General features: G+C 35.4%; 2 protein-coding genes, 2 long non-coding RNA genes and 1 pseudogene across 4 annotated transcripts; 1 reads left to right on the top strand and 4 right to left on the bottom strand.

The window, feature by feature from the left end:
• Positions 1-65: 65 nt before the first annotated feature.
• LOC131612266 (uncharacterized) lies at positions 66-1,041 on the bottom strand. The gene is made up of 2 exons (XR_009287331.1): positions 1,012-1,041; positions 66-556 (listed from the first exon to the last, which is right to left on the bottom strand). It is a non-coding gene; the product is annotated as an uncharacterized LOC131612266 (long non-coding RNA).
• A 12,351-nt stretch (positions 1,042-13,392) lies between these two features.
• On the bottom strand, positions 13,393-14,934 carry LOC131612265 (uncharacterized). The gene is made up of 4 exons (XR_009287330.1): positions 14,657-14,934; positions 14,396-14,445; positions 14,262-14,313; positions 13,393-13,913 (listed from the first exon to the last, which is right to left on the bottom strand). It is a non-coding gene; the product is annotated as an uncharacterized LOC131612265 (long non-coding RNA).
• Positions 14,935-17,852: 2,918 nt separating this feature from the next.
• On the top strand, positions 17,853-21,060 carry LOC131609820 (protein AUXIN SIGNALING F-BOX 2-like). Its single transcript, XM_058881630.1, has 3 exons — positions 17,853-19,006; positions 19,492-19,987; positions 20,123-21,060. The coding sequence occupies exons 1-3, from the start codon at positions 18,555-18,557 to the stop codon at positions 20,888-20,890; spliced, it is 1,716 nt and encodes a 571-aa protein (XP_058737613.1). The 5' UTR covers positions 17,853-18,554; the 3' UTR covers positions 20,891-21,060.
• Positions 21,061-22,558: 1,498 nt separating this feature from the next.
• LOC131609821 (protein CYSTEINE-RICH TRANSMEMBRANE MODULE 13-like) lies at positions 22,559-25,811 on the bottom strand. The gene is made up of 2 exons (XM_058881631.1): positions 25,286-25,811; positions 22,559-22,912 (listed from the first exon to the last, which is right to left on the bottom strand). The coding sequence occupies exons 1-2, from the start codon at positions 25,651-25,653 to the stop codon at positions 22,864-22,866; spliced, it is 417 nt and encodes a 138-aa protein (XP_058737614.1). The 5' UTR covers positions 25,654-25,811; the 3' UTR covers positions 22,559-22,863.
• A 3,902-nt stretch (positions 25,812-29,713) lies between these two features.
• Positions 29,714-59,837, bottom strand: LOC131614582 (serine carboxypeptidase 1-like; annotated as a pseudogene).
• Between the last annotated feature and the right edge of the window lie 12,252 nt (positions 59,838-72,089).

Raw genomic sequence — 72,089 nt, 5'->3', positions numbered from 1 at the left:
TCAGATAGAAATGCTAGACCTGTCAAATGTTTCTAACCATGACAATTGTTTAACCAAAACCAACATTTCATTAACAAACAATGTAGTTCATTATCTACTTCAACAATTACATTTCATAACAAAATAAATATTAAGCATAAAGGAGATTAAAAACATAACATTTTCAAATTTCTCAAAAGTTTCTTTGATTTAAGTTTGTTCTTCAAATTCTTGTTCTTCTTCTTTGAATCTTCATGGATAACCTTCAAATAGCTCATTGCTTCCATAGCTCCCAACTCTGAGTTTATAATAGTCTCATATTTATTCCACCTTTTGTTCTCATGTCTTCATCTCATATGAACAAATCACATGTCTCACCACTCCTCCAAAAGGGACATCTCCAAATAAGCCTTTCTTTATTTGGTCACTTCTTGCATCGGTACGAAACCATACGACCATCACACCCACATAAATTTTCAGCTCGAGATTTTATAGAAGAAGAAGACATAGAAATGCATTTGGTTGAGTTTATCTTCAAAGACGATATTAAAATGAGAAGATTATCGTTTATGCATTTCTGCGTGCAAGATGAAGGAGAGAAGACAAAGTTAGGTTAGGAACTTAGGATAAAATGAATTGAAAAGATGACTTTTGCCTTTACGTATTCCGAGAAGTAAAAAAAGTATTTTAGTCAATATATTCCATAATGTCCATCAAGATTAAATGAAAATTTTAAAACTTAATCCATATGTATTACCACGTCATACTCTATTAACTCTACTTGACGTTAGAGATTAAATGTAAAAATCACTCTTAAAAAAAATATTTTAAAATTAAAAACGAAATTCACAATATTTTAATATTTTAACATGAGTATGTATAATTTGTTCGCATTTGCAAACAATAACAACGTCAGCTACTATTTGCAAGATCATATAAGATATACCAACAAATTGTCACTCAATTTAGAATCTATTCTATAGTTAATTTTTAGTTTTTGTAATAAAAATGTGATAAAATGTGAGCATCTACCATTATTGTCTGAATTAGATACCATCGTCCAAAAATGTTAGAAAAAACAAATTTGTGTTAATATTATCATAGAATTATTTAAATAACACCATCATTTGCCCTTTGACTCTTACCTAAAAACCTGTCTTTTTAATTTCCGAAAGATAAACGTATTATTTTCTTGCGTAATTGCCTTACTTCGATTTTTTTCTTAGATTTAATTTTGTTTTGATCACTTCAATAATTCTAGTTTCATATTAAATTCAAAAAGGTGTAGCAAAAAAATATGTAATGGATACATTTACCCAAGAAACAAACACCACAAAATAAATAAATAAATAAATAAATAAATGTAAACAACTCATGGACACAACCTAATTGCTCTAAAACTTGAAAATATTTGAGTTGTCACAGTCCCTTCAAATTGAGTTAACAACACTTCATCAATTCAAGCATTCTCAGTTTTTGGCATCACCCTCTTTATTTTCCAACTATCATCATTGATGTATTATTCCAAAACAATTCTTTTTTTTATATATTAGCCAATCATAAACAAACAAATACACACACACTCTCTCATCATGCATCATCTGGTCTCTATCATATATCATGGTATTTGACTGAGTAATCAAACAATGATGTAACCAATTACGTGAACCTGTTACAATGGGTACGATGCACCATAACACACCAAATAATCAAAGAAACCTTTAGGCAAAAATATTGTATTTTTCGACTCAATAGGCAAAAACATAGAAGCAAGAAATCATGTGTGCGTTAGATGTGCAGTGTTTAACATGTTTATGGACCTGTAACTCGCAATTAATATTGTCATTTACTACTTGGGATTCATGCAAAAATCAACCAAAAAGAAAGTGTATACTCCATATTTTGTCATTGTCAACGTCAACTACATCATCATGCATGTACTTTTTTTATTACATGTTTTTGGTAAATATAATTTTCTATCAATTTTGTAATCATTTGAAGAAGAATTTAACGAATTGTTAGGATATTTAAAAAGTTTTCAAAGAAATTTTCATAAAAGAGTTATGAATATTTTATCCAAATTAAAATTTATACTACCTGTAACGATTTATAAGCAAATAATCAATATTTCATATTTATTAAAAAAATATTTTTTGTGTTTTTTTAATATATTTTACAGGGAGATGTAAAAACACTTTCAATTAATTATTATTTATAGAAAAAATGAGAGAGAAAATAAATTAAATATAATTTATATTTTATTTTATTTTGGAAAATGTGCAATTTTTATGATAAAATACTTAAAATAAAATTAAAAAAATTTTGCTTACAATTTATAACAAGAAAAATATATATTTTTTGCTTTAAAACTTATAGGGAGTGAGTTTAATATTCTTATTTATATAATATAATTATTTTAAGAATATTTCAATAATAATTATATATTTAACGTTTAAAAGGGAGCTTTAATATAATTAACTATTTAATTATTTCACAGTAATGTCATTAAGATAATTCTTTTCACTAAGCTTTTTCATAGGAACTCAGTTATAAAAGAGAAAATAAACAATTTGAGTAAATTAAAATTTTATTTAAATAAAAAAATGATGTCTACAAGTATCAAGAGTTTTTATTTTGAATTTAATTGGAATATATTGACGGTGTAAAGAAGTTTTACACTGTCAGTGAATCACAACTATTAATTTGTTGGAAGTGTTTGGCTTTTATTTTAATTTCTTAAGAAGTATTATAATTGAGTAGTTGTGATTCATTGATAGTGTAAAAAAATTTACATTGACAGTACATAGCAATTAAACTCGTTTATTTAAAAAAAAATTGTCTTTCCCAACACAAAACATTTTTTTATTCGGTTTTCATTATTTTTTTATCTATGCAAATTTTATTTATAATAAAATTGATTTATAAAACATTATAAAATATTTGAATTCAAAGTTTTAAAATAAAAATTAAAAATAAATAAATATTTGACAAAAATATTTTTAAAAATGTACATGCATGAAGTAATTGACGTGGACAATGATAAAATAAAGCAATTAAATAACTACAAACATGAGTCATTTTGCTAAATATTTTGAAAATATAATTAAATCATTAAAAAAACAATGAAATAAAGAATAATATAGATACTAAAATAATATCGGACCAAAGTGTATTATCTATAACATATATAAAGAGAATACTTTATTTTGGTGTAGTCTATTTTTTTACCATATTTACCCTTACTTTAGTGTGTAATTTACATAATTATTTCCATTGAAACTACTGCATAATAATTTCCATTGAAACTACTATTAGTAATTTTCACATAACTACCTACTATTAACTTCCACATAGATTTTTAAAAATCAAATTTAAATAAAAATACTATTTATATTTTCTCGGACACGCATTGAAAAAGCGGACAGACGGGCACGTGGATGCTAGTAAATATATAATAGGAAAGAAGATGCAACGACAACATAGCTAAATGAGAAAGGCAAAGTACCTTTTACATTATTGGACACGGTTCGGTTCTTTTTGTTCCGTATTGAAATAAGGGTTGATTGAAAAGAGTGGACTCTGAATCAGTTACGGTGGTTTGCGACTTTCGATATAGTAAAGAGGGAGATAATGTTAAGAATAATAATTCAAGTGTGAGTTAAAGTCTCACATTGATTATAAATGTGGAGACTTGAACATTTATAAATGGGAGAACCCATATACATCTATCATCTTAAGGTTTTAGGTGAATATGTGGTGTCTCTCTAACTTATGTGTTGCTCTTGACCCGTTGTTAAATGCTCCTCCTCATGAACTAACAGATGGTATCATGAGCCCTTGGTTCGTGTAAAGGGACCGACTTACTTGTATCGAAATGCCCATGAAGAGGTGTCAACGACGATACAAGTGTATGGACAAAAAGAGTTTCCACATGGGGGAGCCTTGTGGACTTGAGAGGGAGTGTGTATATAGACAAAAATAGTTTCCACTTTAGAGTCCCACATTGGTTATAAATATGGAGACTTGAGCATTTATATGTGGAAGAACTCATACACCTATCACCTTAGGGCCTGTTTGGTGCGCATGGTAAGAGACAGGATAGGATATCTGTATCATATCCTATCTCAATCCAGTGTTTGCTGACACAACGGGATAGAAACTTATCATATCTTGCCTCACTAGTTCAAATTGTTATCCTAAATATGAGTTGGGTTAGAATCCAGCAGGATAGGATAAAAAAATGATTTACTAATTTACCCTTATAAAATATAACTTAAAATAAAAAATTAATTATGACAAAATATAAATAAAAATTAACTTGATAGTAAATTAAAAATATTAATAAATAATTAAAAAAAATATGTATGATTGTCGTAAGGATAATTTTTTAACTTAATAAAATATAAAATTAGAATTTTTTAAAATAAATTAATTATTAAAATTTTAAAAATATGAATACTAATTTTATTTTTTAGCAAATTAAATATATGTTTTTGCAAAAGTAATTTTCTCATTTACATATTTTATATATATATATATATATATATATATATATATATATATATATATATATATATATATATATATATATATATATATATATATATATATATATATATATATATATATATATATATATATATATATATATATATATATATATATATATATATATATATATATATATATATATATATATATATATATATATATATATATATATACACACTTTCATTTTGTTTATCTAACATATATATTTGAATTCATAATCTTTTCAAGAAAAATTGAAATTATTTACTCAATAGTATTAATGAGTTTTTATTAATTATTGAAAATTATTATTTTTTTTACCAATTTATGAATTTTAAAAAATATATAATTGTTTTACAAGTATATATTTATTGTTTTGACAGAGAAAAAAAATATTAGTTACTACAAGTTCTTTTTCTTTTTTTTGTTATTGACGCAAGATGTGTATTATTTATAAAAAAATTCAAAATATATGTGTTTTTTAAAGGAAAAAAAAACTTGTGTCATAGTTTTGATGGAAAAGTATAAAAATTTATTAAGATTCAATGTTTGGGGATCTTCATGGGTACTGTGTATATTAGTGGAGATGGGGAAAATATTCCTCCATGGAGAGAGGATTGGAGACACTAACAAAATTATAGGGTCGGGCGGGGAGCGGGGAAGCATCCTCCGCACATTTCATGCCTCGTTGACATCCCTAATTACATATTCATAAAAGTCAATTCTTATTTACTTTATATCTATTTTTCTTAGACTTGGGATATTCATTAATAAAGTGTCCATGTTCTTTGCATTCACATTAAATGGCCTTTTTGTTATCTTCTTTATTGCATATTAGATCTTGGAGCATCTGAACTCCTTGATGGGAAATTACTTATCCCTTGTGGCCCATAGATGTTGTACTTGTTTGAAAGCAAATGGAAGCTCATCATCTTTTGATACTTCTGCATGATATTCATCTTCTAATTCTTCACCTTGCATAGCCTTATTCTTCTTCCTTTTTTAATTTAAAGAAATAAAATTTGGTTTCCTCTAGGGTTCATCTTCGTCAATATATATTTCATGACTCTAAAGAGAACTAATGAGGCCCTCAAGAGCTAAGTTATCTGGATCATTTTCTTCTTTAATAGTTGCAACTTTTGATCCTCATTCTTTTGGCTAACACCTAAGGATTTTCTTAACATGATCAACAATAATATAACTTTTACCCAATACTCTGAGTCTTGAGAATAAAGTTTGAAATATAGAAAAATGGCTCTCCATGTTTTCATCTTCTTTAAAATTGAGTGACCTGTACTTCTTTATTAAATCATTTGCTTTAGATTATTTCACTTATTTGTTCTCTTCATGGTTCAAATATAGTGAATCAAAAATAATTTGTGATGATTAAGTGTTCACATTGTTATCATATTTTGTAGTGTTATTATTTCTAAGGGCCTTGCCTAGGGAGATGCCTTTATATCTCCCAAAAAGAGGGAGTGAGTGAATGTCTCCCAAAGGAAGGTATCGACTCTCCCCATGGAGTTTTCTATCGCCCCATCATGGGAAGCGTGGGATAAGGCGTTTCATGGATAGAGAGAAAGTCAAGGTCATTACTGACCCACATCTCCCTTGGAAATAGGCGTTCAACGGTCAACCATTGACTAAGGGGCAACTAACCTTTCTAAGAAAACCCTAGGCCCAGAGGGTCTCCGTAAATATCTCTCCCCTCAAGGGGGAAAGACAGACTCTAAGTTATACACGCTCTCTACAACCTAAGGAGCAACACATTCATCATAATATTAACATACAATGCTTCTCGTAGAGATTCAACATGGAGGCTAGTGTGATATGTTTAAAATGTGCAGCAAATGTGATCGATGAAGTAAGAGATGTTGCCTATGTTTGAGAATTCGCTGCCAAACACAGGGATGTGAGAAGGTATAACTCCAAAGTAAAGCCAAGAGATATGCAGGAGGGTAACTTGGTATTGAAGGAATTGGTCACACTCATACAACAGGAGAAGATATAACTTAACTAGGATGGACCCAACTACATATATTAGAAATTCCCCCATGGAGCATTAAAGTTGCAGGAACTAGAAGGGCCGATTCTGCCTAGGACCTGGAACACTTTTCATCTTCAATATTATTATAGTTAGAATTATTTATATTCATTGACAAATACTATGTGTATGTACTTTTGAACAATTATTTAATTATTTAAGAGGAGTTACACTCCACAATCTCAACAAAGACAAACAAAAAGTCACCATTATAATCACTGAATAAGCCTCCATATGAAACAAAGGAAGGAGAGAATGAACCATTTGTGTTACACTTCAACCAACCATCATAGGGATGATGTTAGAATACTTTAAGAATCATGGGAGCTTTTGGAGGATGGATGTTGATTTTGAAAGTTTTGATGATCAAAAAATCTGTAATTGAAGAGTTAGATGTCTTCTTGGTCATGCTCCCTATGAACGAGACTTCTAGTGCAAGAAATTATTGTAGAATCTTGCTTGGTTCCTAACATGCCAAATCATATTAATGATGGAAGTTATAGAAACTTGAATAACTACATTACATTAGTTTTTCCAGCTCTTAGCACAAAGCATTAGAATTTCTAGTGTTATTAGTGACATGCATGCCCATGAAGGATGAAAACCAATGCCAAATTTTGGAAGCATATGGACAAAGGAAGAGTAAATGCTCAGTTGTTTCCTGGTGCGTCAAATACATTTAGCACATAGAAGGAACATTACAATCTCTTAGAGAGATGTTGTCATTTATGGGCTTTTTATTATGATAAAGCCACTAAACATTGAAAGCTTTGGAAAAAAACTCTATATGTTATTAGTCCAGGATTGAGCTTATTTACTAGTAGATTCAAAGGAATAAGCCTCTTTCATGGAAAATTTTCTTGATGTGGAGTGAGTCTAACCCTTACAATCCTCATTTAGGTCTAAAGTTAAGGTAAATTGACTAGCAAGTAGGGGCAGATTGGGAATCAAGCCGAGTATATTCTTAGCAAAGGACCATTTGCCATTAGTTGAGAATTCTGATACAAATGTGTCGAGGTTGATCAAGATGTGATTCCAGATGACATCAGTGAAGGGAGGCCCACAGTATGGCTGGTGCCAAAAGTTTATGTTACAACCATTACCAAGAATAATTGTAGTGTTAAAGGCAACAATGTTCCACTCCTTATTTATGATACTCCAAATAGAGGATGAAAAATGATGAGAGATGCAAACATTGTTCCTAAGAGACCCGCCTCTAAGCAAAATGGCCTAGTCCTCACTATAATTCATGACCTCCCTGCAAAGCTTCAAGTTTGAGGCCTCATTTAGCACCCTGGGGGTTATTAGTTCTAAGCCTCCTTGATTATAGGGAATGCAAACCTTCTTATAAGCCTAAATAATTAGCTTATTTTTCTTAATGCCCCCTGCCCAAATGAAATTCTTCCAATATTTCTCAAACTCTTTAATAAAGGACATAAGCCAAGAATAAACATTGAAACTATGCACAAGCATAACTGAGATTGTTCATTTCATCAATTGAACCATGCCGACAAAGTTTACCAAGGAAGATTTCCAAGAATTAAATTTAGCTTTGATTTTGTCAATTAAAGATCTAAGAACAATAGTTTTAGGCTTGCCTTTAAATATAGGCACACTAAGGTAAGAGAAGGGAAATGAGTCAGTGTTGTTGATATATTTTATGTTGAATTCATCTCTGTTTATCGTTGTTATAACTATAATTACTTTTTATATGTATTTTAGGTATTTCTTTATTAGGTTTAGGTTATTCAAAGACATTTGCTTCTTTCAAATGTGTTAATGAGTATATAGTTGATGATGACGATAATGATAATGATGATGATAGTAAGGTAATGTAAATATTACTGTTGGCTAATTTCAAGTTTTAAAATTATTTTTGCGTTTATAGATATAATTATGTCTTTAATTTTTGTAGGACAAAGATTGTGAAGCATAATTATGGAATGGTGAAAAAGACCTCACTAGGAAAGCCTAAAGCCCCTTTGATTCGAGAAGTGTTTTGGACTCTTCCAGCCAATCCTTGGGTTAAATGTAATAGTGACGGGGATGCTCTTGGTGCCCCTGGTTCAGCGGCTTGCTGTGGCATTTTTCATAACCACTTTGCTAATTTTATGGGCTGCTTTGCTACAAATATTGGCACGTCTTTTGCTCTACATCCGGAACTTACCGGGCCTATGACAACAATAGAAATTTTTTAAGCAAAAGGGCTGGAATTACCTCTGGTTAGAAACTGACTCCAAGATAGTGTGCAAAGCTTTTTCGAACTCCTCGATCGTCCCTTGGAAACTCAAGAACAAGTGGTCGAACTACCTTATCATAGCTTCCAATATGACTTACAGTGTCGCACATCTATCGTGAAGGCAACTTCCGTGCTGACATAATTGCCAATATTGGTCTCTCTATCAACGACGACCTTTGGTGGGACTCTATTTCAGACCCGATCAGATCTGACTTTACTCGTAATCGTTTGAGTTTTCCTTCTTTTTCGTTTTTGTAATGGTTGAGGGTTTTTTGGCTTTTTGTCCCCCCTCTTTTTGTATCTCCTTTGATTAATGCATTTGCAAGTGTTGCTCCTTGCACACCTTTTGTTAAAAAAAATCAAAACCAAATTAAATATTATTGTTCTTTAAACCAATCTTGGTTCAACAAATGGTGCGAACACTAGAAGGAATTTTGCACCTAATAATCCTCAAAGGCTTTCCCATATTAATGGGCATCCAAGGAACCAAATCTAGATAGAGATGAAGACTGATATCCTCGAGATACTATATACTAATCGTTTCATTGGATTATACTACAAAGATCCTTATTCTTATCTTATAGAATTTTATGAGATTTTTGGTTCTCTTGGTGCTTATGAGACTGAAAATGGTAGGTATATAGACAAACCTACAACGAAAATCAATAATTGGAGCACCTCGGAAGAGAAATTTCCATTGTGGCTCTTTCCTCACAACAAAATCATAGATGCAGTGACTACTATTGTTGTCTTTTCTCAAGGTTCTATAGAAACTTTGTGTGAGGCGTAGGAATTTTACAACTCCATGTTGAGTAAGTGTCTTAACCATTTATTTGATAAGACCGCTAAAAAACATACATCCATAAGTGGTTTACAGCAGCATCCAAAACTGTACTTGATATTACACTAGGACGATTGTTGATGTAAAAAGGTGTTTTTTATGCTATACAAATAATAAAGTTCATGACTTCTAATGACCATAGGATTGAATACAACATAAGCACTTTGTAAAATAAAACAGGGGTTTTGAAAATAAATTCCAGAGATGCAAACCTATCCTAACACATGCTTTTAACCAACAATGTTAAATAACTTACCAAGACTAGACTAATGGTCAAGCCTATTCTTGTAGCAATGTCCATAGAAAAAGGTTCAACATTTTTCCTTCAAAACCTTTAGGATGCACATATCCGTCATGTAGTAGCTTCCATAGATTTAGATTTGGAAAATAAATATATAATTGAGCTTATAGTTTCACTACAAAATGAAATTGTGATGTCGGTAGTAGTGTTATCCTCATTCTTTTTCATCTGTGTTTTTATGTTTTTTGTAACATTTTCAATTTATTGTAACTTGATTTATTGCTTTGATTAATTTAGTTGTAATCTAATCATTTGTTATAGATTGTATCTCATGTCTCTTCTTACATTCAATAAGTTATATTTGATCCATTTCAACGTGTTTTCTTATCATGAACAAGTTAGTCAAAAGTCAACATGTGTGTGCCTTGAATCATAAGTTAGAAAACATAAAACATGGTGTTTTTTATGCTTGATTCGAATTAAGCATAAAACTGATTTGAATGAAAAGTTCATTTGTAAATCATGATTTTGGATTTGTATTTTTTATTCAAATAAAGAAACTCTCTGACTTGAATCAGAAGACATCATGACTCGAATCATGATTCTCTTTGACTCGAATCATGAGCACTTTTTTTTTAAATTAACAATGATTCAAATAAAGTAATTGCTTGACTCAAATAACATGTATCACATCATGATTCAAATCAAAGCTTTCTATTTCCCAATTTTATCACCTCAATTTAAGTCATTCGTTCCTCTGATTCAAATGAAGATTGTAAAATTTGACTAAACTCAGTGTGCATTTTATCTCACTTTTATGCCTAACCTCTATCACCTATATAAATTCTTTTTGTCATTTTCTCTATAATATTTCTACAGATAAAATTTATTTTTCTTATACATTCATAAAAAATTGTTTAATGAATTATTTTATGAAGAAGTAAGATAAGGATTCATATTTTTAAAAAATCTCGAGAAAGACCCATGTTTGTCCTTCCTTTCCCTAACATGTATTCTCTTGTTTCAACCTTGTGAAAAACTTCCTAAAACATTGTTCTTGTGAGATCTATATTGTGCTGTGTGAGTTTCTTTAGATAATCATCATCATCTCTAACCTTAAACCAAGAAACAATTGTAGTGGTACTCAACTCTAAATATTTATTATGAATGATAGATCTAAGGTACATTAAGGAAGCTAATGTTTTTTTTTAAAATATTTTTGTTATGTGTATCAGGATAAAGAATTGTTTTGTGTCTATGGTATCTGGATATTAATTTTCAACAAAGAAAAAAAGTGTTCTCTATACTACATTGAAGACTTCAGTATAATTGTGCAAAGATTGTTGCAGAACAAAGTTAGAAGTTTCCAATCATTCTTGAATAGAACAAAGGCTCAAGTAAGGAACTAATATGTCCGAGTAAAATTAGATGCGGAACAAAAGCTTGGAGCAGGATCTTCTTGGTGTAGCAAGATTTTTGCATCAAGATCAAGTAAATATCTTGAAAGTTTGGTAGTTTTAACGTTACGCTACAACATAAGGGGAAATTAATTTAGACATGTATTTGGCCAAAGAATTTCGTTGGCTTGTAGTGCTCAATGTTGTTGATTATCTATCAGAGCAAAAAAAATATTGTTTTAACTTTTCAAAATAGTGGAAGATCCTATAAATTTTTAATGGTGAAACCATTTAAGAGTAGATTAAGCTCTAGCAAGGACTAATGATCTAAACCACTATAAATATTTTGTACACCCTCTTTAAACTTTACTCTTTGATTTATCATATAGATACTGTATACTTAGACTTTATATTGCTTTTTTAGAAACTTCACGCAGTTTGGATTTGCTGCTTTTGTAGCGATTTCTTGTGTAAAAGTAGGTATATGTTAGACTAAGCCTCTGGACGATCTCCTTGGTGATCAAACCTAGAAACTATGATCACAAAATCAAAACCCAAATATCTTCTCGCCAAACTTAACTACCCTCAAAATAAAATCAAGGAAAGAACACACAAATCTCCTATTCTAAAAATCGAAAAGTCTTTATCCACATAAAACTTCAAACCTAAACGTCCACCACCCAAGCACCCAAAGAACCCACCACCTGAGACTTCTACTCAGAAATAAGAAATAACCTCTAATAAATAAACAAAAATAGAGGTAGTTTCCATCCATACATCATGCCAAAATCTAGTCTTCTAACCTTCCACAACTACCTTGACAAAAGAAAAGTCAAACCAGTCTAACTCCTGATCTGATGGAGACCCAAGGAGAGAAACATTTGTCCACCAACAAGAGACCTTCTTGAGGTAACCTTCCCTACCTACTAAAGAGGAATCATACCTATGGCCCCATACATTGTCTTGCTAATGTCCCTCCAAAGAAAAGGCGAATCTAAATGAATCCTCCACATTCACTTACTAAGCAAGACAAAATTAACCAATCTAAGATCATTCGTTCCTAGACCACCTTACTTTTTGGTTTTTCACACATCCTCCTATTTGACCCACACCATGTTTGTTATTCCCTTGGAACCACCCCGGGGTAATTGTTAGAACAAGATTCCATTCTGCATTTAGTCTTTAAGTATTGATGATAACAATACATATATTTGTATGAAATTTTTTTGTACTACAATAATTTCTTAAGTGTGCAGATTCACTCTTTTGGTTGATTAGGATTGTTGTCTAGATAATCATCAAAATCAACGTCATCACACATCAGAAGAACTATTCATCTCAATTCTGAAGATAAGTCAACAATTCTGAAGAATGTTGAATGACTCAGCAGAAAAAGGATCTACAAATGTTTTGAAGCAAATCAACTATTCAGAAATCATAATTAAGTTTAGAAACGCTTGTTGCTTCCAGTTCAAAAATCAGAATGCATCATTCAGATTAGGGGTGGACATCGGTTCGGGCCCAAAACCCCAATCCGGCCCAACCCTCGGGTGGCATCTACTGGCCCAATTCCGACCAGATTTATTATCGGTTTTTTCGGGTTCGGGTTGAAACGGGTTCGGGTAGCTGGACCGGTTTTTTTCGGATAACATTTGCAATTGGGCCAGTATAATATTCAAGCCCAATTAATAAATTCATTAGGTTTGTTTTCTACTTTTTTTTAATTCTTATTACAAGCTAGTAAATGGGCCACTCGAAATTCAAGCCCAATTTCATTTCAATATGATTTTATTTTAATTTTAAAAATGATGAAATTTACTAATTTTTTATAAAAAAATTAACGATTATTTGGATAAAAAATACTAATTATTTCTAACAACATACTGGATACATTTTATATTAATATTACAAATTCTTCACCAACTTAATATAAAATGGAAGATCAAAAGTTAGCACTAAATCATCACAATTAAATTTTAAATAAATATCAATAAATTACTTTAACTAAATATATACCTAGATCAACCAAATTATAATAACATAAATATCAATAAATGACTTTAATCATTTGATCCATTTTTTCAATAAAAGTGAGATATACACCAAATAGATTCCCCATCAGATCAGATAAATAAAAAATTATAACACAATAAATTCAATAAAATTCAGTCCATATTAAGTTCTTAAATAATTAAAAAAATCACATAAACACAAATACTGAAATCTTCTCACTACTAAGTCCAACTCATGTATGCTTGTTCATATGTTTTTCCTATACAAAAAAAGTAAGTTGAATTAGGGATAGAACCTCAAAACAGAATTCACATTCATAAAAGTTAGAAGCACATAAGCCACTGCCACAAGTTTTTGCTTTAACTTTACCAAAAAATGGAGGCCATAATTTACTACAGTATTGTTGTGGTCAGTGGTGGAATATCTACTAGAATGATTAGTAATCATAATTCAAACACAACAATATACACCAAACTTACTATTATCTTTCGAGCTGTAAGATCAAAACAACATTTTTTAAACACAAAACCACTATAGTTCATCAGATCTATACATTACATATTAAGTTTAACACAAACCTTCAATTCTTTGGTCCTTCATCTGTAAAAAAACTCCAATTATCTTTCAAGCTGTAAATATCAAAACAACAATTTTTTTAACACAAAACCATTATAGTATCAGATCTATACATTACATATTAAGTTTAACACAAACCTGCAACTCTTTAGTCCTTCATCTGTAAAAAACTTCTATTATCTTTCAAGATGTAAGATCAGAACAACATTTTTTAACACAACCATTATAGTATCAGATCCATACATTAGATATTAAGTTTAACACAAACCTGCGACTCTTTGGTCCTTCATCTGTAAAAAAACTTCTATTATCTTTCAAGCTGTAAGATCAAAACAACATTTTTTAACACAAAACCATTATAGTATCAGATCCATACATTAGATATTAAGTTTAACACAAACCTGCAACTCTTTGGTCCTTCATCTGTAAAAAAAACTTCTATTATCTTTCAAGCTGTAAGATCAAAACAACATTTTTTAACACAAAACCATTATAGTATCAAATCCATACATTAGATATTAAGTTTAACACAAACCTGCAACTCTTTGGTCCTTCATCTGTAAAAAACTTCTATTATCTTTCACGCTGTAAGATCAAAACAACATTTTTTAACACAAAACCATTATAGATCATCAGATCCATATATTACATATTAAGTTTAACACAAAGCTTCAAATTAAGCAAACTTTAAAACCCTAATTTTAGACAAATCCTAATTATAGATCTTATTAACAGATACACAAACCTTAAATTTAAACAAAAAAAAGGGTAGAAATCACATAAACCAACTACTAACCTTTTGATTACTAAGATAAAATTATATAAATCTTCTATAATGTATCCTTGAATCCATCCAACTCCTTGAAAAAATATGATAAAGATGAACCTGTAAAATACCAAATAAACATTTGTTAGTTAAAATGATAACAATATTAAGTTTCAAAAATTACATATGAAAAAAGCTTTGTGCTTAAGAGAGAAATCCGAAAGCAAAGAGAGATAGGAGAAGGCATAAGCGTTTGTGACTGAGAAAAAAATAGGGAGAGAGACGAGAGATAGGAGGACGAGAAGAGGAACTGATGGCTAGGGTTTCCTTGTTTTAGGTTAATGAGGTATTTATTGGGCTTAAGAAATAATAAAAATAACAATAAACACCGGTCGGGTTCGGTTTTTTTGGATTGGATTAGACCAACCGAACCGAACCGTTGTTATCCACTTAGAACCGGATGACCAAACCGTTTGACCCGCGGACCCGAACTTGACCCGATCGAAAGCCTTCGTATAGTATGGGCCGGTCGGTTACCATCGGTTGGTGGTATTTTGTCCACCCCTAATTCAGATAGACTACTGCTCATGATTCTGAAGACCTCTTTCTGTATCTAAAGGATTCTCTCTCTTAGAATGTCTGTTACTTGATCTCCTCGTTGCACTCTCTATTTCAAATAAAAAGTACATCACAACTGAAGGATAATCAGAAACTTGCAAAAGAAGCAACATGGTACAATAGTACATCACCTTTTCCACTTTTGTTGGATGTATTGTACGATTCCTCCGTTTGTGTACTCAGTGTTCCCAAGACTTTTTGGAGCCGTTACTTTCAGGAAAGCTTCATCTTGTCCTCTCTCTGAACGGTCATCTTTTCATGGAATTATATATTTGAGACACCCTCATTTGAAGAAGCTTCCAACCTGAAAAACAACTCAAGAAAATAATCAAACTCAGCAAATAAACTTCAAAATAAGAAAAAGAGAAAAGGAGAGAAAGAAATATCTTAGAGAAACTGCACTAAACACTCAATTGTGAGAAATCTAGTTTCTAAGAACTTGTAAGAACACGAGAGTTGTTGCTCATCAATTATGTGAACATTTGAGCTAAACTGTTTATGTTTTAATATGCTTTTTAGAAGCAATATCTTGTAAACATTTCATTTGTAAATCTGTTGAGATTTGTATTCCTCAAGTGACTAGGTTGTAAGTTAGAATACTTGAGAGGGCTAAGGTGTCTTTCTAGACTCTTAGGGGTTGTTTGTAATCTTTCAAGATTTGTGGATTAAGTCATTTTCTAAGGCAAAATCACCTTGGCGGGTGAATAGGATTAGCCTTTTCTAAAGTGAACCTGGATAACCAAAAATGTTCTTTTCCTTCTCCATTTGAACTATCTCTCTAATTTTTTAAAACCCTTTTGAAAAAGAATTAAAGTTTTTAGAAAACCCAATTCAAAGCCCCTTTCTTGCGTTTTTCTCAACCTTCAATAATGCCTTTGTAAACTAATCCACTTCTTCCAAACTGAGACAACATTTTCATAAAATACAAAAAGAACACTGAGATAAGGTTCAACACCGAATTCAACATAACCACCATACCTCATAAACTGACAAATCTATTCATCCACAAAGCCAGTCTCTTAGATACCAACTTAACAAAAGGGCCCTAAGTCCCTTCCTTTTTTAGGGTTCAGACTCACTGTAAGCCCTAAATACTTGAAAGAAAGGGAACCTACCTTACAGTGTAAAATAACCTTTGCCAGATCCAAGAAAGCGCTTCCCACATTCATAATAAACAGATAACTCTTGGCAAAACTTACCTTCAGTCCTGAAGCTAGCTCGAAGCTTTTGAGAATCAAAAGGTTCTCAATCGACAACACCCCATACAAGCATCATGTCATCAACATATTAAAGATGAGACACCTTTAACTCGTTTGTGCCCACCTTGAATCCCTCAAACACACTAACTGAGATCAAGAAGCACTAAAACCATCCACTACCAACATAAAAATAAATAGGGTTAAAGGTTCTCATTGCTTCATACCTTTATGAATGTTAATCTTCTCAATCGAACACTCATTCACCAAGATCGAGAGGTCATCCAAAAAGACATAAACATAGATCCAATCCATCTACTGATTATCAAAACCAAACCTCCATAATATATAATCCAAGAAGGATCAACTTACATAGTTCGTAAGCCTTCTCAAATTCCACTTTAAGCAGAAAACACTATCGATTAGACACCTTAGTAAGGTCTAAAACATCATTAACGTTAAATACACAATTAGTCACCAAAACATATCACTATGTTTTTTCTCTTATACCTACACAAAGAGACGTCGTCGCCACCTTTATCATCCACAATTAAGAGACAATATAACTTGTTTTTCTCGACAACTAAAATATTATCCAATAACTGAACAAATATGCTAAATATGTTACAAAGACATCATCAAAGCCACACATCCTCCCAAATAATGTATACAACCATTTTTTTGACATTATCTTAAAACCAACTACTACGATTTAGAACAATCAATTTCTTTGGTCTTAAACAAGTCATTCCACCACCATAATACCTTCCTCCCTATTCGAAATTCTACCATCTACCCTTTCATATTTCCATATAGAACTTTAAATCCTAATTATTTTATTAAGTAATATCCTTCACCACTTTTTTAACAAAGATTACTTTGAACTCTCTTACTTGCCTTCAGATTTTGACCCCATTTTTTCACTTGAGACAATTTTTTTTAATTTATCCAATACATTTTCCTAACCATCACACTCCCACATTTAGAAAAGTTTTTAAAAAATTTTAAAAAAATATTATCCTATATCTCTATAGAACTCTTAATAAATTCATAATATACCTAAAATTTATATGCCTTTTTTTATTTTTCTATTACAATATGATGTGTAATTTATAAAAAAGTTATTGAGAATACCAATGTAAAAATGTTTACACATTCACCACATCACAACAACTAAACATTTTTATCATCAAACTACCTATATAAATGAAATACAAATTTATCTACAATGATTGAAAAGGCAATTTATATCCAAAGAAAATAAAAATATAAAACAAGATAAAAAAAATTGTGATCCAAACCAACAATCGTTTTCTATTTGTCGTTAATGTTTTATTTCCTAGTCTCTCTCCTGAAAACACTCTTTTTGTAACAGAGTGCAATGCTTTTGTCAGAGGTGTGGCTCACTTCGAAACCAGTGACAACGACACATGCATGTTCTCCCACTCAACGGTCAAGATTCTCTCTATCTCCCATCCCTTTAATCAACCACCACCGTTCGATTCATCCATAACACTTTCCACCTATAACCATTACCATGCTTCAATAAATCCACCTTTCTCCATTTTCCCCTTTTCTCTCTCTCTCTCTGGTTTTTTTCATACATGTGACTCAAAGAACATGAAGTCGTTTTGTGCTCTATAATGTAACTACTTTTCCGTTAAACCTTAGATTTTGTTAGATCTATCCAACTTCAATCTTCTTTGAAGGTTTTCCTCTCAGCCCTTTGGTTTGTAACATCATAATTAGTCAAAAATTTTCCCTTTTGTAACTGTATTGACCTGATTAAATTTGTGTTCTTTTTCCTCTATGATGCAGATCCAAACTCAAAAATGTTAATTTTTCAATTTTTTTAAGTACCCTTTTGTCCTTTTAGTTCTTTTTTGCCTTTTTTTTCTTCTAGATCTCTCTCACCATGTCCTAGATTTGAAGATCTCGTTGTTGTCTAACTCTAGTTTCAGTAAAGATCTGTTTTTTCCACTCTGGTTTCAAAAGGGTATCTTAGTGTTTTAGATCTTGGTTTGTTACAACATGTTTTGTTCCCTTGTTTAGAGAGTATGAAAGTTTTTCATGAAAGTTGTAGAATTTGGATCTCTTGAGTGAGAGGAAGAGATATGAATTATTTTCCAGACGAGGTTATAGAACATGTGTTTGACTATGTGGTGTCACATAGTGACAGAAACAGTTTGTCTTTGGTATGCAAAAGTTGGTATAGAATAGAAGGGTTTACAAGGAAAAGGGTGTTCATAGGAAACTGTTACTCTATTAGTCCTGAGAGGTTGGTGGAGAGGTTTCCTGAACTCAAGTCTTTAACTTTAAAGGGAAAACCTCATTTTGCTGACTTCAGTTTGGTTCCTCATGGTTGGGGTGGTTTTGTTTATCCATGGATTGAAGCACTTGCTAAGAGTAGAGTTGGGTTGGAGGAGCTTAGGTTGAAGAGGATGGTTGTGTCAGATGAGAGCCTGGAGCTACTTTCGCGTTCTTTCATGAATTTCAAGTCTTTGGTGCTTGTTAGCTGTGAAGGGTTCACCACTGATGGACTTGCTGCTGTTGCTGCAAATTGCAGGTGAGGAAAGGGTGAATCTTGTGTTGTTGACTTGTTTGTGTTTTAAAATTATGTAACTGTTGTGATATTGTTGGGGAATATGTTTTTGGTTTCTAATGGTTTTTGGATTTTGTTTTGTACAATTTTGATTTGATGTTTTTATTTTTTTAGCTGTACGGATGAAACTATATTGCAGTTAAGTCCTGGTTAATGTTGTCTTTATCATCTGTACTATCAAAATTTCAATTTGTAGTTTATTTATTATAGCCTGTGTTGTATGTGACTACAAATCGAGAATAAGAGTACATATAGTTCAACAAATTGGTTGAATGACTTTGAACTTAACCTGTATTCCTCTGGATTATCTTGTTTGTGTTTTGTATGTGATATATGTGTGGGGTCAGAGAAAATTGTGTTGAGAAATATGTTTTTCTGATTGTGTTTCCGGCAGCGCGTTTAGAACATGTTCTTGACTTGATATGAGTTGTGTTTTTGTTGAAATGTAGGTCTCTTAGGGAGCTAGATCTGCAAGAGAATGAAGTTGATGATCACAAAGGACAGTGGCTAAGTTGTTTTCCGGAAAACTGTACATCGCTCGTTGCTCTTAATTTTGCTTGCCTTAAAGGAGAGATTAATGTGGGAGCACTTGAGAGACTTGTGGCAAGATCGCCTAACCTCAAGAGTCTAAGGTTAAACCGTTCTGTGCCTGCTGATGCACTTCAAAGGATACTGATGCGAGCGCCTCAACTAGCAGATTTGGGTATTGGATCATTTGTTCATGATCTCAATTCAGAGGCCTACATAAAGCTTAAGAATACCATTCTTAAGTGCAGGTCAATAACGAGTTTGTCCGGGTTTTTGGAAGTGGCTCATTTTAGCCTTGCTGCCGTGTATCCAATTTGCCGGAACTTAACTTCCTTGAACTTGAGCTATGCAGCAAGCATTCAGGGCACTGAGCTGATTAAACTCATTCGCCACTGCGTGAAACTACAGCGCTTATGGGTAAACTTATACCAGATTTCAAAACGAATAATTTTATATTACTCTTAGCAATTTATCGTCTCAATTCAATTATTACTCTTTGTGCAATAAATACTTTTAAGGATATTGCTGACGGAAAAATAACCAATGTTGCAGATAATGGATTGCATTGGAGACAAAGGACTAGTTGCTGTAGCTACTACATGTAAAGAGTTGCAAGAATTGAGGGTTTTTCCATCCGCGCCATTTGGAAATCAAGCAGCTGTTACCGAAGTAGGACTTGTAGCGATATCAAAGGGATGCCCTAAGCTTCACTCGTTACTCTACTTCTGCCACCAGATGACAAATGCCGCTCTCATAACAGTGGCCAAGAACTGTCCAAATTTTATCCGTTTCAGGTTATGCATCCTCGATGCAACAAAGGCTGACTCCGACACAATGCAGCCACTGGATGAAGGTTTTGGGGCAATCGTTCAGTCATGCAAACGACTGAGGCGGCTATCACTCTCCGGCCAGTTGACTGACCAGGTCTTTCTTTACATAGGAATGTACGCGGAGCAGCTTGAAATGTTATCTATTGCATTTGCTGGCGAGAGTGACAAGGGAATGCTCTATGTATTAAACGGATGCAAAAAGCTTCGCAAGCTTGAGATAAGAGACTGCCCTTTCGGCGACACAGCGCTTCTAACAGACATAGGGAAGTATGAAACAATGCGATCCCTTTGGATGTCGTCGTGCGAGGTGACTGTAGGAGCATGCAAGACATTGGCTAAGAAGATGCCGAGTTTGAACGTGGAGATCTTCAACGAAAGTGAACAAGCAGATTGTTATGTGGAAGATGGACAACGGGTGGAGAAGATGTATTTGTATCGTTCCGTGGCTGGGAAAAGGGAAGATGCACCAGAATATGTATGGACTCTGTAGGTGCATTTTAGGTTCAGTTTAATTTTTCTAGTATTAAGCTGTTTGTAATTTGTTTTAGGCTCTACTGACTGATTAATGCAATTTTAGTCTCTCCGGATATGTACTGGTTTGTTGTATCCTTGCACTTTGTTAGTTTATTTATACATAAATATTAGATGTCACTTCATTAATATGTTGTTGAGGTTTGTTTTTATCTAGTTCCACTTTATGATGATGCAATGCTATTCTTTCTTCTCTTCATCTTGTTTGTTGTGCTTTGTATATCTGATGACACAAGCTGGCTCACTTTGCAGTCACAGCTGAGGCACTGACTCAGTGACACCTTGCTAATCCATGCTTTTTTTCCATCACAATCACAAGCAAAAAGAAATAAATAAGGAGGATGCTGATATAAGATGAAGAGACTCAACAATTATGGTTTGGCAACCGTGACAACTTGTCTCTTAAAAAGAAGTTTTTATATTTATAGTTTAGAGAATAGAAATCTAAGTTTTAGTTTATCTATAAATATATATCTATAACTACTTGATCAGTTACACACATTTTGCTTAATAGTAAATGCATAAAAAACTGCAGCATTTATAGAAATAAACAAGAGTAGTTTTGTTTTTTGATTTTAAAAGCAGTTTCACAAATAAAAAAGAGCAGTTTTGTTTTTTGATTTTAAAAGAAAATGGCTATACAACATGGTTATTTTCTCTTTAATGTGGAAAATGATTCTCTCTGCACAATGATATGTTCCCGTGACTTTCTTCTTCTCACTATTACACAACTAATTATTTAGATTTTGCCAAATTTTCAAAATGTAAATTATTTTTTCTCTTTCTTTTCAATTTGTCTTATTTATATTGTTATGTTTGTGAAGTAACAATGATCAATTTGTCTTGATTTGTCACATTAGGTTTGTATTTAAAAATTCAACATTGTTGAACTTATATTTTTATATCTTTATATTGGGGCTGATTTTAATCTACTAAAGGATTAACTGAATTAATTTCTTTTTAGTAACGTGGTTTTATGGTTTTTAGTACAAGATCTTTGATTCGATCATATGGTTTACAATCTTTCTACCCTCACATTCTTACAAAATAAATTGGATAGGATATTTCAATCATAGTTGCAACTTTATATTTTACAATCTTACTATTCTCCGATTTTATTGAAGATCCCGATAATCTTGCTATTCTCCCGATCTTAAATTTTGATTGTGCTTGTAAATAAGAAGGCTGCACACATTTTTAACTAGATTTTGGATAATAATTTGAAGTACACTACTTTCTATACTTCACTGGGGTGGATAAGTTCCTAGTTTTTAATACTTGATGTTATATTTCTTATGGAATTAGTGACCACTCGTCTTCAGGTTCATCTTCTATTCTTATGCACTTTTATATGTTTTTTAGTCCTATTCTTGATTGTGCATAGCGGCAGTAGTTTTCATCTAGAACTCCTTTAAAATTTTGAAATCAATCATAGAACGTTCCTAGGTTCACAATAACAGTTGCCTTCTTAAAAGAGCCAAAAACCGCCCAATTTGGTGCAATGAAGGCATGGTTTCATGAGACAAAAATTGACAAGTCATCCTAATTATCTAGATTTTTCAATATCAATTTCACAAGTTTTGGTAGATAGCAGAGATAATTGAAGGGAGAGAAAAAATCCAGAGGGTAGAAAAAAAGTGGTGTTTACAGAATATATCAAGGTGTATTAATAATTTAGGTTGTAATTCCACACAGCAACTGCTGTTTACTATTTCCAATACATAATAAGCATACACAGAGATTCACAAAAACTATAAACAACCCAAAAAAGGCATGGGTGAAAACCATGAGTTACAAGAATGACCGACTAACACAGACCCAGATCCCGCACAAATCAAGCAAGACATAACATTTGAGCAACATTTATCCAGAGAGCTATATAACCAACCAGCCAAGTGCACCAAACCGAAGACACAACTTTCATTGTGATCATCAAAAACAACACTCCTCTAGAACACAACAGCAACAGAGCGCGGCAAAGCTGCACATGTAAACACACAATGAAACCATACTCTCAAATTAAACTCATGGTCTTAAAAAGGAGAAATCATATAAACTGAAACTAAAAATATTTCATGTGACTTCTTTATTTTACTTAATTAAATGTTGACGTCTCAAACTGAAATGAAACAATTCCACAGAATATTCTTGTTTAATTTTATGTCAGAGAAAAAAACTGAATATTTATGTACATTAAGAAAAGTTTGTAGAGTGACACAAAATATTTCTCCCTACACTTTGATAGATAGTTTGTTAAACCGATTGTTAATCAAAGTTACCGAATGAAATCTTGGGATAAGAATAACAAATTTGAACAAATAACTCATATACATTCTTATGCTTTACTTATATGTTATCAAATTTTGTTGTAGTTTTCCAGAGCATCTAAAGTAGTACAGAACAGCTGACATTGATCTAGCCAATGAAACTTCTATTTTTATGTCACCCAAGTTTCAACAAGGCTACAAGTTGCTTTGTTTCCTATACAATCAGATCCAGCCATGATCGATGTTAACATAAATGGAAACTACCTAAACTGGTCTACAAAGTTGTCTCTGTTTCGCTAATTTTGCTAAGATAATCTCCATCCCCAACATAAAATGATGCCAACATTTTTTGTCAGGGGAAACAGAAATACAAGCTATGGGGAATCCTACTACATTAGATATTGATAGATGATTCCTACACGACTGTTGACGATCAGCTACTCACTCACATCGGTGTTGATCATTAACCAGTTGCCGATCTTCCCTAAAATCTTCTCCGTCCATTTTTTGGGCCTCTTGGTTCTGGGTATCGTTACAGTCTTATGGCTTTGTTTTTGTTTTTGGGTTGTCTTATCTCTTCAACTTCTCAAAATCTAATACAAAGCACAGTTTTGGCAAACTGATTTACAGAAAACTGTGCTGGCCAAAAACCACCAATTCCTGGTATCTTTGTTTCATTCTTCATCACTTTCCCTAAACCAAAAAACAAAAATAATTTCCTTTTCTGTTCTTGTAAGCGTTAAAACTTAGTTGCCTTGCTACAAAATGTTATCAAATCTAGATAGCAGTCATCCCAAAATGCCATTGTAGGACATCGGTCAGCCTGCTATTACAATTTATTTTTTTAAATTTTTATTTAAATGCAATTTATGTTTAATCTATGTACATGGAAACTCAGAAACTAGCAGTAACTGACCGATGAGAAAGTGAAAAATGACAACAGAAGTGAGTGAGGATGAGATAAGAGAAGCCCTGACATCTAAAACTTATGGTTCTTTTGAAAATTACAATTTCATTCTTATGCACGACACTATCTCGCCAGAATAGCCAAAATAGTGGCTGCTACAGATTCTACACCATACTGCTATGCTACTGTCTATCCTCTTGTGACAAGGGGCTGCTTCTCCGCTATAAAGCACATTATTAACTACACTGTTGCTACCTTTTACTAGTTACATGCTACCTTTTACTTCAAATGTATCAAGGGTTGATTATCATTAACATTATCGCCAACAATGGTGTTTGAACCATCTTACCCAATTTAAAATTCTTAAACCTCATAAAAAGGTGCAATTTCTCCAAACTTGAAGTTCACTTTCTTATCATTACTTAGGGTTTCACAAAATTGTGTTAGCTCTAAAGCTTTCAATAACTGTGAAATTACCTCACTTGATTTTTCTTTACTCTTTTCCTTGGCCATGGCCAACAAGCATTATATAATTCCTTGTATTTTCTTATCAGCTCTAGCTTTTTGTTTCCTTCATGGTTTCCCTTGGAGCTAGATTCAGTTCAACCTAGCTAGTTTTCAGATCATCATAGTTCGTCCCTATTCTCCAATCTGTGACTTCTTTTATGCTACCTAAGAGCTACACGGTTAATACTCAAATCACTCAATACAGCACCATTCATCCCCCTCTTTGCAAATAGCTTCATGCTAGGATATTAGATACATATGCGAGGTCGAATACTACAACCAAGGTTAACATTTTGTATACTAAGAGGCCTCATCATTCATCTATAACATTATAGGCATGTTTGGTGGATAATATTAATAACCATTTTGTTTTATTGGATTCATTAAATCACCCTCAAACTCGCGATTCTATACAATGCAAGTCAATACTAATCCATCTGATCTCGAGTTTACACAAACAAATGCGTAAGCAAGTCAACTCAATTTCGGTAGCCAAAGGCATAAACTAGAACCGATATATCCCAAGAATCAATTTGATCAAAATTCTTCCACCTAACAAATGCCTCATCATATTTTCAATTTCTACTAAATGTAAATTAATCTATCAAACATTACATAACAATTAAACAAACAAACCCTAACACATGCTACAATTGAAAGATAAAAAACATACCAGCCTTGGAAGAAACCAGAGAAACAGGAGTTATTATTATTATCTTCGTGGCAATGATGCTGAACATGGTGAAAATTATAATTCGGAGGAGGATATCCATTATTGAAATAGCCTTGATAGGTTTGGTATTGAGGATGATGCGGCGGGTACGTTGTTCCATAACCAGGTGGCGGCGGCGGCGGAGGGTAGCCTTCGTAACCAGGTGGCGGAGGTGGAGAATAGCCTTCGTAACCAGGTGGCGGTGGTGCTGATGGGTAACCCGGCGGTAGTTGTGTTACCGGGTAACCCTGCGGCGGTGGGTAAAGAGATCCGTATCCTGGTGGAGGATAAGGAGGGTCTTGAGGGGCTCTCTGGTAATTGTTACTCATTTTTTTTTTGGGTGTAATTGGGAATGGGAAGAAGGGGTTCAGGGAAGGAAGAACTGCGAGTTGTTTCTCCTCTTCCCTTTCTGTCTGGCAGATTGGTATAATGAGAAAATGAAAACGTATATGAGTTGGAGGGACGTTATTTTTGTTACTCGTAGTCGATTTTGTCATAACTTCCCATTTATAAAAAGATTACTTTCTTCTCATTTTCCATTTAAATTGAATAATTAAAACCTACAAATTGAAAATTCAGTAATAACATAAATGGATTGTCCCGCATAAAGTTCAAAGTTTGAGGAAGTTTGAGTTTGAGTTTGAGTTTGACATAACATATTGGTGTAAAATAATTTTATGTATTTGGTTAATCAATCATAATTATGTATCTAATTATTTTATTTTTTTATTTTAAAATTTTGTCAATGACATGACAGATTGCTTGTATTTTATTGAATGAAAGTGTAAAACTATTTTACATTATTAGTACATATCCATTAAACCCTTGAGGTATAATGATAAGTAATAAACATAATACAACAACCATTACTCAACATATCAAATATAATTAAACTAATATGAGTGGAACATGAAATCAATGATAAAGAAAGGAAGAAGCTTTTTCAGTTCAATTAGAATATTACGAGTCTCCGGTGTGATGGAGGGGGAGTGTACATGCATGATTATGGGTGAAAATAAGTTAGACTAGTTTAGGCTTTAAAAGACCTGAGTCTGACCTACGATAAATTTATAAGGCCTGAACCTGACCTATAACCTACTATAGGCTCTTTTTTTGTCTGACCTGATCTGAAAGTCTATTTAAAAGTCTATTTCTCATTAAGATTTTCAATTAATTTATATTACTTAGGAAACCTTATAGGTCGAGATATATATATATATATATATATATATATATATATATATATATATATATATATATATATATATATATATATATATATATATATATATATATATATATATATATATGTATATGCCAACATATGTAAACTATTTTTAATATATATGAAAATATATGTCGATCTATAAGACTTCATAGGCATTTTTAATAGCTTAAGCCTAACCTATTTAATTAAATAGACTTTAAAAAAATATAAGTCTGACCTTTTTATTCAATAAGTCTGTCTTGACCTGGCCTTAAGTAGGTTAGGCTATAGGCCTCTTTAGGTTCGCCTGACCTATTCCCATTCCTATGCCAGATTAATATTCCAACATTCAAGTTAGTGGAATTAGAGGTGTAATTTCGCAAGTGAAATTTTGGCACTTTAAAATAGATGTCAAGACTGATGTCTCAACACAAAAAACACAACGTCAAGACAGATATTAAGACATCATCTGCTGACAAAGAAATTTACAACAGTTATGAATTATGCATGAGTAAATTGTAGAAGGTAAAAGACAATCAATTGTTAATCCAGTTTGGTGCAACTCACCTATTATGGGGGCATCCAAGCCAGGAAGAAAATATAATAGGATATTATTAGTTCAAAGCTAAACAACCCTGATTTACAATTCATTGCCTAATCACTACCCTTATGCAACTTCTACATAGGAACCTCCTAAATATGAGAACCCCCTCTCACTTCCACAATCACCTCGGTGATAATAACAACAAATCAAAACAGAAGAACACACTTCCAATTAAACACAATACACTCTTTGCTTAAATTAAAAGCTCACGAGTGATTGACAATGAACAATCAGGTAAACTCTATGTATCAACATGATACATGAGTGACACACCAAAAAATAAAGCACATTAAAGAGACTCTCAAAATCTAAGATTCTAAACTTTTTTTTTTTTGAAAATTGTAAAAGCTGAATTGCATTAGGATTAGGTTTTTCTTTATATACTCCTCAGTTGTTCACAAGCTTTGGAATCTTCACCCAATTTATTGTTGATCCATGAGCTAAGGGCTGCATCAATTATGCAGAAAAATCTCCTTAATTTATGGAACAAAAATATCAAGTTTCCTAAATTGTTTCAACATTGAATGTTAGAAACTTATGCATAGTATGAGATCAAATCAATTGTTCCAAATAAAATCTTCTTGACCTGCGCAAATAAGTGAGATATATCCGTAGAAAATATCACAAAAATAAATCAAATCTGTCAAGAAAGTAACAGTAGCTTCTGCTATATCAGTTGTTTAAGATGTCACAGCATCTGGTTGTGATACATGTTTTTCCAAATGAAACATGTTTTGCCAAAATTGTTGTCAATCATAAAATCACAGACCAAACAATCTCCCCCTTTGGCAAATTTTGGCTAAAACAACCTTTCCACAATAAACCTGGAGATAAGGAATAAAACCACAAAATAATAAAACACAAGCTACACGAAATACATGTAAACTTTGTATAAACTGCAAACAGAAAACATCAGAGAAAAATGCAGCTACGGAAAGACCCAGTCTCATACACAAAACAAACACCAGAAATCTCTAGAGATGAGATGTCATGACACACAGTTTTGGATCCCCTTTTTGCCTCCAACTTGTACCACTATAAATACATCATACATGCATATTTCAAAATTGATGAAACTATAAACACATACTAAGATTGCTCATCATCTTCAACCTCTATGCATACACACAAACAAAGTACACATAATCATCCATTGTTTGGGTGTCATCTAGACTTGGTTGATAACATTCAATTTAGGTTGGTTGTAACCTAAGATTGGGTTAAGAATCATAGGGGATTTCATCAGAACAACTATGAGGGTTTTTACTCCAAGATCAAGGTGTTGATTTGAGAGTTTTTAATAAGGTTATGCATAGTAGGTGTGATCACTCTCTTTTCATCTTCTCTTCTCAAGGTATTAGTATGTATGTCTTAGTCTATGTAGATGATATTCTGTTAACAGGCTCCTCATTCAAACTTAGTCACGATCTTATTCACAAACTTCATGATAAGTTTGCCCTCAAACAATTAGGCAAACCTGCCTATTTTCTAGGGATTGATGTTCTATATCAACCAAACCGTTATTCTTCTTACTCAATCAAAATATGTTCATAACTTACTGCTTAAAGCCAACATGCAAGAGGCAAAGGGTGTTCATACCCCAATGCTTAGTCAATGCAAGCTAAGTAAGAATGTTACTAGTGTATTCCAAGATACCGACTTATAAAGATCCATTGTTGGAGCCCTTCAATATGTCACCTTAACAAGACCCTACATTGCGTTCTCTGCCAACAAATCCTGCCAATTTATGTTTGTTCCTCTTATAAGTCATTGGGTTGCAATAATTAAAATGCCTCATAAGGTATCTAAGTGGTACTACATACTATGGTTTCATTCTCATACCAGCACCTATAAATCATAAGCTTACTCATCGTGCTTACAATGATTCTGATCAGGCGAGTGACCCGGATGATCGGCGCTCGACTTCGGGTTCATGTGTATTCTTTGCCCCCAACTTAATCGCATGAAGCTCAAAAAAGAAACCAGTTGTAGCCCGCTCAAGTGGAGAAGCGGAATATCATGGTTTAGCTCATACCACATCTAAGTTACTTTGGATTGAATACTTACTAACTGAGTTACACATATCATATCTTCTTCATACTCTGTTATGTGATAATGTCAGTGTTGTCCGTCTCTCTCACAATATAGTCCTTTATGCCTGTACAAAGCATATTGAAATAGATATTCACAATGTTAAGGAATGAGTAGTGGCACAATAGCTACTAGTGAAACACATTCCTGGCCATTTCCATAGAGATAAGAGAGCTAGAGTGGCGAAAGGTTAGTTACGATATGTAACTAACTTATATGTAGCCATTAAGGAGAGACTAAATTCTTACAATAATTTCTTGCTCTATATTTTAGTTATTTTTTTCTTTCTATGCAGTGATTTGTTTCTTTTTTCCTCCCTTTTCTATGTAGTGATTTGTTTCCATTTTAGTTATTGACATCTTTTTATGGTCCCAAAACTTAGAAATATTAAACCCATATTTTTTCCGATTCAATTATTGTAATGAATTATTATTTATGAGTTTCATATAAAATTTTCACATAGACTATGTTGATACAAGGAATAAATTTAATTGGAATTTTTAGGAGGAAGTTTTCCTTGAAGAAAAGATGAGATCATAGTTAGTGCCCTTTGTGGTTGGTTACTCGGAACCATGTGCCCAGCTCCTCTAACTGTGATAAGTATAAGTCCTTCGTAACCAATCAAATATCCTCCCACCTGCATAATAATAATGTCAAACACTCATGTTACTTTCCATTTTTTAAAATTATTATAATGTCAGCGTGTCCGTGTCAAATCAGTATCAAGTGAGTACTTCATACACATATATCGCAATAGTTATGGATGGTTCCTTACCTCTTTTTCTGAATACCATGGACGTCATGGCGTATGTACCGGTAGGTTTAAAGAATTTATTGAATACCTTGATGAAGTTGTGGGAACAATACCATCTACATCACCACTGCAATATCATTAAGCAATGTTAGTTAATAGTTACACATAGAATATTAATAATCTTTTATATAAAAGAGTAAATTATACCTGTATATCCAAATGCTTATACCACATGACCATAACTCATTTATAGTTGGTAGAATACTTGTTGGACTATCAGTCCAATATATTTTCCCACTGAAAAAGAGCAATAGAAACATTGATTCTAGAAATAGTACAACATTATTTATTATGAAGCATTGTCACAGAACAGTAATTTAAAAAAAAATTAAACGTAATGACAACATCATTTGTATTCTAAAATTTTAAGTACAGTGTAGTGTAGTTTACTTGAAAGAAAACCATTTTGTGGCTTTAACATGTAGAGCCTCTTGAACTTGAGGTAGATTTAAGTAGTTAGCCGTAGTATTATCGGCACAAGGATCAAAACCATTTTCCTGTAGTATTTCATTTAAGAATCGTTAGTTAATTAACTTAAATAAATTCAAAATATTAAAGTAGTATATCCAACTTACAAAGTGACTAGTGTTTGTACAGGGTCGGCCCAACCTATTTAAAGGCTTAAAGCAAATTTTAAAATGAAGTCTTTAAAATATATTTAAAAATAATAATTTTGTGGTTGCTAAGAGTTGAATCCCAAACCAACAAGTCAAGGAACCTATATTTTACCAACTCAACCATGATAATATATGTGACAAATGTATCATTATATATTTCCATAACTGAATAAAAAAATTTGAGACCTTTTTTAAGCACAAACTTTTGAGGCCTAAAGCCCTAGCCTAGGTTGCTTGGCCCTTGGGCCGGCCCTGTGTTTGTACAAAGTGGAGCATATATGTTATGAGTAATGCTATTCATACACCCAATTGTTACACCAATACTTACACCCAATATTATTTTACTATAGTCACTAAATTTGGTTAATGCAGTGTAAAAACTTGGTTAATGCAGTAATGAAGTTGGTTAATGCAATATACAGGTATTAAAAATAATTTTTAGCAGTCACCAAACTTGGTTAATGCAGTGTAAAAATTTGGTTAATTCAGTAATAAAGTTGGTTAATGCAACATCCAGGTATTAAAAATAATTTTAGTAGTCATCAAACTTGGTTAATACAGTGTAAAAACTTGGTTAATGCAGTAATGAAGTTGGTTAATGCACGTCCAAGTATTAAAAATAAACGCCCGTACATGAATAGTACCCATCCGTACATGAACAGTATTCGGTCATATATGAACAGCGTCATTCGTACATGAACAGTGTCGTCCGTACATACGGTGTAGGTGTAAGATTTGGTGTAAGAATAGCATTTTTGATATGTTATATACGTCAATATTTCCAATCTCATCCCTAGATTTTTGTAAATATCCATGGCATTCCTTTGATACGTCGGAGTTCTTAAACTGACAATAGTTTTCAATTCCTTTGTGGGATTTTCATCCGAGTTTAGAGCACGCATCCACAAATTATCATACAGTCCTATATTACCAAAATTGTCATCTATCCAACCTGCACCAACAATTATGATTAAGAATATTCATGAAATGTAATTTAGGTGTGTTAATCTAACATATTAAATTAAAATACAACAATTTATATTCTTACCGCAATTCCTTTTAAATTGATCACATTGCAGTTTTCTTATTTTCTGATTGGATTAGAGAAGCTAGTTGAGGGATATAATGGCCAGCATAACTTTCACCAACTATAAAGAAATCGCGAGAGCTATGTTGTGGAAATCTCTTGAGCCAATTTTGAAGAAAAATATATGAATCTATGGCAGTTCAGTTCTTTTGTCACAAACTTTAAGATCTGAAGAGTTTTCTGAATAAGAAAATCCAACTCCTGATGGAGACTCTAAGAAGAGAACATTGGCCACTGCCAATTACAAAAACAACAATTCACCAATTTTTTTATCAATGATACATGTGATTTTGCCTATGTTTGGAATTTTTAGTTTTCCACGTGTTGCACCCCAAAATTTGCCCACTTATTTATTCCTGATTATCCCTCACATCACATTCATGTGCATATCTCATTTAGGTCATTCATCCCATACATTCATTCATACCATAATTACTGCTCAGGGTTGGCAAGAAAAGAGGTTTTCATTGAAGAAATTCTTGATTAAAAGAGTGGATCTGAGTTTTAACTGGGTGGAGTCATCTCCGTTGAAGTCCTCCTGAAATTAGGGTTTCACAATCCTCAATTCAAGGTATTGAATGGAGTATGCAAGCTGCAAGGTCACTTGGTCTTCCAAATTAGGGTTTTGACCAAAGTCAACCCCGTTGACTTTTTGGTCAACGTTTTAATCAGGAGCGGATGTTAAGTGAAGTGGTATGAGGTCCATGTGGAAGCGTTTAGTCGATCCTCATTGGTTGATGTTTGATTGAAGTCAAATGGGAGATTGGTTTAAATCAGGAATTTCATCCGAGGTTGAAAAGTCAAGCAGTTGACTTTTTGGGATTTTTGTTAAAAAATCAAGTCAATTATCATGTTATTGGTTTGTGGTGAGAATTTGGTCAAAAAAAAGTCAAAGGAGTGAATGAAAATCAAGATTTTGTCAAAAGTTACCAAAATTGGAAGTTACTTGAATTTGGGATTGCTAAAAGTGGAAAGTTTGGTAACTTAGAGATTTTTGGAGTATTCTAAGAATGGTTATGTGGTTGACTTTAGGCCTAATTTACGTGTGGATAGAGGTTTCGATTCGGAATGAGGCCAAGAGCAAAATTGTACAACTCATGGCTAGCTAAAACTTCATAGTTGAAGTCATCTTCAAAAGGCGCCTAGATCGAAAGTGGCATGCGCGAGAAGTTGGTGATGCATCAGGAAATGGATACTGGGCACTTAGCGAAATTCTGAGTAATGCATAATGGCCAGGCAGCTGACTTTGAGTCTATGTTTCATTTGGTTACAAGCATTATTTTGGAATGAGGATAAGTACAAAGTTGTTCTTCCCCTGGCAGCCTACGTTTGTGTAGAAGAAAACATTTTCAAACAAGGATCAGATCAAAAGTTATGCAAGGGAGAAAGTCACGGATTGATATCGGGAATTGCCAACACTTGCTGAAGAAAATCCAGAACTTGGAGTCATGAGGGAGGCTGATTTCAAAACCAAATTACAGAATGATTCCCAACTCAATTCAAGAGGCTATTAACACGAAATTTGTTCTATTTTGCCTCCTCTTTCCATCGAATGCAATAGTCAGGCGTTTGAGTGAGCGTGCAGTGAGAAATGATCGCACGAAGTGGGACGTTTGAAGTTGTTGAAACTTCAAAATATGGCAGGATTCTCGGTGTACAATGGCAGTGGCAAGAGACAAAATTCCAAAACGTTTTGAGTCGGTTTCGAGCAGTTCTTCCCCAAGAGCTCAACACCGAAATCGATCTATGGTGAGTAGGTTTTCCCAAGGATACAAGAAGTGAACATTTAAGTGCCTGAATAACAAGCTAGAGAGTTTCAAAGATTGCTACTCTGGAATAGCTAACAGCGCAAGTCCGGTTCGGTGATACAGAAATGTTAAGTCAATAATGATTAAACTCTTTGAGGATAATTTCACGCTGCCATGACCATAAAAAAAAAACCTTCCAACAACCAATACTATTCACTTGTGTTTCCTCTTTACAACGGTATCGATTTCGAGTTATTCGGTAATGCGAAGAAAGAGTTATGCATGCATGTACCAAAAGTAATGCATGAACTTAAGGCATAGTGATTCAAATAGACTCTAGTCTGGTGCAAAGGCTTCACGTGAAAAATGTTGCAGTGTGATTATTAAGCATCAGAGGCATAACATTGCATTATTCCATTGGGTCATGAAAAGTCAGCATGCACGAAAGAAAGGAAGGCCTCGCCACATATGCTTCAAACTTATGCATTAAGTTTGGAAGGGAAAATACCACAATACTCATGCAACACATGATAACTCCCATGCAGTCTCACGATATAAATAACAAACAGCTTCACAAATCTCGGGGAGGCTCCATTCTTTTTCCCTCAGTTTCAAAGGGCTCACTCTCGCCACACTATACTCATTATCATCAGCTCACTATTACTCCATCAAGCCATGCATCATACTGAAACAAAAAAGTCCACTAAAAACATACCACAAATGCTAAATGCTAGTTCACTAAGTTGGGAAGAGAAGTAATAAGCTACAACAACTTCCACCATACTATCCAATACCCCACACACATATATAAGTTGAAACTTCATCACAACACAAGACACTTCTTTTTTTCAGATTTTCTCATTCACTTTCCCATTACTCTCTCATCACTCTCCTCTTTTCTCTCATCTCTCTCTCTCTCAGCCCTCTCTCCACCGTAACAACCTTTAACCACCACCATCTACATCTCACCACCACCACAACCTTCAATCACCGCCACTGTCAACCCTCACAAACTCATAACTACTCCAACAATCATCATCATATCTTTCAAAGAACAAAGAAGTTGCACTAATCATCATCATCTCCTTCAAAGAACAAAAGAGCACTCGGATTTCTCCTCAAACCTTGATCAATATCTCTCCAAGTAAGTGATTCTTTCCATGGCTTTAGAAGCATGTATAGGCCTGGAACCCGTCATCAGGGATTGGGTTAGGATTTAGACCACCATGTTTTCATTGATTGTGTTGCATATGGTGCATGAATATGCTTTCTTTGAACATAGCTTTGGTTTGCAAGATATAGTCTCCGTATGAATGTGTGACTTGCGTGTTTGAATTCCTTGTGTCACGAGGATTGTTGTGGTACCACTTTTGTGTGTATTAGTGGAACTATTGGATGTTAGGGTTTCTAAAACGTGTTCGGTTACGCTGATAGAGTAAGAATTAGAAGGAACTAATCGCAGATCCGTGATCAGCGCGAAAAAACGAGTTGAAAGGTGTAAGCTTTCATAATTTCCGAGCGTATGTATGTTAGTTCCGGCGAGCGTCTAATCGGAGAAGACAACCGGAAAATGTTTCCGGCGTCTGTGTATTCAGACTTTCTTTTTCTCCAGCCATGACGTGGCACGATCTTGTTGGTTGTGTGTCCCCTTTAATTGCTCTTTTGTTTTTACTCAATGATTGGAAATAGCCGTGGCGGCGTGTGATTGGCTGCAAGCGTTTTTTGTCTTTTTCTCACTTAAATGAGAGTTGCCCCATTGATATCATGTCTCACACTTCAAGGTCACGTTTTTTCTTTTCATTTCACAATAAATGCTATAGTATATAATGTACATGCTGAAACTATAATGTAAAAATGAAAAGATAATAAAAAGTGATATAATATGTGAACCTGGGCCTCGTTGTACCACTGGGCTTTGACATTTTCGTTTTCCACACCTCTCTATCTGAGGCCCACGCGCCAGCCAGTGGGATTTTCAGTCCTTGTTCATATTACTTCTTCACCCCCTGTTGCCTAATATTTTAGTTCTATTTCAATATTGTTTCCTCTTCAATTTTTGCTTGCTAAATCATTTCCTCATGAAATAAAAAATAAATAAAAATATGTTTTAGATATTTCTATGTGTGTAAATAATTGTAGTATATTTTATAGATTTTCAGAATTTAGTTTACTATTTTTAATAAATCATTTACTTTGGTATGTTCATGTTTCTTTTGGTTTTGATAGATTTTGCAAATTAATTTCATTTAGTACCTTAGGATCAGAATTTAATTGCCATTTTTTGTGTGATATCAGTAGACTCATATACCATGTTGTGTGTAAAAAATAAAAGTCCAATTCCATGTTTTGGTTGGGTTTTCATTAGGTTTCCTATACCCGACTAATGTGCGTTTCTAAACGGATAACCATGTGAATTTGACCTATAATTTTCTTTGCATTTATGCAATTGACTTAGGTTCTTTTTGTACATATAATTAGGGATGTTTAGAGGTCCTAAGACCTGGAATTAGATTTTTAAATCGTTTCTTCTTATTTTACTTGAATTTTCCTTTCTTACATGTAAACAACTTGCTTTTGATTAACGATTGTACCATAACTTGTCCAAATGACCTATAATTTTGTATGAAACTTTGTGACTTGATTCCATGATTGTTTAGAAACCTATTAGAGGCTATTAGCTACTGACTTCCATCATTTGATTGCATTTTCCTAACTTCATTCACCATTTGAACTTACTAACTAGTTTTGACCTAGTCTTGTATAGTTTTGTTAGAACTTTGTTTGTTTTGAGTTAATTGACTAACATAAATTGGTATAAGGTCTTGGACCTATAAATGAACTAATAGCTACTGACTTTAAGCTTTGTTCATGTTTTCATTTGCTTTTTGTTTTGATTAATTGATGTTTGTTCACTAATTGTTAAGGTAACGATTCAAGCGATACTTTGGTAACCTCTTGTGAATATTTTCGTGTGATGCCATGATGCTTTTGTGTTTGATTTAGGACACTAATTTCCTTGGTTTTCTACTGCCCTAGGGCTTTCTTCCTTCTCCCTCATGTTTTGCCTCTTCTTATACACTTTGATTGTTGTTAGTTTAAGAGGCGACGATTGTTTGTTCTTCCTCCACCTTTTGTGGATTGTTTTCTTTTGGGATTCATTGTGTGTAGTCTCTCTTAGGAGTAGACTTGGTTAGGGACTTCATTAAGTCACCTACCTTGCTTGTTGCTTTTGCTTATCTCTTACTATATGCTTACCATGTTCCCTTAGGGTGGTGACTTCAATCTTCATTAAGATTAGTCACATAGAACAACTTAGGTTGTAATCTATGCATGATAAAATAGGTAGAGATCCCTTATCCTTGACCTTAGGGCCACTTGTAGAATAGAATAACTTAGATTAGAGAATAGGTTAGTTCCCCTTTGTTCATTCTTTTTCTTTTCAACTTTAAAACACTAATAAATAAAGAGGCGAATCACATTAAGAAAGTGATAGAGAAATGAGTGGGATTCATTCCCTAATCTATTTCTCAATCACTTAGTGGCATAGAAATGAGTGGGATTTATTCCCTAATCTGTTTCTCGGTCACTACTTAATGGGAGAGAAATGAGTGGGATTCATTCCCTAATCTGTTTCTCAAACATTAGTTAATGGGATAGAAATGAGTGGGATTCATTCCCTAATCTGTTTCTTGAACATTATATAATGGGATAGAAGTGAGTGGGATTCATTCCCTAATCTGCTTCTCGATCATTATACATTTTATGTGATTCTAATCGCAAAGTAAATTCCCTTAAAAAATACCCAACCAAAAACATTCAAAACACTTAATAAAGGCTCGAATTTAAACAAAGTAATGAAGTGGTGCGAAACCTTGTATTGGGTTTTGTTCATCATGTAGTTACATAAAAAACACAAACCCAAGTTCATTCTTTTGCCTTGTTAGGCACCTAAGAACAAGTTAAGTCCTTTCCAAAAGTAGGCGTATAAGTCTCCAAAGGTCGAGCATCGTGGATTGTGACCTTAACCGCTGTTCAACTAAAAAACACAAAACAAATGGAAACTATGGAGCCGGACTACGGTTGCTCTGATTCCTTTTAAAGGATACGTAGGCATTGGGTCGCGGGGCCTAAGCGAGCACACTTGTAAATAATTTCTTCTTCTCCCCGTGTTTATTTTGCATTCATTCGCATTTAGGTTTTAGACATAGATATACACCCTTTAGATAGAAACAAACATAGGTGGATACCATCGAGTACGATGGGCGTGAGGGGTGCTAGCACCTTCCCCTTGCGTAACCGACTCCCGTGCCCTATTCTCTGGTCGAAAGACCTTATTCTTGTTCTGAGTTAGGTTTTTTGATATTCCTTTCCCTTATGGAATAAATATATTAGTGGCGACTCTGATTCCATTTTTTCGCGGTAGCGACAGTCGGCGACTCTGCTGGGGACGTTGCTAGACCTGTGCTGGTCCATTCCTAGCGAGTCGATCCTAGCCTTTGTTTGTTTCTTTTATTGGGTGTTTCTTTGTTTGTTTTTATGTTTACATCTTGTATATATGTTTGCATGTTTATTTTCTGCTTGCATATCATGTTTATTTCTGCTCGCATATCATGCATCTGGACTATATTATGGGTCCCCGTGGGGGCCACATATTTTTCTGCTTTGTTTTGCAGGTTGGGTGGGATGTTCTATGTGGTAAAAGGCCCAATACCCAGGCCAGAGTTGACACATAGGATACCTAGGATAGAGTGGATAGTCATGACGCCAACAGAATGTCAGGTTCTGTTAATTGCGATCATGAGACCCACGACCAGCCGAGACTCGAATGGGATACCGTTGTTGGCATGTATTTGCAACAATGATGGTGTTTCAGGAGAGTTGTTAACGCTGGAGACCATTTGACCTACCTTGACCTAGATTCACCTGTGAGTGGGGTGGGATATACATGACAGGTACCGTTGGTGACTATTCATATTCTGTTGGTGACTATTGGTTCTCCTGGTATTCAAAAAGGTGTCAGACCTTTGATCTCATGACATCTGACCTATATCAGTTATTCAGAGGATTGTACAGTGGTTACTAAGGTTATATGGACCTTGATCCCATGTTTTGCATTGCATAACATTATCACTCTATCCACTTCATTTGTGGGGGATTCTAAAGTCTATTTCCAAAAAAAGGGGAAACGAAAAAGTAGAAAAACAGAAAAGATGGAAAAGAAAAAAGAAAAGATACTATATGCAAAAAAAAAAGGGAGAATAAAAGAGAAATAAAAGTTGATGAAAAGACTTTAGGATCCCTTAGAAATGAAACATGCGTTCATACTATCATGCATTTCATGGTTCTATCAGAAGCTTATGGGGGCCCTTTCCATTCAAATTCTGACTTCAACAACAAAATCTGACTTCTCACCGTTATGTGCTTGAAAGTTAATGATGGAACAACTCCGTGAGGACTTAAATGAGATGAGGACAGAAATGGGGATTAACATGAATCAGTGTATATAGGTTATTCAAGATTTCTCTCTTAGACAAGAGGAGTGAAGGCAGGTTCTTCAGAGGCTCAATGCAAATGTTAATCTCACCCATGAGATTGTCTTATAAATCAGAATGTTTAAAATAATGTTGAGATTCCTATTCTTCGTAAGGAGAGTTCATATCATTAAAGTCTTCAAGTTTTCGAGTATTGAAAATAACAAAAAGATTCCACCTCTTGAAGACAAGGTTGAAAGCCATGAAAGGTCGCGACTCCTTCGAGTTAGACATTATGTGTTTGTGCCTAGTGCCTGATATCAAGAACTGCAAAGGTCATTTATGCTCACTCCGGATGGTTTGGATGTTGAAGCTAAAGTGGTAACCATCTCTTGTACATATGTGGAAGTTGCTTGGGGCTCCCGACCGAGGGATAAGCAAGACGTATTCTGGTCTTGAGCACTGCACCATTTGCATTGCTCGAATCCCTTAAAGCACTACAAATTCTTATGACTTCGTCAGAATATGTTGCCATGTGATGATCAAGAGTGTTTTGTAGAGGCATTTCTCATTCTCAAGCTTTTGCTTCATATCATGTGTCATCTCTTCCCGGAATTTTCTTCTCAGTGGCCTTTGGTCGTCAATAAAGAAAGAAAGAATATGAGAAATGAACCGATGTAATTTCAATACCTTGTGCTCAGTTATATCCCTGATTGTTGGCATTTCAGTTGGTGTTTTGGGTCTTCCTCACCACAGATAGTTCTCTTGAGTTCGATGATAATGCAATATTCTTTCAGTCATGATGGTGGTTACTGTTCTAGCATCTATATTTGGGGCTCCCGACCGAGGGATAAGCAAGACGTATTCTTATCTTGAGTATTGCATCATTTTCATTGCTCGAATCCCTAAAGTAAGGCAAAAATGCACCACTCTTGTACGCCTTTGTTGGAATATACTTCTGGGAAGTAATCTGAAGTGTGTGGAAGGAACATATGATAATGCTAAGTGGTTACCATGCTGGGGCACCTAGCCATTCAACTGAAGGTGGTAGGACATTCAAAGGCAGAATTCAAGTCCTCGTTGATTTCGGAATAACCACAATCCACTCCAAGAGGTCCTATGCACAAGTTGAAGTCTCAATGGGGTATCAAAATTGCAAAAGGCATTCGAGAGCAATAAGTCCATACGGAGTCAAGTCTCCTCAACAATGGCATTCATTTAGTTCTTTATTACATTCTCATTTGTAACGTTTCATTGTTTGTTTAAGCATTTCTAGCATGTAAAAATTTGTTAATTTCTGAATGAAAATCATAATGCATTGTTTATGTTTGTCTTGAAGTAATCCATTCGTTTTCACTCAAAAAAAAGTTTTTGGCATTACGATACCAACTTTATTAATCTCTTGCTTAGGCAACGAGCGGAGGGAGAATGATGACAATAAAAATGCAAAATCCCTAATTGTGTGTTTTTGAATAAAACCCTGCTGATGATGTACAGGCATTGTTTCAAATCCCCAAACACCGGAGATATAAGGGAGATAGACCCTCGTTAACCCCTTTGAGCCTTGAAGTAGGAGTTTCTTTTCTGATCAGAAAAAACCCTTGTTTTTAACCCTGGGGCAGGGTAGTGTTCATTTAACTTGATCAAGTGTTCAAAACTCATAAAGGGTATGTATCTAAGGATACAACAATGGTTATCCTTCAAAAGGTTGAGGAAAGTCAAAACCGTGATGGTTATCCTTCACCTATCAAAAGGACAGAAGATGACGATACCACAATTGTAATTCTTCATCAATCATGGAATGGGGCAGTCGCAATCACTTCCAACGAATCAAAGACAATGCGAGTTCACACGACTTGTTCAAAAAAAAAAGAGAGCAAAAAAAAAAAGCAGAAAAAAATGAAAAAAAAGAAGAAAAAATATATAGCAATAAAAAGAAAATGATGGTGAAAGTAAAGCAAGAACAAGGTCGTGTGACAATGAATCAGAAGAATAAAAGGTGAGCGACTGCCATGTCCGAAAAACCTCATTGATTCCTCAACCGTTTCAAAATTCCTTGTGAGGGATGGACACTCATGTTGAGTTAACTGAACTTAGGAGCGGAGAACATCATGAAGGGGGTGGGCACCAAATAATTTTGAGCCTAAAATCCTTTGTTTCTGAAACATAAACCTGGCCAAGTTACAACCCTTAAAAGTCCTAATTGAAGTAGGGTTTATTTTGGAGACACACTCCATTGAGATAGCGTTTAACTGACTCCCAATGAAGCGTAACACATATCTATGTTGGTATTGTATGCCCGCTTTATCTTTCATTCACAAGAGGTGGCCACCTCATCGCATCAAAAGTTTTAAACTTCAAGACTGTCATAGGCTTTGCATTATAATTACCATTCTTATAATTAACATTCTTTTACATAAAAAAATTTGCTTAAACATCAAGGAAGTTTCCATGATGAGAATCCATGAAGTGCTTGATCGTTTCAAAGTAAGAAGACTTGAGAACTCCGTAGAGTTAAGAAGCAATCATTTCAGAGACTAATTATCAAAGCGAGTTGCCTGAATACTCCATTGAGCATGTGCAGTTTGATGCCCTCGTTGTTTGATTAGCAAATCAAGTGCCTGAACACTCCGTTGAGCCTGATCAGTTTGATATTGTCCTTGATTGGCTACCATGAGGGGAAAAGGTGGAATGATCCATTGAGCAAATCAGTTGATACCTTCTTTGATTGGTTACCCTGAGGGGAGAAGTCTGAATATTCTATTGAGCACGAGCAGTGGGTACTCTCTTTGATTGATTACCCTGAAGGTTTTGAGTGTGGTAAAGTTACTTCCACGATTTGTGGGATCTTAAGGGAAGTAAAACTCGAGGATTCTGATAAGATGTACATAATCAGGGGCAGTCACGACGAGGAATCTCTCTCGTGAGTTCAGCGTACCTGGGGCAAGCAAATCAAGGTTTGACATTTCAAATTCGACCAATCAGGGTTAATCAAGTCGAGGAATCTCTCTCTTGATTTCAATCAATCTGAAGTAGTGACGTCGAGGAATCTCTCAAACTCACTCAATCTGGGGCAGTTACGTCGAGATTCGACAAATCTCTTCAAAGATCCGTGGATCAAGAGAAAGAATATCTCAAACGCTTGGATATGCTGGGGTAAATTATGTCAAGTAAGCGTGGTGAAGAGATCCTTTTGAGACAAATATCTTCGTAAGTTAGGCAGCCTGGGGCACAATATTTTGGTTTGTATTGAAGGAACCGCTATTCACTTGTAAAGTGCAGTTAACCATCACAAAATGGACGAGTATCATAATACTTCCCCCAGCAAGATGCCTAAAGTTACTCTCTCCCCAAGCATAGGAGTTTATTTCTCCTGAGAGTTGGTTCCGTTCCTCGAGCATGGGAATTTATTTCTCCTAGAAAAAGTCTCTCCCCGAGCATAGGAGTTTATTTCTCCTGAAATTTGCTCCATTCCCCAAGTATAGGAGTTTATTTCTCCTCGGAGTTGTTCCAATCCTCTTAACAATGGTTCCTCATTAGGGTTCTCATCCCCAATATGGTAAATTGAGGGAATATCCTCAAGCTAAAAATTCTCCGAGCTATGGCACATGGTGAGAAGTCAGAAGTCATATTTTATTATATTTTTAGTTTTTTTATGATGATATGTCGATTTGTTAAAAAAAAACTCTCTAATAATTAAGGATTGTCAAAGACTTTAGAATTTTTTTTAGGGTTTAGAGCTAATTCATGCAGAGAGGTTAAATGTCATGTATATCTAGTATTTATGTAAAATGAGATTGTCCCTTTCAACCTCTAGGTTGATGTATTTATAGGAGACTTTTAGGCATGAGTCCTTAGTGCCTTAGCAGCTACTTTTCAGAGGACATGAGAGCGGTCGGTTAATTTACAAGTCAATAATCAGAAGTATATCCTGCAAGTTAAATTCCAATGTCTATTGGAACCCCCACAGAGTTCTTAACACTAAGGGGATTCTCCCTGGTGTTTACCTCTCCCGAGGTAAGAGACGAAGCTCGATCGACAAGTCAACGGAATATTCTCTAAAGGGCCCTCGCTATCTCTGCATATAGTAATCATTGCATTCACATTGCATCTACAAAATCGCGTAGCATTTCCATGAATATGGAACATTACGCCACAAAAAAATCAAACATACATCAATGCATAAGCCAAGTTTGTATGTGCTTCCAAGGCACAAAGTAACATACCCCCAAAAGAAATCTTTCTTTCTCCCTCCAGTGCGGACTAGATACAAAGTCTTTCTTTGTCAAGATCATTATTTCATTGGTTATTTCCCGTCTACTGAGCTCAATCGTTTAGATAACCCATACTTTGTGTGTGGCAATTCGAATGATTGTCACTCTTGTAGAATTACACCCCGCCTGTTGGCCTGTGGGATTCATGTAATTCTTATGCTTCGCAAGCATCAATGCTTCTTGAAAGCCCAGTGTTTACTGGTATCTCTTCAGTCAAGCCCAATGATTATTGGCATCTCTTTCCTTAAAGTCCCATGGTTATGGGCATCCTTCAAATTCTGGTTGTTACCAGCAAAGTTCTGTTGTTACAGGCACCTTTGGTCAGCTCTAGTTGTTACTAGTCTGTTACCAGCAAAGTCCTGTTGTTACATGCATCCCTTGGTTAGGTCTGATTGTTATTGGTCCTCTCCTTCAAAGTCTGGTTGTTACCAGCAAAAGTCCTGTTGTTACGGGCATCCTTTGGTCAGCTCTAGTTGTTACTAGTCTGTTCCTTTAAAGTCCTATTGTTATAGGCATCCTTTGGTCAGTTCTAGTTGTTACTAGTCTGTTCCTTTAAAGTCCTATTGTTATAGGCGTCCTATGGTCAGTTCTAGTTGTTACTAGTCTGTTCCTTTAAAGTCCTATTGTTATAGGCATCCTTTGGTCAGTTCTAGTTGTTACTAGTCTGTTCCTTAAAGTCCTGTGGTTACAGGCATCCTTCGGTCAGGTCTGATTGTTATTAGTCCTTCCTTTCAAAGTCCGGTTGTTATCGGCAAAGGTCCAGTAGTTGACTGGCGTTTCTTGTTTGTGTCAAGCATTTAATTGTATCCCCTGTTTGGAATCAGTGGTAACTGGTGTCCTTTCTCAAAATCACAATTGCAAATGTCTCTTCAGAGTTGTTACTCTAGGATGCAAATTTTGATGGTACTTTTGGGTATTCAATCCACTTACACCTCTCATGTCCAGAACTGGTGTCGTTCGTACATTCGGGTTTAAGAAGATTGAATAGGGGCAGCTGTTGCACCCCAAAATTTGCCCACTTATTTATTCCTGATTATCCCTCACATCACATTCATGTGCATATCTCATTTAGGTCATTCATCCCATACATTCATTCATACCATAGTTACTGCTCAAGGTTGGCAAGAAAAGAGGTTTTCATTGAAGAAATTCTTGATTAAAAGAGTGGATCTGAGTTTTAACTGGGTGGAGTCATCTCCGTTGAAGTCCTCCTGAAATTAGGGTTTCACAATCCTCAATTCAAGGTATTGAATGGAGTATGCAAGCTGCAAGGTCACCTGGTCTTCCAAATTAGGGTTTTGACCAAAGTCAACCCCGTTGACTTTTTGGTCAATGTTTTAATCAGGAGCGGATGTTAAGTGAAGTGGTATGAGGTCCATGTGGAAGCGTTTAGTCGATCCTCATTGGTTGATGTTTGATTGAGGTCAAATGGGAGATTGGTTTAAATCAGGAATTTCATCCGAGGTTGAAAAGTCAAGCAGTTGACTTTTTGGGATTTTTCTTAAAAAATCAAGTCAATTATCATGTTATTGGTTTGTGGTGAGAATTTGGTCAAAAAAAAGTCAAAGGAGTGAATGAAAATCAAGATTTTGTCAAAAGTTACCAAAATTGGAAGTTACTTGAATTTGGGATTGCTAAAAGTGGAAAGTTTGGTAACTTAGAGATTTTTGGAGTATTCTAAGAATGGTTATGTGGTTGACTTTAGGCCTAATTTACGTGTGGATAGAGGTTTCGATTCGGAATGAGGCCAAGAGCAAAATTGTACAACTCATGGCTAGCTAAAACTTCATAGTTGAAGTCATCTTCAAAAGGCGCCTAGATCGAAAGTGGCATGCGCGAGAAGTTGGTGATGCATCAGGAAATGGATACTGGGCACTTAGCGAAATTCTGAGTAATGCACAATGGCCAGGCAGCTGACTTTGAGTCTATGTTTCATTTGGTTACAAGCATTATTTTGGAATGAGGATAAGTACAAAGTTGTTCTTCCCCTGGCAGCCTACGTTTGTGTAGAAGAAAACATTTTCAAACAAGGATCAGATCAAAAGTTATGCAAGGGAGAAAGTCACGGATTGATATCGGGAATTGCCAACACTTGCTGAAGAAAATCCAGAACTTGGAGTCATGAGGGAGGCTGATTTCAAAACCAAATTACAGAATGATTCCCAACTCAATTCAAGAGGCTATTAACAAGAAATTTGTTCTATTTTGCCTCCTCTTTCCATCGAATGCAATAGTCAGGCGTTTGAGTGAGCGTGCAGTGAGAAATGATCGCATGAAGTGGGACGTTTGAAGTTGTTGAAACTTCAAAATATGGCAGGATTCTCGGTGTACAATGGCAGTGGCAAGAGACAAAATTCCAAAACGTTTTGAGTCGGTTTCGAGCAGTTCTTCCCCAAGAGCTCAACACCGAAATCGATCTATGGTGAGTAGGTTTTCCCAAGGATACAAGAAGTGAACATTTAAGTGCCTGAATAACAAGCTAGAGAGTTTCAAAGATTGCTACTCTGGAATAGCTAACAGCGCAAGTCCGGTTCGGTGATACGGAAATGTTAAGTCAATAATGATTAAACTCTTTGAGGATAATTTCACGCTGCCATGACCATAAAAAAAAAACCTTCCAACAACCAATACTATTCACTTGTGTTTCCTCTTTACAACGGTATCGATTTCGAGTTATTCGGTAATGCGAAGAAAGAGTTATGCATGCATGTACCAAAAGTAATGCATGAACTTAAGGCATAGTGATTCAAATAGACTCTAGTCTGGTGCAAAGGCTTCACGTGAAAAATGTTGCAGTGTGATTATTAAGCATCAGAGGCATAACATTGCATTATTCCATTGGGTCATGAAAAGTCAGCATGCACGAAAGAAAGGAAGGCCTCGCCACATGTGCTTCAAACTTATGCATTAAGTTTGGAAGGGAAAATACCACAATACTCATGCAACACATGATAACTCCCATGCAGTCTCACGATATAAATAACAAACAGCTTCACAAATCTCGGGGAGGCTCCATTCTTTTTCCCTCAGTTTCAAAGGGCTCACTCTCGCCACACTATACTCATTATCATCAGCTCACTATTACTCCATCAAGCCATGCATCATACTGAAACAAAAAAGTCAACTAAAAACATACCACAAATGCTAAATGCTAGTTCACTAAGTTGGGAAGAGAAGTAATAAGCTACAACAACTTCCACCATACTATCCAATACCCCACACACATATATAAGTTGAAACTTCATCACAACACAAGACACTTCTTTTTTTCAGATTTTCTCATTCACTTTCCCATTACTCTCTCATCACTCTCCTCTTTTCTCTCATCTCTCTCTCTCTCTCTCAGCCCTCTCTCCATCGTAACAACCTTTAACCACCACCATCTACATCTCACCATCACCACAACCTTCAATCACCGCCACTGTCAACCCTCACAAACTCATAACTACTCCAACAATCATCATCATATCTTTCAAAGAACAAAGAAGTTGCACTAATCATCATCATCTCCTTCAAATAACAAAAGAGTGAAGGATAGAAAAACACTTAGAAAGGGGGGGTTTGAATAAGTGTAGCTTTAAAAACTTGACAGATAAAAATAAATTGCACAGTTATTTTTATCCTGGTTCGTTGTTAACTAAACTACTCCAGTCCACCCCCGCAGAGATGATTTACCTCAACTGAGGATTTAATCCACTAATCGCACGGATTACAATGGTTTTCCACTTAGTCAGCAACTAAGTCTTCCAGAGTCTTCTGATCACACACTGATCACTCCAGGAACAACTACTTAGATACCCTCTAAGACTTTTCTAGAGTATACTGATCCACACGATCACTCTAGTTACAACCTGCTTAGATCACTTCTAAGACTTCCTAGAGTATTCTGATCCACACGATCACTCTAGTTCCTTACAACTTAATGTAATCAATTCTAAGAGTATTACAAATGCTTCTTGAAAGCTATAATCACAAACTGTGATATTTCTCTTAATCGTTTAAGCTTAATCTCACTAATATATTACAACAGCAATGTAGTGAGCTTTGATGAAGATGAAGATTCTGAGCTTTGAGTTTGAACAGAGTTTCAGCAAGTTAATAGGCGTTGTTTTGTTCAGGATCGTTAACGTTGCTTCTCATCAGAACTTCATATTTATAGGCGTTGGAGAAGATGACCGTTGAGTGCATTTAATGCTTTGCGTGTTCCGTACAGCATCGCATTTAATGTTATACGCTTTTGTCAACTACCTCGAGCCTTGTTCACGCTGTGTCTACTGACGTAGCCTTTAATAGCTTTTAACGTTCCTTTTGTCAGTCAGCGTGGCTTGCCACTTGTACTTTCTTCTGATCTGATGTTTGTGAATATAACGTTTGAATATCATCAGAGTCAAACAGCTTGGTGCATAGCATCTTCTGATCTTCTGACCTTGAAGTGCTTCTGAGCGTGATACCATCAGAACTTCAGTGCTTCTGTTCTCTTGTTCTTCTGATGCTTCCATAGACCCATGTTCTGATTCTGCTTCGACCATCTTCTGATGTCTTGCCAGACCATGTTCTGATGTTGCATGCTGAACCATTTGAGACAAAGCTTCTGAGCGCTGAATTATGCGTACTCTTTATATATTTCTTGAAAGGGAAATTGCATTGGATTAGAGTACCATATAATCTTAAGCAAAATTCATATTATTGTTATCATCAAAACTAAGATAATTGATCAGAACAAATCTTGTTCTAACAATCTCCCCCTTTTTGATGATGACAAAAACATATATAAATGATATGAATTTGCGATCAGAAAGAACAGACGGCAAAAGACAAATTACACAGCTATAGCATAAGCATATGAATATGTCTCCCCCTGAGATTAACAATCTCCCCCTGAGATAAATAATCTCCCCCTGAAATAAATACTCGAAGAACTTTAATAAAAGACTTCCCTGATTATTTCGGTAGAGACGATCATATAAGCTTCTGTCTTTAGAGAATTCATAGCTTCTAACTTCTGCTTCCATAGGACAGCTTCAGAACTAGAATTTCCTTAGATCCCTAGAACACTCACAGCTTCTGATTCCTGCTTCCATCTAGGACAGCTTCAGAACTTGAATTTCTTTGATCTTCTGAACATTCACAGCTTCTGATTTCTGCTTCCATTCAGGACAGCTTCAGAACTTGAATTTCTTTGATCTTCTGAACATTCACAGCTTCTGATTTCTGCTTCCATTTAGGACAGCTTCAGAACTTGAGTTTTCTGGATCTTTAGAACATTCGCAGCTTCTGATTTCTGCTTCCCTCGGATAGCTTCAGAGCTTTGAATTTCTACCAACATCACTTCATGCTAGATTTGTATCAGAACATTGTTGAATGTACCAGAGCATCATCAGAGCATCTCTACATCCTGAAATGTTACAGAACAAAAACTAAACGACAAAAGTCAGCATGAACGAGTTAGAACATAAAATGTATATTCGAACACATTATATGTATCAGAGCCATATAGGCTAAAATAATGTATCAGAGCAAATAGAATTTTGTCAGAACAAATAGACAAATATGGATCAAATTCTATTATCAGTGCTTCTGATTCATTCTTCTTTCTTGCTTCTGATCTCTGAAGCTTGACAGCACTCAGCTTGCTTCAGTTTCCATGGTCTTGCTTCTTGTGTTTGCTTTGAAGATTCTCTTCACTTCTTTATACCTGCAAAACACTTAAACCAATATAGAACTTGCAGTTCTTGTTAGTAAATGTGTGGGAGCTTTACCCAGCAACTGATAGATTAATCAAATCATTTATCATTTATCTTTCTCCCCCTTTTTGTCATATCATCAAAAAGCAAAAAAGATTCAGAGACAAACAAAACGAAACACACGGAGGAAGAAGATGATTTCATTGAAGTTCAAACAGCAGGTACAGAAGTACATGAAGATAAGAAAGATCAGATGCACAAAGACAGATGCAACGAAAAGAAAGAAACAACACAGACTCAATCTAAGATGGCCCTAGTCTTGACAAGATCTTGGTCAGCATCTCTTGAACCTTATTGTTGTGTCCTTCTTGCCTCACCATGAAAGCGCTATACTCAGCATTGAGTGAGCTTTGCTCATCCTGTCTCCTCTGAATTTCTTCAAGAGTCCTTGCAAGACGAGAAGATTCATCAGAAGAAGCTTCACCGCTTTCAACCACAGGAATGACATGTTGATCTGCAGCTTCCATAGATAGATCATTTGCAGGGATTTCCTCAACAGGATCTGATTCAGCAACATGATCTTTAGCATCTGCTTCTTGCATAGAAGCATCTCCATATTCTGCAGCAGGAATTTCCGAGACTCCATTCTCAAGTGCCTGAAGAATGGCAGCTAGATTCCTGGGAGCAGAAGGACCTTCAACTACTGGTGGGTCAACAACTTCTGGAATGACCAAGCTTGGGTCTTCCTTAGACGGGTTTTCCCTCAGATAGTCAAAGAGAGTCTTGAAGTCTCCTAGCAGAACAGGATATTGAGGTATCCAGACCACAATCTCCCTGCAAGGATTTGCTTCCATTTCAGCAGCCAATCTTAATTGTTCCATCTCATCCAAGAAGGGCTTCTCTTCCAACAGATGTCTTCCTTTGAGACTAGCAAACCAGAAGTCTTCATAATTCCTCAGAATTCCACGAGGCCGTGGGGCAGCAGCTACACAGGTTTCCTGAAGTTCTAAAAACAGAGCATCTGATTCTCTGCGAAAGATCCTCCAGAAGTTCCGCATAGCAACATCATTCAATCCAGAACTTTCAGCAATTCTGAGAGTATCAAAGGTACTTCTGAGATTCCTCTTTATGTTTTCAAAAACTACACCAATAGGATATACAGGGCGGAATTTTATTTGGGTTTTTGAAAAGGCAGGGTTGGAAGTGAAGTACGGATGAGGTTCTCTATCCAACCTATAAGAAGATTCTGCTTCAGTATCAGAATCTAACACTACCACTTCAGCTTCAGGACGAGGCTTGGGAGTGTAGTTGCAATCACGGAGCAGCTGCTCATGTGATGCAGAGGTTGGAAGAGGAGAATCACAAAGATTGTTTTGAGAGGTGGAGGGAGTATGTTCAAGAGTGGCATTGAGAGAAGGTTGAGATGGAAAGAGAGTTTGAAGGGGTGGTATATCCAGAACAGGATTTATGGTAGGTGGAGAGGAAGGAATGGTTAAAGGAGAAGATGGAGGTGTAAGAACATGGACAAAGACAGGTGATTCTGATGTGGCTTTTTCTGGTTCAGGTGTAGGGACAACCTCTATTGGTGCAGCTTCTGAACAAACAGCAGGAACAGAATTAGGTTCAGAAATGCATATACCTTTGGAACCTCTCAGAAAAGCTTTGGCCACATCCTCAGTCTTCTTCTGCTTCTTACTCTTCGGCTCTTCAAAAATCTTTGTTTTGCCGCTAGCGATTTCTTTCCTTCTGACATATGGCAGAACTTCTGGTTGATTCTCAGCCTCTTGAGAGATATTTTCTTCATCAGATTCTTGAAGAATCATCTTTCTTTTTCCGATTTTCTTCTTCTCAACAACTTCAACAATCTCAGCATTGTTATTAGACTTCTTCTTCTTTTTCTCAACTTCCTTCTTTTTCTTCTCAAAATCAGCAGAGACAGCCTTAGCAACCTTTGCAATGACTTCTTCTGGGACCACTTCTTTATTGGTGGTAGCAGCAGGATGATCAAACTTTCTTTTGGTCCTTTCTTCCTTCTTACGATTCACTTTAATAGGAGCACCTTTGTCTTGATCTTTAAAACTCTTATCCTCTTTTTGTGACTTCAGATACTTATTTCTGACTTCAGGTACCTCACTATTGAAGAAGGTTTCAAAGTCAGCTAGTACTGGTTTTCTTCTGATTCTTGTTCCAGCTAGAGGTTGAGGAACTTTGAGGATAGTGTCAATAATTTTCATCTTCTTCAAAGAAAAAGCATTCAGACAGGCTCCAGAGGTGACAGCAAGGTTTTTGATAATACCTTCAGACTCCAGACTCTCAACAATCTTGGAATGCACCAGAAGGTTTGTAATAATTCTACCAAAAGGAATGATTGTTCCACCATTTTCTTTTCTGAAAGCGTTTCTGGAATCCTTTACTGCTTTCCACATATGGTTGAAGATAATGTAAATCGCATCAACCTTTTTCTGAGTGGCAATGCAATAAAGAATATACCTTTGATCATTACTGATGAAATCCGAGGCATGTTTTGATTTCCTATGGTAGAAACACCCAAGAAGGATCTTTGTCCAGATTCTGTAGACATCTCTCAAATTCTTGACGTGTTTTGTTTTCTTGACATTTGGATAAAGAGTGGATAGAACATCTCCCATATCTGCCCTTTGATCAAACTCATAAACCCCTTCAGGGTTTTTCAGATCAAACATCATTCTTAGGATGTTTTCAGTAATAACAACAAACTTTCCATGGACGAAAGAAAGTATAGATTTTGGAGCAACCACAGCATGTGCCCAGAACTCCTTGACAAGATCCGGATAAACTGGACCAACAAACTCAGCAAACAACGAGGTCCATCCTTGAAAGATGATGTCTTCTTTAAGATGAAATTGGTTTTCTTCAATGTTGTCAAAGTCAACCATGAGTTCACACAGAACTTCCAATTCATCTTTAGGAATGGAGCATGCAACAACAGGGGTGAGTTGCAAAGTTTCTTCTTGGAGATGATGAGGAACAGATGACTCAGCATTTTGGGATGAGAAGGCAGCCATGGATGCAGATTGAACAAAAACGAACAAGAAAAGCGAACTGGGTTTTCGATTAGGGTTTTTAGAAAACGGCTAAGAACTTTTCAAGCGAGAGAATGCAAGAAGAGAGAGAGAGACAAGGGAGCGAAAAAGATGTAAGATATGATTTGAAAAGAATATATAGAGACGGATTTGAAAAAGAAAATAATAAGAAATATAGACTGAACAGTTCCAGAATCAAAAGAAATCAATTTTATTAAATGATGAGTGACGTAAGGAGAGAGAACGTGGTAAATGAAATGATTTATAACAGTTACCTAGGTCGGCGTCTTTTCAACTGCACGCTTTGTACTAACCGTACAGACACGTGTTCACCATCAGATAATAGATGACAGCTGTAAATTTCAGAATAGACTCTACGCCTTCAGATTTAGATCACTGCTTCTGATCTGATCAAGTTTCTCTTCTGGAAACACTTCTTCTGAAGTGTGCTGATATAAATCTGAATGATCTTCTGATCCATTACTTCTGATATACCCAGCTTCTGGAGATTCACTTCTTTGTTCTGCAGCTTCTGATACGACGAAATTGTATCTGCAGAAATTCTTAAGCTGCTTTGTTTCATCAGAAACAAGTTTATCATCAAAACCAGATATTTATTGATTCGTCCACAATCAATGTTTCAATGTTGTATATTCTGTAGCATTTAGAGCATTCAGAATAATCAAGAATGAAACATCAATGCTTTAGAGACAAACAAAACAGATGGTTCCAAGACTAATAAACTTTCTTTTCTGAATTCCTACAAACATAGTTTCTTCAACAGATTTAAGAACCAGAACTTGGAAGACAGTCCTTCTTCCCTTCAAGTGTTGAGACCAACTTGAGTCCAGGTGACATGACATGTTGATTTTTATCTTCTTTGTCGCCAAGAGAATCTGCAAAAGAAATAGTCTTTTTCTTTGGTACCCACATTTTCTTGGGTCCTTTCTTGTTAGATTTTCTCAAGTTCTGATTGAACTTGGGTTTAACATTGTAAGCAATAGGAGGAACACCATGATAATTTTTAGTGTGAGTTTCATGATATTTCCTAGGTTGTGTCACATGCTTTTTGGTGTGTGTTATGTGAAAACTTTGAGCATGTGAAGTGTGCCTAATATCATGGGAGTGGCCATACTTGAACTGATCATACAATGGCTTGTATGTGAATTTCATTTCATCAACAGGTTCAAGTTTGTATGGGGTTTCACCCTCAAAACCAATGCCGACTCTTTTGTTTCCAGACACAGCATATATCATAGAAGCTAGCTGACTTCTGCCAATACTTCTAGATAAGAACTTCTTGAAACTTAAATCATATTCTTTCAGAATATGGTTTAGACTAGGAGTGGATTTTTCTGAATCAGAAGGAGATCCAACATTATTGGATAATTTTAAAAGTTTTTCTTTTAATTCAGAATTCTCCAACTCAAGCTTCTTTGTTTCAAATTCAAATAGCTTTTTCAGCTTTTTGTATTTGAGACTAATCTGAGACTTGAGTTCTAGAAGTTCAGTTAGACCGGAAACTAACTCATCTCTAGTAAGTTCAGAAAATACCTCCTCAGAATCTGATTCTGATGTAGATTCTGATCCGTCATCTTCTGTCGCCATCAGCGCACAGTTAGCCTGCTCATCTTCAGAGTCTGAATCATCTTCTGACTCATCCCAGGTTGCCATAAGACCTTTCTTCTTATGAAACTTCTTCTTGGGATTTTCCTTCTGAAGATTTGGACATTCATTCTTGAAGTGTCCAGGCTCATTGCATTCATAGCACATGACCTTCTTCTTGTCAAATCTTCTGTCATCAGAAGATTCTCCACGTTCAAATTTCTTTGAACTTCTGAAGCCTCTGAACTTCCTTTGCTTGGTCTTCCAGAGTTGATTTAGCCTTCTGGAGATTAAGGACAGTTCATCTTCTTCTTCAGATTCTGATTCTTCAGGATCTTCTTCTCTAGCCTGAAAAGCGTTAGTGCATTTCTTGATATTGGATTTTAATGCAATAGACTTACCTTTCTTTTGAGGCTCATTTGCGTCCAGCTCTATTTCATGAATTCTCAAGGCACTGATGAGCTCTTCCAGAGAAACTTCATTCAGATTCTTTGCAATCTTGAATGCAGTCACCATAGGACCCCATCTTCTGGGTAAGCTTCTGATGATCTTTTTTACGTGATCAGCCTTGGTGTATCCCTTGTCAAGAACTCTCAATCCAGCAGTAAGAGTTTGAAATCTTGAAAACATCTTTTCAATGTCTTCATCATCCTCCATCTTGAAGGCTTCATACTTCTGGATTAACGCTAGAGCTTTAGTCTCCTTGACTTGAGCATTTCCTTCATGAGTCATTTTCAAGGACTCATATATGTCATAGGCCGTTTCCCTGTTAGATATCTTCTCATACTCAGCATGAGAGATAGCATTCAGCAAAACAGTTCTGCATTTATGATGATTCCTGAAAAGCTTTTTCTGATCATCATTCATTTCTTGCCTTGTCAGCTTTACGCCTCTGGCATTTACTGGATGTTTGTAACCATCCATCAGAAGATCCCATAGATCACCATCTAGACCAAGAAAGTAACTTTCCAGTTTATCTTTCCAGTATTCAAAGTTTTCACCATCAAATACCGGCGGTCTAGTATAACCATTGTTACCGTTGTATTGCTCAGCAGAGCCAGATGTAGATGCAGGTGTAGACTTTTCACTTTCATCAACCATCTTTTACTGAAGCGTTTTTCTCTTCCTGAATCTTTTCTAAACACGGTTAAGTGCTTGCACCTTAGAACCGGCGCTCTGATGCCAATTGAAGGATAGAAAAACACTTAGAAAGGGGGGGTTTGAATAAGTGTAGCTTTAAAAACTTGACAGATAAAAATAAATTGCACAGTTATTTTTATCCTGGTTCGTTGTTAACTAAACTACTCCAGTCCACCCCCGCAGAGATGATTTACCTCAACTAAGGATTTAATCCACTAATCGCACGGATTACAATGGTTTTCCACTTAGTCAGCAACTAAGTCTTCCAGAGTCTTCTGATCACACACTGATCACTCCAGGAACAACTGCTTAGATACCCTCTAAGACTTTTCTAGAGTATACTGATCCACACGATCACTCTAGTTACAACCTGCTTAGATCACTTCTAAGACTTCCTAGAGTATTCTGATCCACACGATCACTCTAGTTCCTTACAACTTAATGTAATCAATTCTAAGAGTATTACAAATGCTTCTTGAAAGCTATAATCACAAACTGTGATATTTCTCTTAATCGTTTAAGCTTAATCTCACTAATATATTACAACAGCAATGTAGTGAGCTTTGATGAAGATGAAGATTCTGAGCTTTGAGTTTGAACAGAGTTTCAGCAAGTTAATAGGCGTTGTTTTGTTCAGGATCGTTAACGTTGCTTCTCATCAGAACTTCATATTTATAGGCGTTGGAGAAGATGACCGTTGAGTGCATTTAATGCTTTGCGTGTTCCGTACAGCATCGCATTTAATGTTATACGCTTTTGTCAACTACCTCGAGCCTTGTTCACGCTGTGTCTACTGACGTAGCCTTTAATAGCTTTTAACGTTCCTTTTGTCAGTCAGCGTAGCTTGCCACTTGTACTTTCTTCTGATCTGATGTTTGTGAATATAACGTTTGAATATCATCAGAGTCAAACAGCTTGGTGCATAGCATCTTCTGATCTTCTGACCTTGAAGTGCTTCTGAGCGTGATACCATCAGAACTTCAGTGCTTCTGTTCTCTTGTTCTTCTGATGCTTCCATAGACCCATGTTCTGATTCTGCTTCGACCATCTTCTGATGTCTTGCCAGACCATGTTCTGATGTTGCATGCTGAACCATTTGAGACAAAGCTTCTGAGCGCTGAATTATGCGTACTCTTTATATATTTCCTGAAAGGGAAATTGCATTGGATTAGAGTACCATATAATCTTAAGCAAAATTCATATTATTGTTATCATCAAAACTAAGATAATTGATCAGAACAAATCTTGTTCTAACAAAGAGCACTCGGATTTCTCCTCAAACCTTGATCAATATCTCTCCAAGTAAGTGATTCTTTCCATGGCTTTAGAAGCATGTATAAGCCTGGAACCCGTCATCAGGGATTGGGTTAGGATTTAGACCACCATGTTTTCATTGATTGTGTTGCATATGGTGCATGAATATGCTTTCTTTGAACATAGCTTTGGTTTGCAAGATATAGTCTCCGTATGAATGTGTGACTTGCGTGTTTGAATTCCTTGTGTCATGAGGATTGTTGTGGTACCACTTTTGTGTGTATTAGTGGAACTATTGGATGTTAGGGTTTCTAAAACGTGTTCGGTTACGCTGATAGAGTAAGAATTAGAAGGAACTAATCGCAGATCCGTGATCAGCGCGAAAAAACGAGTTGAAAGGTGTAAGCTTTCATAATTTCCGGGCGTATGTATGTTAGTTCCGGCGAGCCTCTAATCGGAGAAGACAACCGGAAAATGTTTCCGGCGTCTGTGTATTCAGACTTTCTTTTTCTCCAGCCATGACGTGGCACGATCTTGTTGGTTGTGTGTCCCCTTTAATTGCTCTTTTGTTTTTACTCAATGATTGGAAATAGCCGTGGCGGCGTGTGATTGGCTGCAAGCGTTTTTTGTCTTTTTCTCACTTAAATGAGAGTTGCCCCATTGATATCATGTCTCACACTTCAAGGTCACGTTTTTTCTTTTCATTTCACAATAAATGCTATAATATATAATGTACATGCTGAAACTATAATGTAAAAATGAAAAGATAATAAAAAGTGATATAATATGTGAACCTGGGCCTCGTTGTACCACTGGGCTTTGACATTTTCGTTTTCCACACCTCTCTATCTGAGGCCCACGCGCCAGCCAGTGGGATTTTCAGTCCTTGTTCATATTACTTCTTCACCCCCTGTTGCCTAATATTTTAGTTCTATTTCAATATTGTTTCCTCTTCAATTTTTGCTTGCTAAATCATTTCCTCATGAAATAAAAAATAAATAAAAATATGTTTTAGATACTTCTATGTGTGTAAATAATTGTAGTATATTTTATAGATTTTCAGAATTTAGTTTACTATTTTTAATAAATCATTTACTTTGGTATGTTCATGTTTCTTTTGGTTTTGATAGATTTTGCAAATTAATTTCATTTAGTACCTTAGGATCAGAATTTAATTGCCATTTTTTGTGTGATATCAGTAGACTCATATACCATGTTGTGTGTAAAAAAAAAGAGTCCAATTCCATGTTTTGGTTGGGTTTTCATTAGGTTTCCTATACCCGACTAATGTGCGTTTCTAAACGGATAACCATGTGAATTTGACCTATAATTTGCTTTGCATTTATGCAATTGACTTAGGTTCTTTTTGTACATATAATTAGGGATGTTTAGAGGTCCTAAGACCTGGAATTAGATTTTTAAATCGTTTCTTCTTATTTTACTTGAATTTTCCTTTCTTACATGTAAACAACTTGCTTTTGATTAACGATTGTACCATAACTTGTCCAAATGACCTATAATTTTGTATGAAACTTTGTGACTTGATTCCATGATTGTTTAGACACCTATTAGAGGCTATTATCTACTGACTTCCATCATTTGATTGCATTTTCCTAACTTCATTCACCATTTGAACTTACTAACTAGTTTTGACCTAGTCTTGTATAGTTTTGTTAGAACTTTGTTTGTTTTGAGTTAATTGACTAACATAAATTGGTATAAGGTCTTGGACCTATAAATGAACTAATAGCTACTGACTTTAAGCTTTGTTCATGTTTTCATTTGCTTTTTGTTTTGATTAATTGATGTTTGTTCACTAACTGTTAAGGTAACGATTCAAGCGATACTTTGGTAACCTCTTGTGAATATTTTCGTGTGATGCCATGATGCTTTTGTGTTTGATTTAGGACACTAATTTCCTTGGTTTTCTACTGACCTAGGGCTTTCTTCCTTCTCCCTCATGTTTTGCCTCTTCTTATACACTTTGATTGTTGTTAGTTTAAGAGGCGACGATTGTTTGTTCTTCCTCCACCTTTTGTGGATTGTTTTCTTTTGGGATTCATTGTGTGTAGTCTCTCTTAGGAGTAGACTTGGTTAGGGACTTCATTAAGTCACCTACCTTGCTTGTTGCTTTTGCTTATCTCTTACTATATGCTTACCATGTTCCCTTAGGGTGGTGACTTCAATCTTCATTAAGATTAGTCACATAGAACAACTTAGGTTGTAATCTATGCATGATAACATAGGTAGAGATCCCTTATCCTTGACCTTAGGGCCACTTGTAGAATAGAATAACTTAGATTAGAGAATAGGTTAGTTCCCCTTTGTTCATTCTTTTTCTTTTCAACTTTAAAACACTAATAAATAAAGAGGCGAATCACATTAAGAAAGTGATAGAGAAATGAGTGGGATTCATTCCCTAATCTATTTCTCAATCACTTAGTGGCATAGAAATGAGTGGGATTTATTCCCTAATCTGTTTCTCGGTCACTACTTAATGAGAGAGAAATGAGTGGGATTCATTCCCTAATCTGTTTCTCAAACATTAGTTAATGGATAGAAATGAGTGGGATTCATTCCCTAATCTGTTTCTTAAACATTATATAATGGGATAGAAGTGAGTGGGATTCATTCCCTAATCTGCTTCTCGATCATTATACATTTTATGTGATTCTAATCGCAAAGTAAATTCCCTTAAAAAATACCCAACCAAAAACATTCAAAACACTTAATAAAGGCTCAAATTAAAACAAAGTAATAAAGTGGTGCGAAACCTTGTATTGGGTTTTGTTCATCATGTAGTTACATAAAAAACACAAACCCAAGTTCATTCTTTTGCCTTGTTAGGCACCTAAGAACAAGTTAAGTCCTTTCCAAAAGTAGGCGTATAAGTCTCCAAAGGTCGAGCATCGTGGATTGTGACCTTAACCGCTGTTCAACTAAAAAACACAAAACAAATGGAAACTATGGAGCCGAACTACGGTTGCTCTGATTCCTTTTAAAGGATACGTAGGCATTGGGTCGCGGGGCCTAAGCGAGCACACTTGTAAATAATTTCTTCTTCTCCCCGTGTTTATTTTGCATTCATTCGCATTTAGGTTTTAGACATAGATATACACCCTTTAGATAGAAACAAACATAGGTGGATACCATCGAGTACGATGGGCGTGAGGGGTGCTAGCACCTTCCCCTTGCGTAACCGACTCCCGTGCCCTGTTCTCTGGTCGAAAGACCTTGTTCTTGTTCTGAGTTAGGTTTTTTGATATTCCTTTCTCTTATGGGATAAATATATTAGTGGCGACTCTGATTCCATTTTTTCGCGGTAGCGACACCACGGTCACACCACACCTTGTATAAAAGCTACCCATTGTAGCTTCTGAAAAGTCACGTTGGAGAAGGTCTAAACATGCGGTGGCGGTGATGTACATCGTTTCCAAACAAACTATATGTTAAAACTAATTATGGATGCTTACCTTTGGTCCATGCATCTTTATTAAGGGAAAGTGTTTTTGAATCATGGTTGACTCTAAAAGGTCCTATTTCTTGCATGACTCCATACCCAAATGAAGAGCATTCAGGTTCTGTATATAAACAATCATAGATCATCATATACCCAAATGAAAAGCATCCAGGTCCTGTATATAAACAATCATGTGAAACAACATATTCATCACCAAAATCACTTAAATTGTTAGCTTCTTCATGTGAATAAATATCCTTTTGTTGAAACCTCTTTGATTGAATAAGCTTGTTGAGATATACACCTTGTTGGTAGGCTTTGCACGAGATTGCAAAGTGGCTCACTAACAAAATCAAAGAGCAAAAAAGTGCTTTTTCTGACAAAATGGAAAACATCTTTTTGTTGTAATGAGTTAGTCTATTTTCTACAAAAACCTCTCAAATTATATATGACATATATACACTTATTTGCTAAATTTCTGAAATTCCAATCGGTATTAAGTTATTATTTAATTTGGAAAATTCAAATTTATACTTTTTTTCGACAATAATTCAAACTTTTTTCTAATTAGGATGTTTAATAAATTAAATAAAAGGTATATTCATGCACCTATATAAGGAAAATTGTAAAAAAAACTTAATTGCTTTAGATATTCTTATATATAAGTTTGAATCTAGACAGAGTGTTAATTGTTATTCAACCTACATTAAAGGTAGTATAAATTATTAAATAAAGTATAATAGTAAAAATGTCAATATTATAAAATTAATCAAGTGTATTTTAATAAGAATTGACAAATATATATATGTTTAAATTAATAGTAAAGATTCAGATTCAAGTATAATTAAGTTTAATAGAAAAAGAGAGAGTGAGAGAGTTTGTTGTAATCTTCAGAGCCGGTCCTTTAAATTTGGGTACCCTGGGCGAATGAAAAGAGTGGTATCCCAAAAATTGTTTTTAACAATAAATACATAAGGATAAAAAATAATTGGATAAAAATACATTTTCATTTGACATTGTGCAAAAGGAATACAAGTATGGATCTTTGAATTAATGTTTATATTACATCAAAACATAAATCACTATAAAGAGACTTCTTCTTCTTCTTCTTCTTCTTCTTGATCCAATCTTTTTTTCTATAATTTTTTTTACCAAACCTTTAAAATTATTTAAATATCGTCCTCTTAGTATTTTTTATTGCAAAATCATTAATAATTTGCCCATACTCAAGGTTCTTCAAAAAATTATTTTCAATTGAAAAAGAGAAATGCAGAGAGAAAGAGAGAGTGAGAGAGTTTATTGTAATCTACTAATCTTGATTATGAAAACTCTAATGAGTTAGTTACAGATCATGTTATATATATATATATATATATATATATATATATATATATATATATATATATATATATATATATATATATATATATATATATGTGTGTGTGACTGCAGTGACAGTTGTAGCTCACTATTACAATACACTTCTAATATTCTAATTCCACTTATGTCTATATATTGATATTATACTATAATATTTCCCCTTTAAATGGTGCTGCCATTCTTGAGGAGCCTTTGTGAGAGAGATGCTTTGTCAAGAACTTTGAGATAATCCCTTAGAACTAAGAACCTTTGAGCAGACAAAGGTTTAGTAAGTATATCTACATTTTGAAACTCAGCAGAGATATGCTTCATAGAAAATGTCTTATTTAAGACTTTTTCTCTAAGGAAGAAGATGTCATGTTCCATGTGTTTAGTCTTGGCATGAAGCACATGATTGTGATCCAAGGAGACAGTGCGGAGATTGTCACAATAGAGTATAGGAGTGGCAGTAGGAACATGTAGCTCTGCTAATAGGGATTGAATCTAAAGAACCTCAGAGGCAATACAAGCTAGACTTCTGTACTCAGTCTCTGTGCTGGACCTGGCTACTAAGGTCTGCTTCTTAGACCACCAGGAAACTAGATTAGGCCCCAAAAACATACAGGAACCTGAGGTAGATTTCCTGTCATCAGGGTCTGACCCCTAGTCAGCATCAGAAAAAGAAGTGATGGAGATAGGATAATGAGAAACATCTGGCATGAAGTGGAGGCCATGATGAAGGGTACCCCTGAGGTAACTCAAAATCCTCTTGACAGCCACCCAATGACTTTGCATAGGTTGAGACAAAAATTGACATGCTTTATTGATTGCAAAGTTGATTTCAGGTCTAGTGATAGTGGAATATTGGAGAGCCCCTACTACAGACCTATAGTAAGTAGGATCAGGTAAATAATCAGTACCTAGTTTGGTCAGTTTGAGGTTTGAAACCATAGGAGTAGGTAAGCTCTTTGCCTCACTCATATTAGTTTTGGAAAGAAGATCTTTGATGTATTTGGACTGAGAGAGGAAGAGTGATCCACCAGAAAGATGAGCAACCTCAATGCCTAAAAAATAATTCAAGTCACCTAATTGTTTGGGGGAAAATTGAGCATTAAGTTGATTGACTAGCTGCTGAATGTGAGAGGGAGAATCCCCTGTGACTATTATATCATCTACATAGACTAACATGTAGATGGAATAAGTAGGAGTCTTTAAGGTGAACAGGGATGGATCACACCTACTGGTGATAAACCCAATGCTATGCAGTGCAGTAGTAAGCCTCTCAAACCAGGCCCTAGGGGCCTGTTTTAAACCATAGATAGCTTTATGAAGTTTGCATACAAGGGTAGGGTCAGAATTTTGAAAGCCAGGGGGATGCTGCATATAAACTTCCTCTGCGAGGATGCCATTTAAGAAGGCATTGTTGACATCCAATTGAGTGAGTTGCCATTTCCTAGAGACAGCCAATGTAAGAACAGTCCTCACTGTGACAGGCTTGACCATAGGAGAAAAAGTCTCTTGAAAATTAAAACCATGAACTTGGCAAAAACCTTTGGTTACTAATCTGGCCTTGTACTTTTGAAGTGAGCCATCAGGATTTTGCTTAATCCTAAAAACCCATTTGCACCCAATTGCTCTTCTATTTGGAGGAAACCTCGTAAGGGTCCAGGTCTGATTCTTGAGCAAGGGATTATGTTCATCTTGCATGGCTGCCAGCCAGCGAGGATCTTTTAGGGCAGTTTTGTTAGATGAAGGTTCCAGTTCAGTGAGAAGAAGCGTATGATGAAGCCTAGGTTGCACAATACCATACTTGGTCCTAGTTACCATATGATGAGTATTAACAGGAAAAGTAGGGATCAAAGGTGAATTAGGAGTAAAGGATGGGGATGATGCAGAAGTAGAATTTGGAGAAGAAGGAGCTACCATGGAAGGAGCATCATAATGAGTAGACCTGACTGAAGATTGAAGTGAGGGAGAGGGAAGTTGTTCAGGTACAGAGGCTACCAGTGAGGAATGAGAAGAAGAGGCAGCAGCTGAAGTGGAAGAGGAAGCACTGACAAGTGTAGGATAGATGGATGAATTTGGGAAACTAAAAGGAACTGGTGTGGTGGTCGTTTTCTTTACCTCCCCGTTTCACTTGGGAGGACGGCACGCTAAACCCTTCACGCGAAATTTGGAAGGAGAATGCGCCCGTGGTGGGATGAATTTTATTTTAGTTCTTCCTACGATATCACACGAACTTTCTTATTTGTCCTACGAGTAGGAAAGGGGAAAAAAGATCTCAACTAAACCCTAGGAGTTTGCTAAGTGTGGGGATTTCACCTAGACTAGAAATTCTGGAGTCCGGGAGGTCGGTTATACATAGGGAAGTGTTTAAACACCCTACATATCTGTAGTACTCTACAGGAACCTTCTCTGTGTCATTGTGTTTGTGTTTATTGCTATGATTGGGAAAGTTTCTCCTTTATATTAGGAGAAGGAAATGAATTGATTAAAGAAAGACAGACAGACAGACAAACTGACTATTTTTGGTATTTTATTAGCTCGCTGAGATTCCTTGTGAACCTCATGCCTACATATCCCTAGTGGAAGTCAGAGCTTAATGTAGTTCGGGGAACTAACTAGGGAAATTAATTATTTTTGGGTGCCTTGCTTGAAGCTCAAGGTTGAAGCTTGGAATTAAATCTCTGTTTACAGTAAAGAGACATGAAATTATCTCTACAGAGAGGTATTTGTACTATTCTACCACAAACATTTAAAGGAGTGACAGAATAACTGAATTCATTTCATTCAAGAGGGGGACCTTACTTGTGTATGTGCAAGTATACCAGTCAAATGCCTCTTAAATGAAAGAAAGATGCTCATCCAAATTAGGGAAAGTTACCACATGTCTGGGTTTTACTGCCAGCTCATGCCTTTCAAAATCCTAAATGGGAGACTTGATTAAAATTGAAATGAAATGTTTGTTTGAATGTGGTAGAGTAGTAAAAATATCTCTCTATGGAGATAAGCTATGTCTATCTACTGTATAAAAGATTTGACTTTAGCTGGCTTGTATGAGGCCCAAGCTTGAGGCTTTTTGATTGATTAATTATTATTATTGACTCTGGGAGATGACTCCACTGGGGGTTAATTACAGGGTATTTTAGTGTTCTGTACAAAGCCCAGAATTGAGGCTGACTCTACTGAGGGAGACTCTATTTATGTGCCTTGTACAAAGCCCAAGGTTGTGGCTAACTGTTGAGGATAATTGAATGAATGACTCTATTTTATGTGCCTTGTACAAAGCCCAAGGTTGTGGCTGACTGTTGCTAGGGAAAACATTATTTTCTGCCTTGTACAAAGCCCAAGGTTGTGGCGGACTCTTAAATAAATGAATTGAGTATTGATGACTATATGGGGAAAGATCCTAAGTGTTAGGAATCTTTGACACATGAAAGATATGGTTTATCTGCCTTGTACAAAGCCCAAGGTTGTGGCTACTGAGTGATGAAGAACTCACTGGGGAGACTCTATTATCTGCCTTGTACAATGCCCAAGGTTGAGGCTGACTCTTGACAGGGGAGTTTTATTGTTTGGGTGCCTTGTATGAAGCCCAAGGTTGAGGCTAACTGTTTTTGTTGGTTTTGACTCTACTGAGGAGGTTTTATTTATTAAAAGACTATTTTTCTTTGGAAGCTAACCCTTTCCAGGGATTTTGACTCAGCTGGTGAATTTGTCTGTTAAAAGACTGACTTCTATCATGTTTTTTGGAGGCTGACCCTTTCCAGGGATTTTGACTCTTTTGGGGAAATTATCTCCTAAGAGAATGAAATTATTTATTAATTAATTTTGGAGGCTAACCCTTTCCAGGGATTTTGACTTTTTAGACAGATGTTGGAGGCTAACCCTTTCCAGGGGTTTTGAAATGAATGATTTGGGTAGCACTCCATTAATTATTAAAGGATGAAAAGATTGGCAGAAAGATTATCTAGTGAGACTTCTTGTTTAAAGCCCAAGATGAAGGCTGACTCAATGCTGAGGATGATCAAACATGGATCCTAGACTCTGCTAAGGAAGATTGATGAAGATAAGGGTGACAGAGACTGTCCATGTCTCTCATTCCAAAAAGTGTACTCAATGCAAAATTGAGACAAACTTAGCTTGTTTAAAGTCTGGTTTAAATTGGAAGGAACTCACCAGGGTAGGCTAAAAGGTGACTAAAGACCTGTTCCTATGTTTATAAGAAACCTGATGGGTCCTTGTATACAAGCTCAAGAGGAAGCTGGAAATGCTTTTAAGAAGCCTGTGGGTCCTTGTACAAAGCCCAAGAGGAGGCTAATCGAGGGTCCTTGTTATAGCACAAGAGAAAGCTTATGTAGTTTTGAACTTATTTTGGCTCTAAGCAAATGGGTAAGAGGTTTCACCGGGAATAATTCCTCTTTGGGTGGATGTGTCCTATTATTTGGATTCTAAGATTTTTACCAAGATGTTTCACCGGGAATAATTCATCTTGGGGGTTTGAACTACAGATCTCTAATTAGGAAAGAGCCTTCACCGGGAAGACATTCTCAATCCTAGGTCATATTCCTATAATATATATATAGTTTAACTGTCCTAAGGTTTATACTCAAACGCAGTTCTAAACTAATATATGCACAGTTTATATTTGACAGTAATTTAAACAAAGACTGTAAATTGAAAGCTTGTAAAGCCTAACCTGGATGGAGTGGAGGCCATTGAAGAAGTATGTACAGAGCCTCAACAGTATTTTTATTGTTTTTGTTGATAACAGTTGAATGGATATGATAAACAGTTAATGGTTTTTGAAAACAGAAGAAGTGAAGATGGACAAAGGTCACATAGGTATCTGAAGAGTTTCACCGGGAATAATGCCCTTCAAATACCAGAAGAATGTTTTGAAAACAGAAAGAAGATTTTGAAAATACAGTTTTGAAAACAAGCTAAGAAGAGAAGGTTTTTGGGACTTACACTCTATTAGAGGCCCAGTACTTTACAGTACTGGTGTAAAAGCAATTTGAAAAATGATTTGGAATGATGCAAGGTTTTGTTGTTTGAAAACCTTAATCATCCGTTTAATCAGAGATTGAAAACAGTTTTGAATATTGACAAAAGTCAACTTAATTAAGGCAAAGATGAAATCTATACCCAATTAAGACCTAAATAATTAGGGTTTTATCATAAAATTATTCACAAAGTAATTAGGTTAAAACAAAATGAAAATATATATTTTAAAGTATTTAAGAAAACTTTTAAAACATACTATTTTAAACCTAATTAAAATACATGAAATAAATAATATTTTTTATGATTTTTTTTGATTATTCACAAAGTAAGTATATTAAATAGCAAGTGTGTAAAAAATGAAGTAAAAATGATTTGATTTGATAAGTTTATTAATTGTGTGAAGTTTGTATAAAAAAAAGGAATGAAAATGGATGCTAAAAAATTGGTTTGGCCCTAGAGAGGTTCGAACCCACGCCCTTCATGATCACATTTCAAAACTTAACCAACTGAGCTGCGCGCGCAGCTTGTTAACTATATACACTCAATATATTATATTTTCAGATAAGCCAGGAAATTCAAATTTTACGCGCGCCATGTTCATCTTCTTCCTCGAGCTTCAGATTTTCAAATTCCTAACTCTCTGGTTTCTCAACTAAATGGCATGATGTAAACATCAATCTCACTCGTTTTTGGACAAGGAACATGATTATGGGCTCAGAATTCATTTATTCTAAGTGTAACTAACGAATTTCATTATGAACACGAAGAACACATAAACCCTAATTTTAAAATTAAATGATGCACAAGATGAATAAATGAATGATGATAGAGGGTTTTCAATCCTCTGATGATGCTGAACAAGATAGAATCGAGCTTTACCACAAAGAGGGCTTAAATTAAAGAGGTGGAGTTCAGAAACTTACCTCTGAAAATGGAGGTCGTGAGGATGATGGAGAGCACCTGGGCTTGAATGAATGATCTCAATAGCTTCCCTGAGACTCAATGATGCTAACTGAATGCTTATTGCAGCCTGAATCCTTCTGAATTGTTCTATGGACCTCCCTCGATTTCAGCTTCAAGTGAACATGGAGGGTGTTGATTCTCGAGTTACAGATGAGCTGCAGCCATCTGGTTAGCTTCACTATGACCTGAGGAGTGTGTCTGGATGATTGGCTTGCCTTGAAACCTTCTGAATCACTCCATGGACCTCCAACTGCAGATGCTCCAAAGTGAGAGCAACAATGGTGTTCCTCCACCTACAGAAGTGATCCAGGTGCTTGGATCACCTCAAATGACCTCCCTTGAGATGTTAGAATGCTCACTTCCCAAAGATAAGCTCTGGTTTGAAGAAATCGATTCTTCTTGCCAAAGAACTTTGAAAAACAATGAACAAGAGAAGAGAAAGAGAAAGCAAGTAATATGGTTGCTTTGGTGTGTTTTTGAATGAGGAATGCATCTGTATTTATAGGCAAATGGATCAGTATAGCTGCAGAGGAGTGAGCTTCCTTAGTGAAGTTGATTTGGTTTCTTAGCCATGAAGGAAATTTGCAAATATCTCTTATGCAATGATGAGAATTTTGATTCCATTTGATCAATCCCCTAGCCCTCGATTTTGCTTGATCTTAGGGGACAATTCTGAGCCAGAAATGAGCTCTAATTGGTTGGTGAGAAGATTCCTTGGGTGATTCATCAATTTGCCATAAATTCACAAATGTAATCATTACATAATCACATGTTCTTGTTTTTTAGAATCTTCTTCAATTCTTATGGCATGGTGAAAATGAATGCATGGCATGTTTGCAGATGTATTATGGGTCATGTAGCATCTGCATTTGAGGTCATGTGCACAAAATTTCAAAGTTCCAAAATGATGCATGACCTATAATTTTACTTCATGAGGCCAACTTTGAACAAGCATAACTCTTAGCTCAAATTGAATTTTGAGAAGGTTGAACACAATTTGGAAAGCCCTAAACATCTACTTTAAATCATTAGTTTATGTCTTCTTCAAAATCCTTTGGGAAATTTGTGAAAAATGAGGCCAAAGTTGGAAGAAAACTAGGTTAAAACACTTAGAAAAATTTCTAAGTGTTTATGACCTAAACTTCAAAATTTCCAAAACTTCATAAATGGTTGATCTTTTGAAAAAAGTTCCCTTGTAAGATGTTGTTTTATTTGGCAAGATCTACAACTTTCATGTTGGAAGTTTTTTGAGTTGTGTAGGTGAAATTTTGAGATCTCACCATGCCTTCAAAAACCCTAATTCCCGACTTTTCGCTCTTTGATGAATTTCTCTGAATTTCTTTGGCCAAATGACTTTGACATCCATATATTGATGATATTGATCTTTGAAAGTCATTTTTTGACCAAAAACCTTAAAAGTCAATGATGACCCTTCACAGTTGACTTTTTCCTGACAAAGTGAATTTTTGGGCTTTTGTGTAGAAATAAGATCTTCTCCCCAAATGGATGATATAAATGGATTATGTGGAGGTAGTAGAGATCCTTGAATCATGTCTTGAGTTTTGGATTCATGCCCTGATCAGAAGTCAACTATCTTGGTGAATTAGGTCAAAACCCTAATTTGTCGACCATGTGAAAGTAATGACTGTAGACTTTGAATTGAAGTGTGATGTCCAGTAGACCTTGTAATATGAGTTATTTGAAGATGATTGATGTCTTTGAATGACCCTCTGAGGTTTTTTAGGGTTTCCCAAATGTGATCCCTGATTTTAGTCCTTGATAGGCTCAAAACCCTAGTCTGGTGACCTGAGTAAACCTGTACTCATATGACTGGATGTCTAATCAATCATAGATGAGAAAAGTGAAGTTTTTTGAGCCCCATGATTGTATTAGAGACTAATCTTTGTATTGATTGATCCTTTGCCTGAGCTTTCTTGTCTTTGAGCATCCTCGATTAGGTACCAGATGGAGAAATGACTGCTCTGGGTACTTGTCTTGACCTGATGAGAAATCCTGAAGATATGTCATCTCAGGGGGGTCAAAAATTAGGGTATGACAGATGCCCCTATTTAAGTTTCTTTTATCTGGAGGGAGAGAGATTGAGATCTCGATCTCTCCTGCGTAAAAGAGACTTAAATATCAAAGAATGCCCGAATTTTGGGCGCTCCTGAGATGTTGTAATTGATAAAATCTTTGCATGATTTGATCCCGTTGTCGCACTCGGCGGGGATGAGGAGACAAACTTCTGCAGAAATACTTGATGTGGATTCTGGCGAATGGATAGCAGTGTAGGATGCGCAATCCATCTTCTTTAACTAAGTGTTGATACTTAGAAAAAGGTAAACAACCTCCCCCTTGTTTCGGATGTCCATATCTCGAAACTGGTCTTAGTTGTGTTTGGACAATATCTCAGATAAAGAGAAAATTTCCAACGGTTTGTTTCCTCATCAAACTTCTTACCAGCACTTGGAGGTAAGATACCATTTGATGGTAATAAAGAAACTTCAAGGGTTTGTTTCCTCATCAAACTTCTCATCAGCACTTGGAGATGAGATACCATTTGACGGTAATAAAGAAACTTCAAGGTTTGTTTCCTCATCAAACTTCTTACCAGCACTTGGAGGTAAGATACCATTTGATGGTAATAAAGAAACTTCAAAGGTTGTTTCCTCATCAAACTTCTTACCAGCACTTGGAGGTAAGATACCATTTGACGGTAATAAAGAAACTTCAAAGGTTTGTTTCCTCATCAAACTTCTTACCAGCACTTGGAGGTAAGATACCATTTGACGGTAATAAAGAAACTTCAAGGGTTTGTTTCCTCATCAAACTTCTCATCAGCACTTGGAGATGAGATACCATTTGACGGTAATAAAGAAACTTCGAGGGTTTGTTTCCTCATCAAACTTCTCATCAGCACTTGGAGATGAGATACCATTTGATGGTAATAAAGAAACTTCAAGGGTTTGTTTCCTCATCAAACTTCTCATCAGCACTTGGAGATGAGATACCATTTGATGGTAATAAAGAAACTTCAAGGGTTTGTTTCCTCATCAAACTTCTCATCAGCACTTGGAGATGAGATACCATTTGATGGTAATAAAGAAACTTTGCCATCTTCCCTTTTGACCTGGCATCTTTGAAAGATTGTCATATGGGCCCATGCTTTTTGAGGGGCTAATGACTTTGTTTTGAAGGCAGACGAACTGTTTTCGGGGTGAAAACTGCCATTCGTCGATTGGTGCCTGGGGAATCAACAAACTGTTTTCTTAAGGGGAAAACTACCATTTATTGACTCTGTGGGGAACTAAACATCCCTGAAACAGACAAACTGTTTGAAGAAACTACCATTTGTCGATCTCTTGAGTATTTAACAGACAAACTGTCTTTCCTTGGGGAAAGACTACCATTTGTTGACTCCGCTGGGGATCATGAACTATCTTCTGGATGAAGACTACCATTCACTGATTCTGCTGGGGAATCATTTGTCGATCTGCTGGGAGATTCTGAATTATTCTTTGACAAGAAGTGGCACCTCTCGACCTTGTCGGGGAAATGCCAAACTTTTGGGGAAGTCCACAATGCGAAGCAGACTATCTTATCTGAAGAAGATTGTCGAGCGTTGCTCTGCAGGAGATTCTCAGTTGAGGGATTCCAAAAGTGAACAAACTATCTCTTTGAGGGAGACTACCATCTATTGACTTGCTTGGGGAAATCTCTCTACATAGATCGTTGTCTTGCAGGAAAAAGTTTCTCCAGGACTTGCAGGGGAAACTTGAGTTCATGCCCTCATGACTCGGGCATTCTCACGATTAAAAGCCTAATTTGACTATGCAGTTGTGATGTAATGTATGCATGAATATTATGACAATTATAAAATGTAAAGTGAATGTGAATAGAATTGTCGCGGATGTAAAATCCTAATGATACGACTTGAATTCTTGTTGATCAGAAGATGTCCTCTTCTTGTAGTTCGAACTCTGTTGGGAATATCTGGTTACCAGTTGTCCGCTGTTCGAAATGAGTAATATGAATTGAAGTGAAGATCCGTCATCGGGAGATGTTCGCAAAGCTACCTCATGGGGAAATCTTAGTTCTCGGAGTCTCAACCGTTCTCGGAGCAGCTGTTTGCATTCTTCCTATTGTTTGTAAACCTTAGAAAGAAATTTCACCTTTATTTTTTGCAAGTAAATTCATTTTATTTTTATGAAAACATTTGTTTCAAGAAAGTGACTGTTAAAATTTAAAATGCATTTCAAGAAACTGAATAAGACTAGATTGCAAAGGAAAAGCACAAGGCTCAAATTATTATATATGGAATGGTAATCAGCCAAATGCTTGATTCCATGGAGTATTTACAAAGTTGGAAATTGGTAATTTTCGGGAAAAGGGCTACGATGAAACGTGACGACCATTATCTCTCCCTTCCACTCCGAGTTGCGCTGTATTCGTGCTTCGTAGAAGATGACCTACTGCTGATGAATACTTCGCTATGGATTTTGAATGATCAAGTTTGTCCTGAACACAGTTACTTGCCATATATCCCTAACTTTTGCGTAAACTACCCCTTTCGGGTTTTAAGTTTACCGGGATTGATTATTTATTATTATTATTATTATTTTTTTTTTTTTATGTCTCTAACTTTTGCCTGAATCGCCCTTTCGGGTTTTCGATTCACCGAGACGCTCTTTTTTGCCTAAGCCGCTCTTTGCGAGTTTTCAACTTAGCGAGCTGTTCTTTTATTTATTTAGGCGAAGTATTTCTTGACTGCGTCGACGTTCACAGGACGGGTGAATTCTTCTCCATCCATAGTCGTGAGTATTAAGGCTCCTCCTGAGAAAGCTCTCTTGACCACGTAGGGGCCGTCATAATTGGGAGTCCATTTCCCTCTCGAATCTGTGAGAAAAGATTGAATCTTTTTGAGTACAAGGTCGCCTTCTTTGATTGTGCGAGGTCGAACCTTTTTGTCGAAAGCTTTCTTCATTCTTTGTTGATATAGCTGTCCGTGGCATAAAGCTGTCATGCGTTTTTCTTCGATTAAGTTCAATTCATCGAATCTGCTTTGACACCACTCGGCTTCTGTTAATTTTGCTTCCATCAAGACTCTCATTGATGGAATCTCAACCTCTATAGGTAGGACTGCCTCCATGCCATATACAAGGGAGAAAGGAGTTGCTCCAGTCGAAATACGTACTGATGTACGGTAACCATGAAGAGCATACGGGAGCATTTCATGCCAATCTTTGTAAGTAATGACCATCTTCTGAATGATTTTCTTGATGTTTTTGTTAGCTGCTTCTACAGCTCCATTCATCTTT

Source organism: Vicia villosa, linkage group LG6, assembly GCF_029867415.1.
Source record: "Vicia villosa cultivar HV-30 ecotype Madison, WI linkage group LG6, Vvil1.0, whole genome shotgun sequence".
Classification (NCBI taxonomy): domain Eukaryota; kingdom Viridiplantae; phylum Streptophyta; class Magnoliopsida; order Fabales; family Fabaceae; genus Vicia; species Vicia villosa.
The sequence above is the reverse complement of the archived record's forward strand: the minus strand, read 5'-3'. Positions and strand labels throughout refer to the sequence as shown.

What these genes read in the sequence shown, in the direction of transcription:
- LOC131609820 (XM_058881630.1), top strand. Translation starts at nt 18,555, where the DNA reads ATGAATTATTTTCCAGACGAGGTTATAGAACATGTGTTTGACTATGTG. An exon ending in GCTGTTGCTGCAAATTGCAG is followed by an intron (nt 19,007 to 19,491) that starts GTGAGGAAAGGG and finishes GTTGAAATGTAG; the next exon opens with GTCTCTTAGGGAGCTAGATC. An exon ending in TGAAACTACAGCGCTTATGG is followed by an intron (nt 19,988 to 20,122) that starts GTAAACTTATAC and finishes CCAATGTTGCAG; the next exon opens with ATAATGGATTGCATTGGAGA.
- LOC131609821 (XM_058881631.1), bottom strand. Translation starts at nt 25,653, where the DNA reads ATGAGTAACAATTACCAGAGAGCCCCTCAAGACCCTCCTTATCCTCCA. An exon ending in TCTGGTTTCTTCCAAGGCTG is followed by an intron (nt 22,913 to 25,285) that starts GTATGTTTTTTA and finishes TTACATGTGCAG; the next exon opens with CTTTGCCGCGCTCTGTTGCT.